The sequence below is a fragment of the Amblyomma americanum genome, chromosome 1, assembly GCF_052857255.1.
Source record: "Amblyomma americanum isolate KBUSLIRL-KWMA chromosome 1, ASM5285725v1, whole genome shotgun sequence".
In the NCBI taxonomy this organism is placed as follows: domain Eukaryota; kingdom Metazoa; phylum Arthropoda; class Arachnida; order Ixodida; family Ixodidae; genus Amblyomma; species Amblyomma americanum.
In genome coordinates this window covers 495329849-495401937 of record NC_135497.1, presented here as the reverse complement: position 1 = coordinate 495401937, position 72089 = coordinate 495329849, and the positions used below count along the sequence as shown (strand labels likewise).

Here is a 72089-nt window from a genome sequence, read left to right as displayed (position 1 = left end):
TCTATAGTGGAGGATGCTTTTATTAAACCGCACTGATGTATTTCAAGAAGGTGACGAGATTCAATAGAAAACGTTAGTCGGACGTTCACCACACTTTCAAATGATTTTGCTAGGCAGCTGGTGAGTGCCGTTGGCCTGTAACTACCAGGACTTGATGAAGGTTTGCCAGGCTTCAAGAAAGGTACTGTGATGGCTTTCTTCCATGCGTCAGGTATTTTCCCTTAAATCCAGATTTTCTTGAAGATTTTTAGAAGTGCCTCAACGGCGGCCTCAGAGAGATGTGCAAGCAGAGTGTAGTGTATATTTTCGTTGGTTTTGAGAGTTATTATTTCCTTTTCTACTTTCCATTTCGAGCATGATCGTGAGTAGGCTGGGTGATCCTCGCCACAGTTTGCACAGTGTGGAGGAGCAGTGCATTTGTCAGAGATGTGATCAGTTGAGGAGCATTTTGCACATTTTTTCTTGACCACGGCAGCTCTGCGAGCCATGGCCAAATCGTTGGTACCTGAAGCAGCGGCGGGATTTAAGAATGTATGTTCGGACTAATATCTTTGTGTAGCCTACGTCTATTGAGTCGAGCAGTGTGCAGGAGGCAAAGGTGAGAACTAGGTGCTTAGTAGGAATTTCTTTTTCTTTTCGGATTTTTATTCTGTGGACATCTGTTACATGCTGTTCCTTTAGCCCTTCTAATATTTCTTCTTCTGTCAGGTAGATGAGGTCATTGTCTGATATTACGCCACGCACAGTATTAAGCAACCTGTGGGATGTTAGAGTGACTGAGGTTTCTCCAAAGGCGGTAATGTTTGAGAGTTTGGGCAGTTAGACTTCATCGCGTATCTCTAGTAATAGGTCACCACTGGCTAACTTCGTCGCCTTGTAGCCAGGGCCCAAAGTTTCTGTGAGTGTCTTTTCAACGAGAAAAGGAGATATCATTCGAGCTGTTTTTTCTTTTGATTCACTGTGCACTATATGGAATTTGGCAAGAGGTTCTTTCTTTGCATTCAGAAACTGATATGTCACATCTTCGGTCCGCCTTTTTTTTGAGGATGGCGATCATTTTTTGATGGGGAAGGAGCCATAAAAAGTGGTTGTTGTTCGGCCGCGGGGCCAGCCACCCACCATGGAGTCCAACAAGGGGACGGGACAGGAACTTGGAAGCAATCCTGCCCAGGCCAGCTGTACACCGCCGCTATAACCCAATCTGAAGACACTCAGGGTAGTCACTCACACAGGTTAGAAAGAAGATAGGAAATTGAAAGATAGAGGGGAGGGCAGGAAAAGGCGACTGCCAATTTCCCCCGGTCGGGCCAGGCCGGAAGTGCCGTCTACAGGAAGCTGGGGCCAAAGTGGTGTGTTGCCTCCACCGAGGGGCCTTAAGGGTCCAAACGCTCGGCATTGACTCAACCACCAGGATCCTTTTTTCCCCGGACACGGCGATGCCACGCACGGCTAGGCGCGGGTGCTCGGGTCCGTGGTGATGCACGGTTCACCATCATCCTCCTGCGGGGAGGTCCCTGCGGATGCTCGGGAACCCTCGGTGTCGCCACTCGCCGACGCCTGCAGGCTGCAGACGCCCCCCTGCGGGGAGTTGCAAGCATGCTTGACTTTATAAATATTTTTTCAATCCCACACTTCTAATCTTATGTCATCTCTAAGTCCTTAGGTAGTGACTGTGCCTGATTGACAGCCGGGTGGATACCATCTAATTCAAGCATAAGATGTTCAGTTCTACAGATTTACCACAGCACGTTATATTTGGTTATGTTCCTTTTTGTAGCTTCTTGTTCTGGGACGCCCCCAATCTAGCTTCAAAGAGTAGGGCAGTGTCTCGTGAGTTCCCTCCTGACCTGCCTTTTCCAGTATCGATATAGTTCTAAACAATACGCTTCTTTTCCACTGAATTAATCCAGTTTTAACCTGCAATGCGCTGCTTCGCCGAAAAGAGCATCCACCGCAGGTTGATCGCATTACCTAATGCGCCGGAGACTAACGCTTTGGTCGAGCGTGCAAATGCGAAAATATTACCGCTGAGGAAGAACCTGTAGAAGAATATTTAAAAGAAACAACGTTCCTGGTAAATAACCATCCGCACTTCGATTTTTCACCCACTTTGCCATTTGAACTACTATATAAATGCGTGCATCGCCGAAACATCAGTACCTACCTATCAGCACTCGTAAGCTCAAGCGGAAGCTGAACGTAAAGTCTGCACTACGCTGGCCGAGTTCATGGATGATATCAAGCAAATGTATTACCCCGAATACGGTCCACCATCCTTCAACGCAGGAGGAGTTTGGTATCACAAAGGTTCAAGTCCAACAGTTAGTACCAATGTGCGAAGGATACTATACAATCAAAAATGTGGAGAAAGAAATGTACGGATCAGTCCCACTTCGAACACGGCTCTGCGTGGCCGCATACCTGCGGAGAGCCATTGCATCTAACCCGTCTATGAATCATTCCTGAGTGGTGCACGAGAAGAGGGGCCTTGACGTGGTGCTTCCCATCATATTCCCCTCTCCACGGGTTGGTCACCGGCTTGGTAGCAGTAGTGCTCGGCATATGTGCGCAGACACGCGGAGCGGTGTTTTCTCTAAGTGTGGTTGGGCCTGTACGCCATCATGAAGAGATAAGGCTCGCTACTGCCAGACAACTAAAACACCTACACAAACAACCAGACTTGAGTGAGAAGCACCGCTAGGCAGCAGTGGAAGTTACGAGCCATAGCAACCTCCCCAGCGCAAAGGAATACGTGCACTGAAATACTGCCAAGCGAAGAAAACTTGAAGCCGTTCCAACCAGCGGACAATCACCGATGTAAGGTTACACCGCCACGCTGGCTAGAAGGCTATTACGAGTAGGCAATAAATTCAAACCCGGCCGTGTGGATGAAAGTAATGATGGAGGGAAGGAGAGTCCCCTTTGAAATTGGGTGGTGGCAGTAGCCACCATACTCTGCTTTTTTCGATAATGTTGTTTAACTTTTGTAAGTTGAAATTTGCCATTTACTTTAAATGTTTTCATACACTTGTAACCATTTGAGCCACCAGTCTCCCCATCGTTTTCTGCTAATTTGCACCTTATTGGCATTGCATAACCCTCCTTGAAGCACCCCGCCACCTGTATTCTCCCACATATTTTTCATTATGTGACAGTTTTCCTGCCTTTTTCTTCTCTTCCACAGGCGCTGACGGCGCAATGACTGTGCACGTATTTACACGCGCGAAACACGAACTAATCGCGCTCCATCACGTCCTGTGCTTTATTATGCACGTGAATTGCGGTTTATCCGAGCAAAGACGCGATTGTGCACGTATTTCCTGTGCGCACGCAAAACCACCAACCTATCGTGGTCCTTCGCGTACTGTGCTAAAGAGCAAAGACGCGATTGCGCGCGTATTTTTTGAGCCCGCGCGTAACCACCAACTAATCGTGGACCTTCGCGCACTGTGCTTTTTGAGCAGACGCGATTGGGCTCCTATTTTTTGAGCCCGCGCTAAGACCATTTACTAATTGTGGGCCATCGCGTCTTGCACTGTTTATGCACGCGCATTGCGGGTTTTTTTATAGCAATGTTTATTGCCTCAGGGCATAAAAACTATGAACTGAGAGATGTGTAACAGAGTAAGATGGTTAAATAAATAAAAAAAGGTGGGCTGATTTGATGAAATCAAGAAGTGAACGATGATATGGACCCTGTGTCCAGGCAGTATAGGAATCCGGATCGTCCGGTGAGAGTCCCACTGCCGCCAGGTGCCAATGCTCGTCGGTTTCAGCGGTTTATTCGAGGAAAGACGCGATTGTGTGCGTATTTCAATTTCAATTTATTTCCCACGTATACATGGTGAGGGTCGAGGGAAAAAAGCCAGAATTTGTGGCTTGACATGCCCCTCGGCCCCTACATTGCAGGGCAGCAGGCAACATACATACACAAAAATCATCAGAAAAGACAATAAGGAAATGAAGCGTACACAAAAAAAATGATAACAAAAAAGCAACACAAAAATATACTCCACAGAAAAACATGTCATTGATTATTCAAATCAGGCCAACACTTTATGCAACGAAAGAGATAAGGAAGTAGTGAAAGCATGATGAAATCTAAAAAGTAGCACATACATCCTGTTATTTTTGCGGCCATCGACCTCACTATATGTGCCATGTGGTGTACAGGACTCGCACACGTTATTGCGCGATATAGCCGCGAACCCCGTGGCACATTAAGTGGGCTCGATGGCCAGAAATACGCGCGCAATCGCGTTTCTGCACGTAAGAACCGCGATGCCCGTGCATAATACAGCACAGGACGCGACGGAGCCCGATAGTTCGTGGTTGTGCGTGCGGACAAAAAATAGGCGCGCAATTGCGTTGTTGCTAAAATAAACCGCAATCCGCGTGCGTTTCGCGCGTGTTAATACGTGCGCAATCACTTTCCTGCACCAAACAAGCGCAAGGCCATTGACACCGCGCCGCCGCGCACGGAGACATCTGCGAAAGGGGAAGAAAAGGGCGGGAAAACTTTGAGGGTCCCGAGACCGCGCCGGGGAGCTCCGCTGGGAGGAATGGAGCGAAGAGTTGTGAAAGAAAACCGAGAAAATAGAAGAGGGGAACGGCAGAGGAGGAGCGGCGCAGCAAGGAGGGTTATGCAACGCCGACGAGGTAAAAACAGGTTATGCATGACCGTTGTTATCTCTAATCCCTAGGGCCTCAGGAAGAGTGACTGTGCCTGCATCGACATCAAGATGGATGCCATCACATTGGAGTATGAGGTGTTCAACTGTTTGGAACCAGCGGAACACAGACGCAGGACAAGAAAAGGAGGTACACACACCACACCGCTGGTTCCACCCTGACAACATTATGAACCAACTAGCCCAGCAATTTACGCTCCTGAACTATTGTTCAACTGTTTCTACAGATTTAGCTCAGGGACTATATAGCGCCTTCTACCGGCAAGCGAAGTGATTGATTTATGGGGGTTTGACGTCCCAAAGCGATTCAGGCTATGAGAGACGCCGTAGTGAAGGGCTCCGGGAATTTCGACCACCTGGGGTTCTTTAACGTGCACTGACATCCCACAGTACACGGGCCTCTAGAATTTCGCCTGTAATGAAATTCGACCGCCGCGGCCGGGATCGAACCCGAGTGTTTTCTTTGGGCCAGCAGCCGATAGCCATAACCATTTAGCCACCGCGGCGGCCGCTAGCGAAGTGAGCGCGAGGCAAAGGAAGGGGAGCGTTCGTGACGAAAGAACGCAACGACTGAACCCCCGTCATGTAGTTTAGTTTAGTCTTTATTAGATTTCGTTTCTTATGGAACATCGATCGTGTCATTTGCTGCAACGGCTGACATATGGCCCTTGGCGTCGGCCATTATAAGCAGCCACGGTACATCAGTCAAGTTATGGTGACCGAGGGAGCATGGTCAGGTCTCAGCTGTTATGAGGGAAACCGTAGTAGAGAGCTTCGGGATAATTTTCACCGTGACCTGGGGTCTCTTAGCGCGCACCGACATCGCACAGTACACGGGTCTCTAGCGTTTTGCCTCCATCAAAATGCGACCGCAGCAACCTGGATTGAACCCGCGTCATTTGGGTCAGAAGCCGAGCACTATAACCACAGAGCCACTGCGGCGGCGTTTCGATAATAGCAATAGTGACGTGGTACAGCGTGCTTCTAGTCTAGTCTAGTAAAAATGCAAAGGAAAACCAAAAAGCGCAATGAAGATAATTCTGTTTGTTTTGTTTTTACCGCGGGAACTCGGAGCATTCATAAAAACATCAATGTATGGTCCTGTGCAGCCGATTTCCCTATTAAACTGAAATAAACGTCCCAGCTCCCGCTTTTTTTCGTTGTTGTTGTAACTCCTCCGAAAAGAGGAGGAACGAGCCAACGCTTGCAGTTCCTTTCAGCGAGCTGTGTGGCGGCTTGCCTGTGCCATCGGAGGAGTGATATGTAGCGATCGGCGAAAGCAGTATCCACACGTATTTTTATTTTCGTTGGCCATATCTGCATCTGTGTAGTCTGCAACAAAACTTTATTCACGAAAAAAATGAAACCGAGAACGAAGCCGTCACTAGACTGGCTGAAAGAAACTTCGTTGGCCGACTTTTCTTGGGAGGCGAGTTCAAAAAAAAATATGAAAAGGTGTTTCTTCGATTTAATAGAGAAATCGGCCGCGCAGGACAGTAATTTAAAGTTTCTAGGAATTCTTGGAGAGTGTTTCCGCGTTCAAAAAACTATTTAAGATTTCTCTTTAGTGCAGCTTTAAGCCAGCGTTTTCTTAGAAAAAATCCAAGGTGCCGACCTCAATGTTTGGCATGCTGAGAGTATTGAAAGAGGATACCACTCTCCAGGACACCACACTTGTTCGGGTGCACTCCGCTGCCGTTAAACATGTTCGCACATGACTGTCTGGTGCCATCCAGGTGCACGTGACCCTCTTTGCGGCACAGCTCTTGCAGCATTGAATCGGTCTCCCCATTATCAGCATTGCACTTCTCCAGTTCGTCGGTTGTCAGTGCCCACTTTCCTTGCTTGCTAAGGCCCTTCTGTCTGGGCAGAATTGCCGATATCACGAGACGTATGCTATGGTTGGCTTTGGAAATCCTCGATATTAGACTTCGAAACCTAGCAATCACCATTGGTCCTTGGTCTACGTCAGCTCTTCATCGGACTATAAATCGGACCGCACCGGCATACCACTTCAGTGGGCAGGACGGCAGCAGCCTTTACAAGTGCCTAAGCGTTGCATGTTCTTCGTGCAGATCCTCGCGGCTGTTGCTGTTTCGCTTTTCTGCGACTTCGACTCAAGTGCGCCTGCGCAACCGTCCAGCCTGCGGCACGTGGATGGGACCGTCATCTTGGCTACGGACTGCCATGTCACCCTTGTTGGTGATATACCTGGCGTGCTCCCCTGGGCCCCTGACGGCTTCCCACGTGCCTGTCTACAACGTCCAATCACCATTGGCCCTTGGTCTACTTCAGCTCTTCATCGGACTATAAATCGGACCGCACCGGCATACCACTTCAGTGGGCAGGACGGCAGCAGCCTTTACAAGATGCCTAAACGTTGCATGTTCTTCGTGCAGGTATGTTACCTCAAGAACGCTCACTGCGTTCGATCTGATGATCGTTGTTTGCTGCTGTTTTCCTGCCCACAAAGTTTTGTTAGTGTCTGTTCAAATGCTGTTTTTTGCTTATCTCGCCTTCTACAGAGCGGGGATGTTGAACAAAATCCAGGTCCCTCCAAACGATCACTCTCAGCTAATTCATCTATACATCTTAGTGGGAAACGGGCAACGCGTGCCAATACTGACTTGTCTTCTACTCTGGAGGCGGCAGACGTGCTTTCTCAGCTCTCGCAACTGCTTGCTGGTCAAAAACGAATCGCTAGTGACATTACAGATATTAAGAAATCTTTTTCCGCTCGTCTCGATGCTCTTGAAGCTCGTGTCTCATCACTGGAATCATCTGTAACTCCTTTAGCCTCCGAGTCATTGAGCCCTAACCTCCATTCGGACATTATATCCTTAAAGAAAACCATATCTAACCTGGTTGTGAAGAATGAAGACTTGGAAAACCGGTCAAGGCGAAACAGTCTTGTTGTGCATGGTCTACTAGAGAGTCCTGATGAAGATGGCAACAATTTATTGTCCCAAATCTGCAAAATATTTACTGACAAGCTTCGCATAGAATGTCCACGCATCGAGCGTTGTCATCGCATCGGCAGACCCAGTAATGGACGGACACGTCCTGTCATATTAAGGATCCTTGATTTCAGTGAGAAGATTCTTGTCATGGAGAACCTATCGAAACTCAAAGGGGAAAAATTTTACATCACTGAGGATTTTCCTGCGAATGTTCGAGCCCTTCGTAAGAAAATATGGAATGCATCTTCCTCGCTTCGTGACGGTGGTTCAAAGGTGAAGCTTCGGTACGATCATGCTTTCATTGATGGTGTCAGGTACACATGGGATGAAGCCTCGAGTGGCTTGAAACGGTACCCCCATCACGATGTGTCCGAATCTTCTGAGCTTCCTTCGTTATCACGTCACGAAGCCACAGAATATACTGAGCTTCCTTTGTTACCACGTCACGAGGCTGGCGAATCTACTGCACTTGATTCGTCACCCCATTGACAGTTACCTAGCTCTCCATCCAGTCTCGTTGTCTTAAATCTTAACGCTAGAAGCATCTCAAACAAACTCCCCGATCTTCTCGCGCTTGTGTCCTCCCATGACCCTCACATTATTGGCATCACTGAAACCTGGCTACACCCTGACATATATGACTCGGAATTTACCCCACCTGGTTACCTTGCTATCCGTGCCGACAGACATAAGGGCAAAGGCGGTGGTGTAGCTTTACTTCTTCGTTCATATCTTAGGTTTTCTATGCTACCCGCTCCTTGCAACACTGAGTCAATTTGGTGCAAGATTTATTTAGAAAAAAAGACTTATTATTGGCGTTTTTTACCGACGCCCCGGAACTTCTGTTGATGTGTTGCACTCTGTTGGCCAGTTCATGCATAGGCTTTCAGTACCAAACATCATCTTCATGGGTGATTTTAACGTGCCTGGTATTCACTGGCCACCAATGTCTTATTCTGGCCGTGATGCTTCTTTAGCAAAAGAATTGATAGATATTTCGCTCTCTCTTGGACTCACTCAAATAGTTTCGTTTCCTACCAGACTAAATTCATTGCTAGACCTAATCTTCCTAAGCCACAACCTAATAGAGACCGGATTTCAGTGCACGGTTGTCGATGGTATTTCCGACCATGAAGCAGTTCTCCTTACTCTATCCCGCTTTAATAGTAACCCACAGTACACGTTCACGTCATTTCTGGATTTCCATCACGCTGACGACAACTCCATAATCGAAAAACTGGCCGAGTGCTTCGACTCCTTTTGCGCGCTCAGCCGTGACGGCGATGTTAATGACCTTGTTGAATATTTTGAAAACATTGTTAGTCTGTGCATTAAGTTGTTTGTTCCCGTCAAAACGAAGAAAAGAAATCCTACTCTCCCTTGGATTAATCGAGATGTTTCGCAGATGTCACGTCGTGTGTCTCGGCTGAGGCGCCTGACACGTAACAATAACCCTGATTCCATTGCTCGATTTCAAGCTGCGAAAAATGAACTTCGTAATAAAATGCACTCTGCTAAAGATTTCTATTTCCGCGTTCAGCTTCAAGGGCTGCTTAGCAATAACCCTCGTAAATTTTGGCGATCTGTCCTACCCTCAGGCACTTCATCTACCTCATTCGTTATTAATGAAGAAGTTGTCTCTGACCCCGCTGAAATATCTGATGCATTTAATGCTTACTTTCATTCTGTCTTTGCACGTGATAATAACATCATTCCATCTTTCAGTCTTCCTAATCATGACCGTTCTATCTCTGATATCCCGGTTAGCACTCAGGGCGTTTTAAATCTTATCTTGCACCTTGACTCAAAAAAATGCGCTGAACCGGACAGTATCCCAAATACCTTCCTTGCACGTTATTCTCTTTGGTCGTGTCGATATCTCTCAATTATTTTTCAACAATCTCTTTCTACTGGCATTGTCCCTTCCTCATGGAAACTCGCCAATGTACTCCCGCTCTATAAATCCGGGAACAAACAACTTTTTTCTAACTATAGGCCGATCTCTTTAACTGCACATTCATGTAAGATCCTAGAGCACATTATTTATAAACCCATCATGGAATTTCTTGAAGCAACTAAACTTCTGTCAAGGGCTCAACACGGGTTTCGCAAGGGATTTAGTACAGTGACTCAGTTAACAGAATTTGCGCACGACATTTTTCTCAGCATAGATGCCGGTAACCAAATCGATGCCATATTCATCGATTTCTCAAAAGCTTTTGACACGGTTCTTCACTCTAAACTGTGATGCAAACTAAAAGTCATTCTCAATAACTCTCAACTCGTTGACTGGATTGCCGATTTCCTCTCGCACCGCTCCCAGTCTGTTCGCTTCAATTCCGTCGACTCTTCGAAAGATGACATAACATCAGGTGTTCCCCAAGGCTCTGTCCTTGGCCCTTTGTTGTTTTTACTTTATATTAATGATTTGCCTGACAGTATAACCTCAAAGATCCGTCTAATCGCCGATGATTGTGTATTGTACCACACTATTAACTCTGTCAGTGATCACTTCCTTCTGAATGAGTCTTTTGGTATATTCTGTGATGTGTGCAATACGTGGCAGATGAAAATCAACTTCAGCAAAACAGTTGTCATGTATTTCACCAACCGCCTATGCCCTTCTAATTACAATTATCCATGCCCTTCTAATTACGATTATTCATCCCTGCAAAGGGTACATTAATATAAATATCTTGGCGTTGTTTTTTCACACAATATGTCATAGTCAAAACACATCGATCATATCACAGCTAAAGCTCTTAAAAAGGTAGGTTACTTGAGGCGCACAGTACGGGATGTTCTAAAGAGACGAAATTGGTCATGTATAAAACTCTAATTCGCCCTATTCTTGAATACGCTTCCAATGTTTGGAATCCATATAAGCAATGTGAAATTGATCAAATAGAATCTGTACAACGAAAAGCTGTAAGATTTATTTTTCGCCGCTATGACTTTCATTTTTCACCCTCATCTGCGATATCTTCCTTAAACTTAAGTCCGCTCGCATCCCGCCGGAAAACTGAGTCCTTAAAACTTCTTCACTCAATAGTGCATTCTGCTAATTGCCTCTCAGAGAGTAAGCATATCACGTTTTCAAAACCATCTCTAGCCAGGAGCCATCACGATCTTAATATCCAACCCTTTTTTGCCCGTACTAACGCTTTCAAATACAATTTTTTTTCCGCGTACCGTGGAGAGTTGGAACTCTTTAAATGGAAATATACGTGCCTTTTCTGTGTCTGATTTTGCGTCCGAAATTGAGACGTAGCATTATATGATGTTGTATGCAGCGTTTGTTACACATTTTGCCATGTACCCCTTTATGCGCGCAACTGTACCGCATGATATATGTAACCACTCCTGCTATTTCGACGGCCAGCGCATTTCCGACGTGGTGGATGGGCAGTCGTTTCGCTGCCGCAAGCGGGCGGCGGCGGCCGCCAGCTTGCCAGTGTTTACGGAGCAAGACTATATACAAGGTGAAACTCCCGTCAGCGCGAGCGAGCGCAGGCGACCAGATAAAGTCACAGTTGTATGCGCCGACGGGGTCGTATGCAGTGGCGGCGCCATGCGGCGCGTCGTAGAAGCAGCAGCAGCAGCAGCAGCAGCAAAAAAAAAAATGCAGCGCCCGGGCACGCGGCTCTGACGCGCGCTCAAAGCAAGCGACAAGCAGACGACACGGGTGTTTGCTTCAGCGGGCACGCCGTGACGTTGTATTTCAGTAGTTTCTTTCCAGGCCGCCAGATACCGCCAGCTGGATAGTGGCGCCGCAGCCTTGTGACCTTTTCTGGTCGCCGCAGACGGGGAGGGAGTTTCCACTCCTATATAGTCTTTCTCCGTGCCCGTGTTCTAGCGGTAGCCCTGCTTCTCTCCGACTAGAACGCGATGCGGCGGTCCCTGCAGGCATATCTGCCTGCTACGGGCAGGCACACTTTTCGCTCCGGCTGTCTCGCAGAGTGCTGTAATGCCCTATTGCGCGCACAATTTTCGCCTGCGGCTGAGTAGGGCCGTTTGTCTGGTAGCAGACAGCTTGTCATCTTGTTCTGTCCGGTTGGTATTCGCGTTCGCTTTGCGACTGACCATTGGGAAGCGCCGAGACTGCGTGTGAGCTGTTGCCGCGGCTGAAGCAAATCTGTTTATTCTACTCAGAACCTGCGAAATATTGCCTTCCATGCTCGTCGTAACATTATCAACACATTGCGTGGAGCGCTTTTGTCGCGTTTAATCCTGGATTGCCCACGCAAACATCAGGCAACCTTACCTGTCCCTCCGAACGAATTCGCTGCGACTGGACCGAAAATATTCGGTGTAGTCGGAGAGGCCGCAGTGCGATTTTCGGTCACTGCTTTCACATGCAACACCGACGCAGCGAATTAGGGCGGTGGGACAGGTAGGGTTGCTTCTTATTTGCGCGGGCAATCCATGATTACAGGTGACAAAAATGCTACACGCAATGTGTTGATGTTACGACGAGCATGGAAGATAATATTCCGCATGCTCTGATTACAATAAACAGTTTTGCTTCATCCGCGGCAGCAGCTCACGCGCAGTCTCGGCGCTTTCGATTGGTCAGTCGCAAAGCGAACGCGAATACCAACCGGACAGAACAAGCTGGCAAGCCGTCTGCGACTAGATCGACGGCCCTCCCCAGCCGCAAGCGAAAATTGGGCGTGCGATCAGCGAGGACTAAAATTATAGTCTGACTCTAAAAAATTGTGTGCCCGCCCGTAGCATGCTGAAATTTCTGCAGGGACCGCCGCACCGTCTTCAAGTCAGGGAGAAGCACGGCTACCGCTAGGACACGGGCAAGCTGGCGACCGCCGCTGCGTTCCGCTTGCGGCAAGGAGGCGACGGCCGACCCACCACGTCGGAAATACGCCGGCCGCCGAAATAGATTCCGGCGGGCTGAATGGCTCCCTTCACTGTTGAAATGAAACTCTTGTTTGATCCTTCAAAACGGCGAGCGCAAGAGCAAGACCTTCTCCACCCGCAGCTTGTGGCACGAGGGGGAGCGAGCAGGCGTTTTCATTTTTGAGAATCGTCTGTTGCGAGAATTTATCGAATTTTCTTCATGGGAAGAAGATGCGCTGTTTCGTTTTTGTCGCTGCTTAATGCACGCACACTCCAGCAAAAAAAAATGTCTCCAGATCACAGGCTAGTGTATTCAGGCATTCATGCCTTTTCATCAACGTCTGAACAGAATGAGTGCAGTACCTTTATTTTGTTCGGCTCAACAAATGACCTGATCCAAAACCTCGCAAGAATAATTCTCAACATATTGTTTTTTTTTTATTTATACTGCAATTCGGGCATTTAAATTCTTCTACAGGGACTATTGGTACTTACTGTGCTGCCTGCATCATTTATGCAGTAAGCACAGGCTCATCTGACAATATATTCTTCCATGCTTCACCTTTAACATGATACTATACATGCTGTACAGTATAATAAGCAGAAAATATGCTGTGCAAGCATAATATATCCTTACACAATTTTTAATATGTGGCGTAGGGCCGCTGTAGCGAGCGCGAGTCGATGCCAGCGCGCGCGCAGCAAAAAGGAAAAGATTGGAGACGATTACGTTACTTCCTAATGCGAAATTTCAGCGCAGGTCATCAGCTGTTTCAGCTTCTCGATAGATTGAGGCAAAGAATTCGAGCAAGACATGTGTGCACAATTACAGGCAACTTTTTTATTTTTCACACCTATTCCTTCTTCTAGAAACACCCCACTAACAATTCTTGATTGTCATGAAGGAAGCTTTATCGTAGGGAAAAATGGACGAATGTATGCTCGACTTGCTACGCCGATGTCTGGTTCTCAAAGACGAGGTCTATGCAAGTATTTCGCGAAGTTGTCACAGCCATAGGAGCGAGAGGAACGGGATTTTTTCCCGGATAAGTGGTAAGAAATTCCTGTTTGAAAATAGAACTATATTAAAGGCCCCCACTAATAAGATTGGTGTGGATCGGTGGACGGTTAATGCTAGTCGCAGTAAGTGCTCGACGCCTTTGGTGAGCGCGATAGAGAAGTAGACCGGAGAACACCGCGCGCGGTCGCCGCCACGGAGGAAGAGAGCGGGGGGGGGGGGGGGGGTGCTCGCAGTGGCGGACGGCGGCGGCTATGCGTTGCTGCTTGGGCGTGCAGGAGAAATGGCGCCAGGAGCGCGCGCAGCTAGAGCAGCCAAAGCACCAAAGCGCGGCAGCAAGCGCATCACAGCACAGGGTCCGGGACCTTCCTCCCGCCCCCCCCCCCCTCCCCGCGACTTAGGCGAGGCGGGGCCCGCGCGGACATGTGTTCTAGATGTTTAGCGCTCGAAAGACGATGGAAGGATTAGCGAGCAGTGAGCGCGCGAGTGCACGAGTTTTGCGCGCGTTGAGGCGGCGGTGCCCGGCTGGACGGAGCGTGTTGAGGTGATGGTCCCCGGCTGGACGACGCCGGTTCGGGTGTCGAGCACAATCATCGAGGTTAGATTCGGTCATTCGGCGGCTGTACGACATGGCGGACGAGGCGCTGATGGCGCCGATTCAATGGCGTACCGTCTAGTGCGCTGCAGTTTCCGCCGTACATGTGGCGCCATCTGGAAGGCGCAGCGGAAAAAAAGCGGCTGTTCCGATCACACGTCGCCGCTGCAGCCGACGCTGTGTTCCTCTGACCTCGTCGTGACGCTTCGCAAGAACAAGCTGAAAATGCCTCGTAAAGCTCCCACCTCGTTTACTGTTGCGTTTAATGGCCATCCCACCCCTGAATTCGGGTAGACTGCTTTTTATTTGGGCTGCGCATTTGTCATGTTTTTTTTCCCGGGACTGCGCAGTCACAGCACGACCGATAGAATGAATCGAGCACAGGGGAAGCAAAAAGAACCACTGAGCTGTAAATTCAGATGGAGCATTTAGAGTCAGACGGTTTTGAACACATGCCTGACTCGATGCCTCAGGGCAAGTTTTCAGACATAACCCGCGTTAATGAGCGACCTCGACCCTGTCCGGACCGCAGAAACACTTTCCTCTGACCTGCTGAATCTTTCTATCACCGCTTCTTGTTGTTCACAGCGTTTGCTTCTGGGCAGTTTATCCTGCCGTAGACGCACGCCACTAGTAGAAAAGCTCATAGCAACAGTGCTCTCTTGCTTTCTAGGCGTTCGATCTGGATTCCCACAAGAACTAAGAGAAAACGCCCTTTAAACAAGCAAGTCGGTTTACTGTTGCCTCGATGGGTGTCATAATAGCTGCAAAAATGCCGGCGTGAATCAGTTAAAGACAATGTTTTATCGTTTTTGCTGGAAATCATACGATGCAAAACGAAACAGCGCTGCCGGGAGCAGTACGGCGTGCCGGATAAATAGGCCACGTACAGAAGCGATAGAGAAAATTGTCAAGTGAGAGCTGTGTACACAAACAGTAAACACTGCGCGAGCGAATACCATTGGCCTAATTTACAAAACATAAAGAAGCACTGTATATACAGAGTAGCGTGTACGTAGCACCCTGTCGCTAATAATCCCGCATGCGGCACAGTGCAAGCAGCCTGGGTGATGCACTCGGCCGCATATCGCCGGAAGTAATTCACGCGCTGAGCGTTCACGTCACTGCGCGCAATTCGTGGCGATGAGCAAGAGGGATTTCAAGCTCGATGTTTGTGCCCAGTGCTCGAAACCAACAAACGATGAAGAAACGAGCCGCAAAAGAATTAAACTCGCCTCAAAACTGAGCCTGCACATATCTTGAAGGTGTTCGCGGGCATTGCTGCACAGAAAGGTTCACTGCACGCATCATACACAGGCTTAGGGCCCATTCACACTTGAGAGTCGCGCAGGTCGCGCGACCGTTTTGGTCGAAAAGCGACCGTCGCAAACGGTCGCGTTGCTTGAAAAGCGACAGTCGCGGGCCAGTCGCTCGCTGCTCGATTTTGCAGCCTCGAGACTGCGAATCGCAAACGTCTAAACGAATCAGCGGCGCTTCGGAAGTTGACTGAAGCGCTACCTACATCCGGCTGTTCATTCCTGGCGGCAAGATCGAAATTTGCGTCAGTGAACAACATGGAGTACTCCTCAGAGCTGCTCATCAACGCTGTGCGAGAGCATAGATTTCTATATGACAAATATGATCAAGATTTAAAAAAACTGAAGTAAAAATGACTATGCATGGGAGAGAATTGGTCAGCTATTCAGCTTAACCCGTAAGTATCCCACGTTTTTGAGATGTGCTGAGTATTTCTTGTAGCATGCATGATGAGGACAGCTTGTTTTTCCTCAAGAGCGCGTGCGAATGTTTACATACCACGAGCTTTTTTTTCTTCGATCGCTTGGCATTCGTCCCTGTTCAGCTTGAAATGCGGGAAGACGAGACGTGTTTTCACGCTCGCGAGAGACACGTGCGTTGGCTACCACGAGGACAGTTTCCGCTCGAGAGACACGTGCGTTGGCTACCACGAGGACAGTTTCCGCTCGAGACACGTGCGTTGGCTACCACGAGGACAGTTTCCGCTCGAGAAACACGCGCGTTGGCTACCACGAGGACAGTTTAAGCTCGAGAAGCACGCGCGTTGGCTACCACAAGGACAGTTTCCGCTCGAGAAACACGCGCGTTGGCTACCACGAGGACAGTTTACGCTCGAGAAACACGTGCGTTGGCTACCACGAGGACAGTTTACGCTCGAGAGACACGTGCGTTGGTTACCACGAGGACAGTTTCCGCTCGAGATACGCGTGCGTTGTCTACCACGAGGTCAGTTTCCGCTCGAGAAACAAGAGCGTTGGCTACCACGAGGACAGTTTCCGCTCGAGAGACACGTGCGTTGGCTACCACGAGGACCGTTTCCGCTCGGGATACACGTGCGCAGGCTACCACGAGGAGAGTTTCCGCTCGAGAGAAGCGTGCGTTGGCTACCACGAGGACAGTTTCCGCTCGAGAAACACGTGCGTTGGCTACCACGAGGACAGTTTCCGCTCGAGAAACACGTGCCTTGGCTACCACGAGGACAGTTTCCGCTCGAGAGACACGTGCGTTCGCTACCACGAGGACAGTTTCCGCTCGAGAGACACGTGCGTTGGCTACCACGAGGACAGTTTACGCTCGAGAGACACGTGCGTTGGCTACCACGAGGACAGTTTACGCTCGAGAGACACGTGCGTTGGCTACCACGAGGACAGTTTACGCTCAAGAGACAGGTGCGTTGGCTACCACGAGGACTGTTTACGCTCGAGAGACACGTGCGTTCGCTACCACGAGGACAGTCTCCGCTCGAGAGACACGTGCGTTGGCTACCACGAGGACAGTTTACGCTCGAGAGACACGTGCGTTGGCTACCACGAGGACAGTTTACGCTCGAGAGACACGTGCGTTGGCTACCACGAGGACAGTTTACGTTCGAGAGACACGTGCGTTGGCTACACGAGGGCAGTTTACGCTCTTGAGACACGTGCGTTGGCTACCACGAGGACAGTTTACGCTCGAGGGACACGTGCGTTGGCTACCACGAGGAGAGTTTACGTTCGAGAGACACGTGCGTTGGCTACCACGAGAACAGTTTACGCTCGTGAGACACGTGCGTTGGCTACCACGAGGACAGTTCCCACTCGAGATACACGTGCGTTGGCTACCACGAGGACAGTTTCCGCTCGAGAGACACGTGCGTTGGCTACCACGAGGACTGTTTCCTCTCGAGAAACACGTGCGTTGGCTACCACGAGGACAGTTTCCGCTCGAGAAACACGTGCATTGGCTACCACGAGGACAGTTTACGCTCGAGAGACACGCGCGTTGGCTACCACGAGGACAGTTTCCGCTCGAGAAACACGAGCGTTGGCTTCCACGAGGACAGTTTCCGCTCGAGAGACACGTGCGTTCGCTACCACGAGGACAGTTTCCGCTCGAGAGACACGTGCGTTGGCTACCACGACGAGAGTTTCCGCTCGAGAGACACGTGCGTTCGCTACCACGAGGACAGTCTCCGCTCGAGAGACACGTGCGTTGGCTACCACGAGGACAGTTTCCGCTCGAGAGACACGTGCGTTGGCTACCACGAGGACAGTTTACGCTCAAGAGACAGGTGCGTTGGCTACCACGAGGACAGTTTACGGTCGAGAGACACGTGCGTTCACTACCACGAGGACAGTCTCCGCTCGAGAGACACGTGCGTTGGCTACCACGAGGACAGTTTACGCTCGAGATACACGTGCGTTGGCTACCACGAGGACAGTTTACGCTCGAGAGACACGTGCGTTGGCTACCACGAGGACAGTTTACGCTCGAGAGACACGTGCGTTGGCTACCACGAGGACAGTTTACGCTCGAGAGACACGTGCGTTGGCTACCACGAGGACAGTTTACGCTCAAGAGACACGTGCGTTCGCTACCACGAGGACAGTTTACGTTCGAGAGACACGTGCGTTGGCTACCACGAGGACAGTTTACGCTCGTGAGACACGTGCGTTGGCTACCACGAGGACAGTTTACGCTCGAGGGACACGTGCGTTGGCTACCACGAGGACAGTTTACGTTCGTGAGACACGTGCGTTGGCTACCACGAGGACAGTTTACGCTCGTAAGACACGTGCGTTGGCTACCACGAGGACAATTTACGCTCGAGAGACACGTGCGTTGGCTACCACAATGACAGTTTACGCTCGAGAGACACGTGCGTTGGCTACCACGAGGACAGTTTACGTTCGAGAGACACGTGCGTTGGCTACCACGAGGACAGTTTACGCTCGTGAGACACGTGCGTTGGCTACCACGAGGACAGTTTACGCTCGTGTACACGTGCGTTGGCTACCACGAGGACAGTTTACACTGGCCCCCTCCCCCTTTTTTTCTCTCTCCCCGTGCACTGACCTTAACGCTTGCTCAAGTGCAAGGTCACTACTTTGAAGTAGGAACACTGAGCACAGTCAGACAAAACAAGCTGAATGCACAGCCTTTCATGAATGATGGCTATTTTATTTGCCAGATATTTTCATGACATTTTTATCTTCCAGGCATCCAGGCGGAGCACAAGTTTAAGAACTTAAAGGACATTTACATGCGGAATAAAACAAGAAATAAGAAGGAACAAAATAGTGGAGCTGGGGCGGCAGATATTTCTCTTAAAAAATGGCCGCACTTTGAGTCCATGATGGCACTCATGGACGCTTCACCGCAGCCTGCACTGTGAGTTGAATTTCTAGGATTTTTTTCAGTTATGGGAGTCAATGTCAAGTAACATGTTTGCATTGTCAAGTCACCCTATTCTACTCTCTGCCTCAGTGTTATGACCAGTGGCCAGTTGTCCTCAAATCTGTACACATAATCAAGCAGCTCTATTTGTTCTCATGGCAGTGGACCATAAAAAGCTGAACTACATAATTTGTTTTTCCGGTGTCCTTTGCAGTACAGAGGATGACGACACAAGGTGAAAAACAATAGGCAGCCAAAACAGTTTTCTGCAAATTTCACAATCAACTGCACTTGGTCATTCAGAAAGTCCATTCTGGTTATTCTGTGTCAAATATGTATGTTATTTTATTTTCAGCTTCACATATGCTCTTCACAAGGCTGGTGAAAGGTTACTGACCAAAACGAGTATTGTTAGGCATAACTTCAGACGCATGCCGCACGGTATGGGCCTGCCAAGACAGCACTGAAATAAACATGATGAAAGGAATGATGATTGAGCGGTTGAAGGAAATGCTGGCTAGCTTAGACCCAAAAGATCAGCAGGAGCTGAACTTTGAAAGCGGTCATTTGGAATTGGTCTTGTATAAGCTGCTGCCATTAGTGAAAGGAAGAACAGATGGTTTTAGGGAACAATGTTTGAAATAAGCAAATCCTATTGCAAGTACTCATGAAGCATAAACCTCCACAATCAGGAATGCAGCTAGGATTTAGGGAAAAAATCTATGGTGCCCTTGCGTAAACTGTTATGCTGCTACATATTAATCCTCGATCTCTGGCATTGCAGCTCCACGCAGGCAATCCAAGGGCTTGTGGAACCACTGCCTCAGGCGTCTGGCAGCAACATTGAGGGTTACACCTGGGAACAAGAGTAAGGAAAAATTGAAATACTCTGGTAGATTTTCACATCCTTGTAAGCCACCTACTTTGAAGTATGTAGGAAAAGTGCCCTAATGATACTCGTTTTTCAGATACATTCTCGACGTGCAGGGGCCAGATTTTGCTCAGCCGCCACCTGCAAAACGGTATGTGTGCATTTTCTTGCAGAACAGTTTGTTAAACAGGCGTACCAAGACAAGTTCTTTCACATAATGGAGAAAACTGTTTTGCATTGTAGGCCACGGATGTCGCAGAAAAAAGAAACAGAAAACCCTGGGTGAGTTTATAACCTGTTCATTACTAAGATTGTGCACGTTTCTGTTCCTCAAGTTTAATGCGTTTGCAGCAAGGCTCGTTGTGAGACTCTTTGTCTGTTGTTCTCCCTTGTCCAGTCTCTTTTGCTCAAGATTTCCTTCAGTGCTGTTCCGTAAACTGACTCACCAGTTTCCACTACTCTAAAATGTTTGGTCTACAGGAACGCAGGTGGCGAAAACGTCATGCAGGCCTGTGTTAGCCACCTGACAAAAATTAGGGAGCAGCGAGAAAAACAACAAAGGGATGACATTGGACTCTTCTGCATGCTTTTAGACTCCCGCCTGCGACGCCTGCCACGCCACGTTGCCGAAGACCATAAAACATTGAAATGATGACATATGACGTGCAGCTCCAGACTAGAACTCAATTCTAAATAGTGGTGGTGTGCTTTTATTTTTCATGGTACTGCCTCGATGGAAAGAAATGCGAACAACCTGGCACCGCTGTTGGAATTCCTTTTCATGGCGCTTTTACCTGGGCGGTACGAAAAAGACGGTACAGTCGTCCTAGAATGTCACATGGATGAGTGTAGGGTCTTTTTCCTATCACCAAAGTAAAAGCACGGTGAAAAGGAATTGAAACAGCGGAGCGTGTTGGCGCCGGGTTGTTCGCGTTTCTTTGCATCGAGGTAATACAAATGTTTTCTACAAATGAACGTGCAATATCTACTAAATCATTTTCTAGGTTCCTTTTTTAAGCGTTCCATTATACTCTAATTTATAATACTCAAGCCAACACATCCTAATTCAGGTTTTATTGTATTCAATCGCAGAAGTTCTCGTTTTTAGCGCTGTCTTACATGATATGACTGAAGTGTGATATTTTTTTAACCCCGTCCCTCAAAGCCCTAGTCACTTTGGGAAATGAAGCCTCATACACCCTCAAGGCAGTCATGCTTTGTGTAAGGTTGGCTCTAGAATTGTTGAGGTATCACAGTTGAGGTGTCAGGCGCGTGACGTCCCAAAGAAACTCGGGCTAGGAGACACGTCATAGTGGCCCACAGGGATCAAACATGCATCTTTTGGGTCAACAGTCTGGCGCCATAACCACTGAGCGACTGTGGCCACGTGACTGCCCTGTAAAGTACAAATGGTTGATCCGCTTAAATGGCCCACATAGCAATACTGAAGTGCCTAGTATTTATTTATTTATTACTCACAGCACCTTTGTCAAGGCATTACACTGAGGGGGGAACAGTAATACATTTCACTATTCCTGTTGAAGCTCCAGTTCATTTTTATGATAAGTGAGGTTAGGAGACATTTTGCAAAATATACAACTGATAAAAATTACAAATGGCTTTTAACTTACATTAATACATGTGAAATACCAATCACTTCTCATGTTACTTGTGCATCCCCTTTTCCCCGGACACGGCGATGCCACGCTCGGCTAGGCGCGGGTGCTCGGCTCCGTGGTGATGCACTGTTCACCATCATCCCTCTGCGGGGATCCGCAGATGTTCACCATCATCCCTTTGCCAATCACCAACGCCTTCAAGCTGCAGACGCCCCCCCTGCGGGGACAATCAAAACAGTTTTCAATGACAAAATGCGTCTTATCACTCCATTGCATGTAAAACGTTCTCGTGTTTATTCCCGCCATGTTCTCTTCTTTACGGGGCTAGATATCTCTCGGCGCTCTTCACAGGTGGCGCCACAACGGTTCTCCTCCGAAGGAGACACCAGGTCTATGTGATACATAAACCGAGTTTCTCGTCAGGATCTGAGAACCAATGTCCCTGTAGAGGGACAAGGGGTCTGAAGAGGTTAAGATGGCAAAAAAACGGCAGAAAGATGAAATGCATCCTGATTATGCCCCTGGTGCATTCCTACGAGTTTGAAGTTGATCCTGTCGCATAAAGATGGTTGGAAACGTTTTTTTTTGTCGTTTTCTCAAAACACCAATTTTGACACATTTGCTATAGTGCAGGGATGATATCTCTGGTTCTAAGTAGACTAGCTTCATACTTCTTTTTTGTTGGAAAGATGAACTCACAGAGAGTGAAATAAGACTAAATCAAGGCCAGTTGCCAATCAGCATAATTTTAAAACAATACATTTCGTCTGAGCCGCTATATTGAATTTTTTGTGGTAAAGTTTAATGTGCTGTAACTTCTTTTCAAATGGACCTAAAACATTCGTATTACCTTATTTAACACAGTGGACATTCTAGAGCTTGCCTGTATGCTAAACTTCACTGTGGGCTTTAGTGTTACATAAATAAGTTACCTGCAAGTTTCAAACAAAGATTACATAATATTTTAAGAACTTCTTTCACATAAAAACTAAAAGCATATTTGAAATCAGCATATTAAAATACATAAACTGGGTAAGCTTCATGAATATCTATCAAGAGAAAAAGAAAATAATTCTAAGAGGGGTGTCCCCACTTAAGGATCTGTCGCACTAGCCCGACACGACAACGACACCGATGATCGGCCGACCGGGTCAGCAGACCGTGTCTGTGGCAGACCAAGCTGTCACACTAGGCCGACAACGACACCAAACCATCCGACGATGTCTTCGTAGTGTGGCATGCTTTGACGCCCGCGAAGCCGACAAAACCAGTCTGCCGACTGTGTCGTCGCGAGATATGTCGCCGAACTAAAACGTTCACCAGACACGAACACGATTCCGCTGTAGTACTGTTTGCTTACGTTGATAACAAGCTCTGGGATAGATGAATGTCTAAAAAGGTATCATTACTAAGGATAATTGTCCAATGCCAAGGGGCTGGTTGAAGTGATAACTACGATACAAGCCAATTTCATCCTGTATCCGCCTGCTGCCTCTGCTGCTTCGTGCGGCTTGCCTGACGTCTGCTAGATCCGCTGCTGAAGGCGTCGCGAAAATCGAGCATAACTTTATTTTATTATGGGACAGGTTGGCATTAAAGGGGTGACTAGAAAAGTTTTTTTATTACGGCGCTGGCTAGTTCCAAAGTGCCCTGAGCTGCGGCATCGATGCGAAACCAGCTAGGCTTAGCGACGAGCACGGCAGTCGGGTAGCAGTGCAGTTCGTTGCCCTAGTGCCCCCGCAGGCGGCTTCGTTGCGGAAAGCGCAACTGTTGCGCAGGCATGCTGTCATTGCTCGAATATTGTAGACAGACTTTCTGATAGCATGGCTGTTTTGTTTTTTCTGGTGCGAACGTGAAGTACACTAAGCCTGCTCGCCGGCAGGCCAGCCTGGATCCCGCCCGCCGCCATAAGAAAAGTCAGCTTTAGATTGTTTTTGACGTGAGCAATAAACGCTGAGGCAGAGAAATGTGCCAAATGTATCATTTCTGAGGATCGTTGATCAACACCGATTTGCTGGTAAAAGCAAAAACTTTGATACGAGCAAAATTTCTCGCTAGAATCGCCATGCAATCTGCCGCGCGCCCGCCGTTGCGGTCCTGCTCGCTTGTCACCCGCAGCGGTACGATAGCTCTGCAGCCGAAGGTGTCGTGGAAATTGACCACAGTTTTGTTTTTTGGTGAGATTATACTGTTAACAGCATAGCGATATTAAGACATATAGCGCAGGCTACTTGCGAAGCGCCGTCCGCTGCACCAGGCAGCAGCGCAGTTCGAGGCCTGGCACGACCGCAGGCTGTGCCCTTGCCGAAAGCTCGCTACTAGCGTAAGCATGCTTTGTCGCTGCTCTTGTTAGCGGGCGGTCTGTATGATGATATGGCTAATTTCTCTTTTATGGTGCGAACTACAACACCAAGCCAAGCAGTAATCAGACCGCTGCGGGTTGCAAAGCATGCACTTTCAGCTCCAGTGCTTGAGTCGAGCAGCGCAGCGATGCTTGCTGCTCCGTGTGTCCCTGTTTGCAGTGGGGCTGTAATTCGCAAGCAGCGACCGGGGCAGCACGCCGGCCGAGGTTTCGCACATGGGACGCCTGCTTTACTTCTGTCGCGAGTGTCACACTGCGGAGTGCTTCTTATGAGCACCTCTGCAGGCTGCGAATAGATCTGTTCCCCATGGCGTCGTGGGTATAGCAGTAGCTTCCCATTCCAGAGGTTCCCACTTTGAATCCGCATGGTTGAGAATATTTTTATTATTTCTTTTTAGTTTTATATAATCTTTTCCATCTTGTTTCCCGTGAGCGACTGGATTTATTTTTTGAGCCATGCCTTTCTGACCCAGCAATAAGTGCCACTCAGGACTGGGCTGCACTCAATCTATGTTCATAATCACGTTTGTTAAGGAGTTTCTTTTACTATGGTGGCACTTATTTAAAATACTTACAAATGAAGCATTCCGGCCCATGAATTTCGCATAGCAGGAAACGACAAAAGAAGAGTGAGAACGAGAAAGGACCAAATCGGCGGGAGGTCTCGCATGTTGTCTCGGTAGTGTGATACGGTATTTGGCGGACCATCGGCCAGCTGCCGTCTTGTGGGAGACCTGATGCCGAGGCCGACACTCGGCCGACTGTTTTAGTCGGCGCAGCGTGACATAGAGCCTGACATCACGACGACATGGTTTTGGCAGACCAAATCGGCCGACTGTTGGCCTAGTGTGACAGGCCCATTAGGAGGACATGCTCGATGTGTTTGTGGTCGCTTGTCATCCACCCCAACATGGTCTTGGGCCCACCGACCAAAGCTCAGTGGCACTAATGTCAGTCCAAGCCACGTGCTCGTGCATTCAGGTTAAGTCAGCGGGCAGCGGTAGCTTTATAGCTTATTCTCCTTCGATCTTGTGAGATTATTGTCCCCCCTTTCCACTATACATCTACATAGCGTCATGGAATTCACGAGAAAGCGACATTCTTTGCTCGATAGTTTACTCCGATTTACACCATCTCTAGTGGCTAAGTACGATCAGTAAGCATCCTGAACCTGCTCAAGGTGTTTTTGTCGTGTCATGAACAGGCTCCAATTGACCTGTCCTGTCTTGATCGATCAATTGTTTGCATGTGCTATATTTGGACCCGTGACAGTTCCATAATTTGTTATTTTTGTTCTTATGCTCAGAGTCAAAACCTCTTTGATTTAAATGCAAAAAGCTTCACGCACCTCTCGTGGTTTGTTTAAGGGTGAAAACGGATTGCGTGCTCCGGCACGCCAGTGCAACCGCTATGGGCAGATAACGAAACAAACAGGCGCAGGCGTAGAGGGGCACATATGGGAAACTTTCTGTAGTCTGCACACTCTATTCAAGCGATGAGGCCAGTGCACCCTCGAGCGCTACAGCCGATGATGCGAAGCACCTCCTCGAGGTCCCTCTGCGCATGTTCCACTCTGATAAGGAGTACCTGTCACTAGCCAAAGTCAATAAAGAGGAAAAGCCGCTTCGAGAGCACTACGGCTCCCTTGTTCACTACGAAGCAAGCGGAGCACGGATCTGTTCTTTGGTAGCACCCAAGAACCTTTTTAATAATTTGGCATAGATAGGATGTAGAGTTCAGTCTTTCCTGTTTAGTGTGTGAAAGGATGTCTGTAAGATAAGAGACTCAAGAGTGTGCTGTGCTGTTGTGTCCCTTTCTGTTGTCAGTATCTTTGCTTGATCTCACTTAATCTCGTGGCTAGTTTCTTCTTGCACATGCTTGGCGATGGCGTTTGTTGCTTCATTTTTGGTTTCGGATATCGTCCGGGTGCTTTCTCAAACGTCTCGTGAAGTCCTTTGTTTCGCCAATATATATTGATGACAAACCGGAGTAGTCAATTTCTTACACAACGCCTGGAAATCGTTCACGAGGAAGCTTGTCCTTCACGTTCACCAGTTCTGTTCACACCTTGCCATCAGGGACGTGCGTGATGTTGACTGCATGCTTGCGGAAAATCTGTGCAAGCGCTTCGCTAATTCCCGCTACGTGTATGAAAGGAGCTCGTTTTTCTCTTGTTTTTTCGGTGTTCTCGCTTTCATCAGAGGCACGCTGTTTTACTGGCATTCTTTCGGTGTTCCTGATGAAGGAATGAGGGTAACCGTTTCTTCGCTGGTCGGAATATATTCTTTTCATTTTGCTCTTGAGATTGGCGTCTTGACTGCAGACCTGTCTGGCATGGTGGATCAGGAAGACAACGACAGGCAGTTTGTGAGTGACTGGGTGAACAGAACCGAAATGTATCTTCCAGAGTGACCACTGTATGCGTTATAAGCGGTCCATGCTGTATTGCGTTTCCACAGATAGCCTCTGGCAGCGACCATGTGGTGATGTTGACGGCAGACAGCAGTTTGCTGACCAGTGGCTGTGCAGAGCAGGGACAGCTGGGATGGGTGGCTCCCATGTTTGCATCTCGTGGCGGACGCAGGTCACCATCTACCTGCTTGAGCCTGGCACAGTGAGGGTGCAACGCCCCAGAGGTGAGTGGGTACTGTGGTGTCTAGGAATGGGAGGCACCTGTCGGTTTCTTCCTCTGCAGTGAACTTGATTGAGGGTTCAATGGTGTTCAGGTGGTCCAGTAAAAGGGCCAAATGCTTGCGCTCTAGGACACAGAAACAGTCGTCCACGTACGTTCCTTAGAAATATAGTAGCCGACTGGTAATTTGGACTCCAATAATTCGGACTTGTAGGATATTTCGGACCTTGATAAGGCACCGTTAGTCACCCCATAGAAGCACATACATTTTCACGACGGATATTTCGGACTCCAAAAGTCTGAAAGTTCTATTTTCGGACTAATTTCAGTCGCCTACGGGCCAAAATCTGCCATCTTATCGGCTTTTCGCCGGCGCAAATGGCGCCATCTTAGATTGAGATGGATTTACGCTGCATTTGGATTGGGTTGACATACTTTCGGTACCTCATTGTTGCCAGTAGAGGTTCCTGCGATCTCTGACACTTCGAGGTGGCAGTCGGATTGTCGTTGTCGTCAATTTGGTTTTGTCGCCGACGTTGTCGCGGGCAGTTACATTTTGTCCAGTACGTTGAAAATTGGTTGTTGGGGGAAGGAAATTGTGCAGGAGCTATCTCACATCTCGACGGGAAGGGATAAAGGAGGGAATGAGAGAAGAAAGGAAGACAGAGGTGCCGTAATGGAGGGCTCCGGAATAATTTCGTCCTCCAGGGGATCTTTAACATGCACTGATTTCCCATAGCACACGTTCGCCTTTGTGCTTGAACGCGGCCACCGTGGTCGGGTTCCAACCTGGTTACTCCGGATCAGTAGCCAGGCACCCTAACCACTGAGCCACCGTGGCGGGTCTCATACGTTTGCCATACGCCGTTTCATCACTTCGTTTCTCTGAACGCATCGACCGAGTGGCGCTCAGTCTTCACGAAGTTACATCCTTTCGCCATTTTGTGATTTTGTCTGACGGCTGCGCCGCTTTGCGCGAAAAGTGCCTTATCTTTGCCTGCGTTTGATTAGCGGTGTGCTGCACACTCGGGTTGTGGACAACATGGCCCCACCGGGTCTGTCAAAGAAGCCTGGGAAGTATTCCAACTAAATGTGGTGACCTTGCTGTCTAGCGTGTACAGTGAAAGCACAACATTGGCGCAAATACAGGCGGATATCATCGCCAGCATGATAAATTTGCCGCGAGGTAAAATCTTACATCGTTAAGCCAATTTCATCTCACTGAAGTGATTTTTGTACTTCACGGATTTTTTGTACTTTTCGATTATTCGGACCATTTTCCGGGTCCCTTCTAGTCCGAAAAATTGGTCGGCGACTATCTTTGGCCTGGGCTGGAAAGTGGTTACGGCTTTGTTTTCAATGACTTCCATCGTGTTGTTCGCCGCTGGGACCGAGATTGCTGCTCCCGTTGCTGTGCCGAAAGTCTGTTGGTAAATGTTGCCACTATATGTAAATTAGGTTTTAGCGAGACAGAAGCGCAATAACTCCCGATCAAAACGCACCACAGAATTTCTTGTCGCGCATCTGTCGCAAGACAAGCTGTCTTGTTGTGCCTTGTGTCGTGCGAAAAGCTTCGTGTCGTGGGTTCTTTCGCGCGACAAAGTTGTAGTAGGTTCTGCCGCACGACAGACATCTCTCCTGCATTTGGTCGTGCGAAGAAGGTCCCTGTCGCAGCATTTGTCGCGCGACAGGTTTCTGTCGCAGGTACTGTCGTGCGACAGAGGGAGTCGTGTCACGCGACAGAGATTGCGTGACTCAGCAAAGATGCCTGTCGTGGGTTCAGTCGCGCGACAGACTTCTAGCGCGCCTCTTTTCACGCGACAAAAGTACCTCTCATGCGGCCTGTCGCGCGACACAACAGCTTGTCGTGGGATATGCCGCGCGACACAACAGCTTGTCGTGGGATATGCCGCGCGACACAACAGCTTGTCGTGGGATATGCCGCGCGATTGATACCTGTCGTGGATTGTGCCGCGCGATAGATACCTATCGTGGGATGTGTCATACAACAGATTCCTGGTGAGGGTAATTGTTTTACTGCAGAATTCTAGAAATACTGTCGTGCTGTCGTGTGACAGCGATAGGATCAAATTGAACAAAGATGCTTCAAAGCGCGTTCACTGTGGCGAGTCGCGAAGAGGATGCGAGGTGCTCTGGTCTCTTGGTGACGGGCACCGAGCGAAATGAAGTGCTCATTCACATTGGCGAATAGAGTTTTCAACTCGCTTCCCGCGACCTGGCTCTCTCACCGAACGAGAATTGGCTTAGAGGAGAGGCACTGCTCGAGCACTCACCTAATTCCCTTCTGTTCCCACATGACAGTGTGACGAAAGTAGTGCATGCTCAAGTGTATAATGCGGCTTTGAAAGCCCAAAAAGCTGTAATGCACAAGCGACGAAGCCAGCGGTGCCTGCGTATCCGCACGCGCTTGCGGTGGCGGCATGTAGCTGCAGCCACGACAGCGCCTGCACACCAATGGGTGTGCGCAAGTCGAATGACGCTACTGAAAGTCAGTGTCCTCTTGGCTTCTGTGACATGTTCAAGCCATTTAACATAATGTACCGCTACTACTACATGCGCAGAAAAAACCAAGAACACTTCTATGCGTCGCGGAAAAGAATGTCGTTAATCGTCAATCAGGGAAAATTACTCGCCATAACCATCCGGCTACACAAAGGCAGCATGTGTCTACATGCACGCAGTTCTCTATATAAATGTTCAAAGCAACCCCGATATCATTTTTCCGCGTTGCAGTTTTAAGAGCGTGAGCTCTTACTACTTACGTTTGCCAAGGACACATCTGTCTGCAGGGAAGGTCAAACTGGCCAATACAGTTACCACACTATATTACGTAGCAACAGCGGGCGCGTAGAGCCTCAGTTGTCACAGATACCTTCGACCCGTTTTACATATGCCAGTATAGCGGCTATCGAAGTGGAACCCCGGGGACCCCCATTTGCATCAAATTTGGGGGCCGCCCGTTTGACGCATAACGATCGAAGTGGTGTCATTTGACTTGTGATGTTCGTAAGGATAAAATAAATATTTAGATGGAGCCTAAGGTATGTGTGGGATTCGCACCGACGACCTTTTCGCCCCCGAACCGTGCATTCCGGGGACTTCCAGACAGCCATATGGCCTAATAGTTTGTCGCAGAGGGTTCCGGATGCGGTCAAACAATTCGTCTTGTTGTAATGCACAAGTTTATAAAATTCGTTAACTGATATATAAGGAGGAAACATACCGGATATAGCGAAGGTGGCTGTAAATCGCAATAGTAGTGCAAAATCTTTGAAGTAGATGACGCTGCTTGTATCTTAGAACGAATGTTTCCGAAACGAAACGCCCTCAGATGTTTGTATTTTGTTTTCTCCACGTTTGCTGAACACCCCGATCTAGCACCCCGATCTAAAGACTTGAATCACTCGTAGCTAACGGTCTTAAGTCCAACACTGATGCAGTGTTGGCAGAGAATTGTTTTAGCGGCAGTGACGTGGTGCTTATCATAAAATAGCAAAAAAAATACTTTACGACGTCGTTCATTGCCTTCACTGAAAATCTCATGACGGTGACACGAAAATGTCGCTAAATATAGACAACAGCATATGCAGCCGAAGGTGAAATGCGGTGGCCGGCGAGTTTGAACCGATTTGATTCTCGTCAACCGCGCGCTTTAAAGAGTTTCGCCTGCTTTGACGCAGTCTAGCTCCTGTGCACCCGCGCTCGGTCCTCTAAACTGCTCTGGTCCCAGTGTGACTGTGTGCTATGACAATCTGAGCGAAAAGGAGGATGTCTGGGGGTTTTGATGTGTACCACGGCCATACAGTTGAGCGACATGATAACGTACGGGCGCGGCATGCCAGCCTGAATACCGGCCGCCAGCGTCAGAAAAATGCGACAGTAATGTTTGTTCAAGTCCATACTAAGTCGTCGGATGGAGTATCGTCGGCCAATTTCGAGTCGTTGGTAGAAGCGATAACAGGAATACAAACAAATGTCTCCCCACGGCGCCTTTAATTGCTGCTGCTCAATCGCGGCTCTCCTGGCCTCAGCTGGCTCCGCTCCTGAAGGTGTCGCGGAAACCGAGCATATCTGTGTTTTACTATGAGACGAGGTTCACAGTAAAACGATGACGAGAGCAGCACCTCAGCGCTAGCCAGTTTCGAAGTGCATTCAGCTGCTGCATCGATGTGAAACCGGCTAGGCTTAGCGACGACTAGGGCAGCCAGGGGGTAGCGCGTAGTTCATTGCCCGGCGCGCCCGCGGCGGCGTCGTTCCCCAAAGCTCTCCTCGCTCACTCCGGCTGGCTCACTGATTGGCTCAACAGCTTGCGACCTTCACTCGGAAGGCTGGAAAATCGAGCAGCGAGCGACTGGTGCTGCGACTGAGCGATACTTTATGCCCACGTTTGCAGTACTGGTGAACAACCTTTAACGCCCATATGCTTGGGTTATCGGCTGCGTTGCGGCGAGTCTTAGTTAAGGTCGTCCGCGACGCCATCGTCACCGTCCGTGACGCTCAGGCTGAGAACTTCAATTCTAGTACGTGCCAAAACAGCTCGTATTGATCGTAACGATACGAACTCGAAAGCACGGCTGCTTCGATGCGCTAGTGGGCTCTTGCTTGTTAAACTACACGCGGGCAGGATGCGGCGAGTGGTAGCCGCTGTTGCATATTAGCTAAAGTGACACGCAAGTATCGACGTAGTTTCGTAACGCAGTTGATATCAAAGCACTCCGCTTGTACTGGTCACCGATTAAGCTGTTAAGTTTCATGATCTCCGGTGAGCGTGCCAGTGTCGCGCAAATTAATGCATCGCATTGTGCTATTTGCGTTCAACTTATACACGATATTCGCCAGCTTGAGATACGGCGATTTTCTTCGCTGTTTTTGTCGCAACTTAGTGGTTTTATCTGGCATCAAACGCCATTGCATTCTGTCAACACCGTCGTCTGCTCCGTCGTCTGCTAGGGCATCCGGGTCACTTCAGGGGATCACAGGATCGCAGCTTCTACAAACGACATGCCAGAAAAAGTAACTGAAAGCGCTTTAGTATTCTTAAATAATCTAAAAATAATAAAAATAAATGCAGTGCCTTTGTTGTGAAGATAATATAAATATTCATGGTTTAAAAAAGAAATTTTTTTGTCGGTTGCAATTTTTCACCGACAAGAAAGCGCAGCCCTCGGCGCCATTGCAGCGCAACCGACGCGTCGTCTTTTGTATTATTTGCCTCTTTGAGGCACTGCTTGAGTACTTGTACGGCGGACACGTGTGAAGAACTCATTCAATAGGAAGGTGAGCAGGAGTGTGTTTTGGAAGCTAACGACCAGGATTTCGGCCTGTCAACATTGGAGAGTTTCAACGGGTAAGCCATGAAGAAAGACAGTGCTGCGACGTCTTCTCATCTGTAAAGGGAACGAAGACTCCTGCGCCGTTTGACTAAGCCTGGATGAATCGCATGACCGGTGAGTCCCGCTCTGCGTTTCTTTGCTAATGATCTGTATTCACACGCGCTATTTGTATGCGGCTATATAGGGTAGACTTGGTAGCGCAAAAAAACACAGGGACACAGAGAGACAACACCACAAAGCGCTAACTTCCAACATAAGATTTATTTCGTGAAAGACGGGTGGTTTTTATACTGACTTATCATGCACTACTATCAGACCACCGCTAGCACCGCATATCAGACAAATATAGGATCTCCTTAGGCAACAGAGCAACTGAAGGACTACTTCCACCAAGTCTACCCTTGAAAATGTACCAACAAGCCCAAATTTCTACTCTTCTGCACACTAAACAAATTCTCACCCCTAAGGGTGCAAATCAGCTGTCCCCAGACGAACACCCTTTTGGGTGCTAATAAGGGTGCAGAGATCAGCACCCTTTAGGAAGGGTACAGAGCATGAAAGTTTAGAGGGCGCGCGTCAGTCCAAGGCTTTTGCTTCATGGGTGGATCAATGTGGAGCACCCTTCCAACATGCGTTTGTAGAGGTGTTACGGAAAAATAATACGCTTTAATTAGGGTGCAACCATTACATCCTCTAAAGTATCATAAGGGCACCCTTCCTTAAGGGTGCTGATCCCTGCACCCTTTTTTAGCGCATAACAATTGGAAAAGGGTGCTCGTCTGGGGACAGCTGATTTACACCCTTAAGGGTGACAAATTGTTTAGTGTGTGGGCTATATAGGGATGTGAGTGGAGGCAGTCTGCCTGTGGTTGCCGTAGCTATAATGCGGCGCCAAAAAAGCAGGGCCTATATCCTGCATGACAACTGTTGTTCTCATTGTCTTTATGTGCGTTTAGTACTCGCGTGCCGTGGTAAATAAAAATGGCACCAGATATCACAACAAAGTTACGCTTTCGCTTGCTAGCGCTTCGACACTCGGTGCAAAAGCATGGGTTTGCACTGCGTAGAAGACGATGAGCAAGAAGTGCCGCGCGGCGGTGCGCTCGCGCTAGGCCAGCTGCGATCAGACACCGCACTATTTTGCTCAGGGTTAGTACTTATCGGATTAGTGGTTGTAAATTAATATGCGTCATACTAAATTATTCTGAGACAGTGATCGCATGCGAAAGGCTAGTTCATATTCATCGCCTTGTCATTTGTAAACTTGTCTGTGCTTCCCCAGTGGAACAGGATTTGAGGCAGTGTTATGTCAAAGTTAGATCAATCTTGCGTCTCCTGAGCTGTAAACGCTGATGTTTCCTCTCCTTCTGAGCACTGCGAGCTGTCGGAGATGCAACTGCACACTTATTTAGGATTTCTACCTTTTTGCTATATCCCTCGCTTTTGCGGCCCCCATTCAAGTCGTTCGCCATTGTCGATGGTTTCTTTGTTACTTATTTTCACTTTGTTATTTATTCTAGGTTGCGTGCCATCAGCTGTGGTGCCGGCGATTCTCCGAGCTCGGACCTCTTCCCAGGCACGGGATCCTACCCACAGACCGCCCTTCGCCGCACTCACGAGTGTTCTTTGGTATTTTTTGTTTCTCTTGCCCTTACTTGCATTGCCAGTCGACAAATTTGTGCAGCTTTTAATTGTATGCAGATTTGTTAAATGCGCTAGCAATTTTTCTATGATGCTAGGCTGTGCTGTGAGATATCAAGCTTCTTGCTAGTGAAGGCATGCTTTTTTTCCATTCTCTCTTCTGATTTAAAGAAGGCAGACTGGTTGCAACTTTCAATTTAATGCCTCGACATTGGTGCAAGGCACCATAATAGGAAAGAATGAAAACCTGCACATCCTATATTCAAATTGGTGCGCGGTATTTCAACCAGCTCATCTTTCAGTGTGGTTATAACAGACATTGTGACTCTTCTCAAAGAATGTATATGGGTGCATTACATAAAATCTGTTCATTTCTTTTGTAATGGGCTACACTGTAAAAAAATTCCGTACCTATAACGTAGACTATGTACGTTTTAAATACAGAACCACTTCTGCTTTCAATGAAACGTAGGGAATGACCGTATATTCAGTCCAGTATTGAAGGAAACGTCCGTGTTCCTCTGTAGTCGTTGCAGGGAAAAATACTAAACATTCAATTTAAGGGATCAAAACTTAACACAACAGGACGGTTGACCCCATCGACTATGTGTTGCACCAAATGCACTAATAACTTGCTTAAAGGCAGCAAAAACAGAAGATGCTTATGATGTGACGCCACTTTTACACGATGAACTGCTGGCCCGCGGACTATAGGCATCACATGACATCCGATTTTTTATTTGTCTGGTTTACTCTTAGCCAACAATGTCCGCAAACTAGCATGGCGAACGACCGTGAGCATGTCTAATGTGATTAACACAATGAAGAGCCGAGGAAGGGTGATAACGCATTATGTTGCTTCAAGGTTGAGTGATTGGTACAAATTGTGAGCAACGTTAAATAACAAAGGCCTTAATTTGCTATAATGTTAAAAGCTGACTTGATGAAAATATTTTTCGCTACATTGCTAGCCACATGATAGAGTAACATTTAATAAAAATGTTACTGCAACATTGGCTTCCTGTGAGAAATGCTGCGTAATGAGGTCAACTGTTAGAAAACATTTAGACACAGACAATGGTTGGACAACTTCTCCAAAGTGAAACTGAACACCAGCTGAAAGTACATTGCAAACATGATGAAAGTGCACAATTTGAAAGCCGATTTTCCATCTGCCATTTTGTTAGGAAATAAACAACTGAGTAAACCAAAAGCATGGGCAAACAAATCTGTGAATTTAGTGCAATGTAGCAGTTACATCTTTGCTACACAACCATTAATCAAAAACACCAACTCCTTCATGGATAACAAAAGCACCGACACAACAACATATTGCTTAATGCAATGTTTAATTTAGTAGGTACCTATTGCCGCCCATTCATGCCTGCTCTTCCTGCAGATAAATGAAACGCCACCAAAAAGCAGCGAGCAGCCATAATTGCTGCAGTGACAAGGAGGATGTGCACCATCGATGCTGTTCCCCCATCCTGAGTAGGAAATAATGGCAGTTTTTTTCTGGAAATACTCTGAAAGCACGAATTTTCTATCCATCGTTTACTTAGCTTGCACTGACATGACCTATTGTGTACTCGGTACCTTTGACAAACAAGGGGCCAGCCGATAGGCACACAAGACTGTAGAACCTTGCTAACTTGCAAAAAATCGATGCACAGAAAGAAAAAGCTGACAAAAAAATGAGGAATTCCTTATTTGAACTTTTTATACAATACTAAGAATGTGGCTAAGATATGGCATGAACATTGTTTTTTTCTGTTCACTTAGAAACTCTCCAGCCTGTGCTAGCATATTACTGTGATGTAAATAATGAAGCATGCCAGCACTGTACAATATGCTGTAACACTTATGAAATACTCCCCTTCAAGGCTACTGCATGCCTTACATGCGGTAAAGTTTAAATCTGCCAAACTAGCTAGTCTGCAAGATGAGACGCCAAGCCTCTGACATCTGGCGATGTGTACCTCCCATGTAATTAGAGTGATTGGAGATGCTCCTTTTTGATGGCATTTCAGTTGCTGGGTGTGGAAGGACCAGATATGAAGGGCAACAACTAGACACCAACTTTTTAAGCAACATCACAATAAGCAATGTGCCTTAGCTTTCCTTCTGTCCAAAAAGGAGTTTCATTTTCTATGTTCTGTGTACACACAACTGCTTGCATGTGGACATTTTGGCTTGCTGGGAGGTGCTTTCCTCTGTCAAACTACAGTTTTAACTCTGGCATCAGTCTTCTACGCCTTCTTAATTTTTTGCTAGCGTTCACCTTAAGTCGCGTACAAACTCACGCAGATCTCCACTTTTCTACGTTTCCAGCTGTCACATCTTCTCTGCCTTCGTCATGTCCACCACTGCATTCAATGCCTTCAAGTCTGCTGTGTATAATCATTTTAATTAATCTGCCTACACATGTATTTATGTTAGTTGCTCTCCTCTCTTCGATGCCAATTGGCCCTGAGAGTAAATAAGTGAAATGGTAGTCTAATCTAGGTCTGAGCAATCACGCATTATGTTGAGTTTATTTTACCACGTTGGCCAGTAGAGAGTGGAAGGAAAAAAAGCTGCTAAGTGGAGCTCGACATGCCTCTCGACCCCTACACTGGAAAGCAGCAGACACCAAGGCATACGTAATCACTAACGACAACAGAACATGACAAGTGTGAAGTAATTCAGTAACGTTCGTCGCATTTACACAGTGCATACTCGCTGCTCAGTAATTTATTACCTCATTAGATATTCTTCAAAGAGAGTGTACAATTATGTGTTTTGTTTGAACATGGCACCACAGTACAATGACAATCATTAACCTTGTGCCAACACAACATAAAATAAACTTCTGCCCAGTAAATGCATTGCTTACAGTGCCACCACCGCACCTGTTTAGAAAATAATCTCAAAATATTAGTGACATTAAATTTGAGCAGACGGTAATTCCCCTACCCCCTCCCTAAAAAAATGAAAAAGGGTGCTCTTCCGACGGTACGTTTGTACGCTGTAATATTTGTGAGTCCAAATACGTGTGAAATTCAGATATAGATAATTAACGCCAAAGCATTCGGTTGAATGCGAGGCGCCAGGGCGCGGGCAAACAGTAATCGTCTTCAGGTATCCACTGGTGCCACGCCCTGAGGGCCACTGCTCGACGAATACCATTCATGGCCACGTTCACATCCAACAAGCTTGTCACAAACATCACACAGGTGATGATGCAGCAGCAGTTCATCATTGCTGTTGGCCAGTGCTAATTTTTTGGCGTGGTAAACGGAATCATCCACCGAAACGCGCGTCGACTTTTACTCGCCAGATTCTTGCAGTCCCACGAGGGAGAGCAGCTTTTCCGTCGGCTTCAAGTCTCCTCTTTCGTGCAGGGCCACTGGCATTGTAACGCACATTCTGCATGATCGTTTTACTACGCACCGATGCCGCACGGGACAGCGAGCTGTTGTATGTACACTCCAATGCAGCGTTCCGGCCACACACATACACACACACACATACTAAAGACACGCAACGCGCAGGACGCACGCAGCGAACACGGAAGAACAAAAACCCATTCCATAGCGCCTGTTCATTCAACTCCACACTGCGCTAACTGCGCACATGTTTCCGACTGCGGGCTCGGCTAGCGCTTCGACTTCGCCATGGCTAGCCATGGCCAAGCTGCGCTGCCGCTGGTGGTAATAACGTTCATGCAACGAAATGAAAAAACAATATATCAAACGATTCAGGTTGTCAGCTAAAAAAGCTACCGTAAAATTAAATACATCTTATATGTTTTTGCCGTTGTGCGCCTTTGCGACATCAGCGACGTGAGCTTGAGCGCGAATACGCGAATGGCGCTATGAATTTCCCGTGTTGCTCCGTAAATTGCAAATGGCGCGGCTGCGCCGCTAACTTTTAGACATGCTTGCAGAGGTAGTCGGTGCGAACAGTTGGAAGTTCAGTCGACTGGAATTGCTCAAGGAAAGTCAGCGGCACTGCATTTTTATTGTTTCTGTGCATTGCGAGTGACTTTGGCGGCAGCCACTCGGCAACGTCTCCGGTTTGGCGAACTTGTGAGAAGGTGAGCCTTTTGTTCTCAAATTTTGAAAGCGGTTTTTTGTTTGTATTGTAACCCTGCGTCTCGTCGCATGTGATGTTCACGATAGCATCAGTACAACGTGCATGCGCTTTCTGTCTCTATTTAGAGTAATATTGGTCGATCAGCGTAAACTTTTGGATTCAATTAAGCACGAACTGTCCATGTTGGTACTGCGTGTCGAATGTGTTTTGAGATGATTCTGAGCGGGAGATGGTCTTCTGATAATTTGTGTACTACCAGATATAGTCTAGAGATTTGAAACCATTTATCACACTGAAACAAAGTTGGAAAACTGTTTAGTGTTCATGCATCTGCTGTCCTTAAACTTGACTTTTCGGCAATCATTCGCATGGCTCCTTTGGATCTGGAAAATTGACTACTGTTGCCAGGGGTGCCTGGTAGCAGAGCTCCTGGGGACGCCCAGTGGGTCATATGTTTGTCCAAGTGCCCAGTACCAAAGGTACCATTCCTGACATTTTTTCCCAGTCCGTTAACCTCATATTCCTTGCAAAGATTACAGTATGTAATCAGGTAGTAAAAAAATTGGTAACTTCTGCGTATTTCAGAACAGTTCAGAGAAATGCACATGCAGCATCAGTATTCTCTCGGTAGAATTTCTGAGACCTGGATTCATTTCTTCTAGGACTGTGGCAAGAAGTAGGTCAACTGTACATAAATTTATTTTCCTCTGGTGCAAAGTAAAGAGTGCAAACGTCATAAGTCAAGTCTCTAGTCTGTTTCATTCTCACTGCATTTGGCCAAAGCATAATATGAAATGCTGTATGTTTTATGCCCTAGTTTCCTTTACTTTGAGCAGTAGATATTGACAGTGAATAGCAAGGCAACTCCACTCGCTGACGGTTTTGCCTTCGGCAGCAAAACAGGGAATACCTTACCCCATGTGTTATCTCGACAGACTGAAAACTGCGATGGACAGCTGCGTCCACAGCTGCTATCACCTCCCAAGTGCATGCGCTCGTAAGACACATAATAACTCTGGATTGCCATTAACATAGCCTTGCTCATTGCAGTTGCCGATAAACACCTCATAAGTGGTACTATTATGCACTCTTTTCTTTGGCACTATGTATGAGCTTCTGTTTTCGCGCTTTCTAGAAATAATGCATGCAGTTTTGAACTGCGAAAAGAGAATTTACGTTTAACTAGATTGTCATGTCAGTATGTTACAGCCAAATTGTACATTGATGTCAGTGCTGGTGGTTTCTTTTCATTATTTTAGGACAATGTTATAATTTTACCTATAGCAAATAATAGCCCTCACTAATTAGCTGATTTTGTCATGTCCAGTATTCTGATATGCTAAGCCACCAAAGCATGATTCAGAATGTTGTCAGAACTAAAGGCACTGAGTCTTTCGTGTCAGTAAAAAATGTGCTTTATACCCCTGTCACATGGCATTCCTCGAAGGCCTTTCCAGCAAAGGCACCATTTTTCACCAAAGGAGCGAAAGCTTAAAGGAGCAGCGATGCAGCTACACGGTGCAGCCCAAAGGTGAAAGTCGTTCAGGCTTAGCACCCGCTGCTATACTCGAGGTGGCTGAAGTGAGTGTTCTAAAATTAAAGTGGTGTATTCTGTTCATTCGTTGAGCTTTGACAATTTTTTATTCTGATTGCTTCCTTAAAAGTACTGCAACAGCTACTCTCATCAGCAGGAGCAGGTTTTGTACGTGTATTGCCTTGGCCTCCATGGGCGCTCGGTGTTGCCGCAACACTTTCACTGTCTTGAAATTTGAACATAAAACATAAACACCCATACAAAAACCAAAGCCAGACACACCTTTCGTATTTGAAAAAAATGTTTTCAAACATTATTAGCTTATGCATTTTTTTTATTGCTTTTACTTTTTGACTTTGGATGGTACTGTGATCACAGCTTCTCGAATGCCGCGTCTTCGGGCTCCGAAGGTCTCGGTTGAGCGCCTTCGCCTCCAAGGCCCTTAGCGACAAAGGCGCAACATTTGTACCGGGTAGCTTCACTCCTTACGCCTTTGGATATGATTCTCAAAGGCCTTTGCGGTGCCCGTGTGACAGGGGTATTAGTGTGGTATGGCTGCTTGAACACCTGTCCCTGGTATCTCACAAACTGAATAAGGAAGGGAAAAGCCTCAGGGTGCTTGCCGACGTTTCGACAAGAGGACTTGTCTTTGTCTGGCAAAGTGTTCATCATTGGTGGGGTTTAAATAAGGTTTTCACTTCGAGGCGAATGGCCTGTTGTGTGGGACGAGGGTGCGATATGGGAAGGGCGTTACGATGGGGAGCATGAACCTTGACCAGGCATGATAGCTGCTAAAGAAGATTAACCGGTTGACCTGCAAAACTGTGAAAACAAAAAAGCCCAATTCAGTAGAAACGAATCTCGGGGTATGGAGTGTGGATAGTGGGCTTGAATGGCTTTATGTCCAGCCACAACAGGTGGCTTGGTATGGCTGGCTGCCTTTTCCTGAAAAACTAGGATAAAGGAATTAAGGAGCATGGCAGAATAAAATACCAGGGGGGGGGGCAAAATAATTTGAAGTAAAAAGAGAAACTGAGGGCAGGTTCGGAGAAAAGGCAAAAAGAAGGGGGAGGGGGAGGAGTATGGCAGCCAAGGTTCCGAGAAGTGATGTCAGGAGGTGCAGGGCGTAAGGTTAAAGTATAAGGATAAATTAAAGAAAGCAGGAAAGGAGGGGGAAAATGTGGGTTGGGAAACCTCTGACCATGTGCAAGGCCTTTTCAAATAATTATGCCAATTCCGGAATGTACAGAGCTGGCCACATTTAGTGCAAACATGTGAGCGCATGGCCGCACTCTTTAGAGGTCCACTGTGTGCGGCGCAGCCACTCATTTGCTGCAAAATGGCGCAAGAGGAGATGAACCTGGATGTGGTGCTTCGTGTCATGTTACACTTCGATGTGTGGCAATGTCAGACACAGTGGCCCAAAGAGCACAGCCATGTGCTCGCGTGTTCGCACTAAGAGTGGAGAACCCTGTACTTGATTCTAAGTTTCCTCTGTATATGTTGACCCCAGACGAAAACAAGTTGTCTTGTAGAAACGGCAAGCACCCTGAGATTTTTCCTTCCCTTGTTCACTTTTTGAGTGTCAAGAAATCATCTGCCTACTCTCTCTGTACCATGCACTCCACATCTTGTACGGTTATCTTTGTATGTATACACCAGTGATCAATCATGAAGGAAATCAAGGGATTTGTATTTGTATTGCTTAACACTTACTTTAAAGCTATATCATGAGGGTATAGTTGAAAATGTGCTACGGGGGCTTGGTTGTGTGTCGTGACTGGTTTCTCTTTATCAGGGCTACTTGACAGCCACCATGAAACGCAGGCTTTTGAAAAGTCGTTCCTCATATAAAAGAGCGTTTCCACTGTTACAATGGAAATGTTATTTGCTAAAAACTTCAATCATTGCAGTTCAGGGATTGATATTTTTCAAATAACTAACCTGAAGTTCAAAACCTGCAGAAGGAACTATGTAACTTTTTTCCTGCCTTAAAAACCCAGTACTTATTTGCCAGTTTCAGCAAGCAGAGGTCTGTTTCATGGCATATACTTTCCACTACCTTGCATGAAAATTGTGCAGTACAGGCCCACCATAAAACTAGGGGCATAGTATACTGCTTGTATGCAACTACCTTGGCGTTAGACCATGCATAGCATGGTCTTAAAGTTATTCTTTTCATTAGCAACTGGTTCATAAAAGGCCTATTCTGGCAAAAGGCATTTAGCAAAATTATCTTCCTCTGAATGCTTCTAAGGATAACTTTAGTTCATTCAGGAAAATATATATTGACAATATCTCTTAAAGGCATGATTGTCCATATTAGCTCTTGTTACCTCACAGTATTTAGTTTTGTGCCTCCAGCATCATATGTTAAATAGAGTAGTAAAAAGCTCGCTGTTAGTTTAAACCACAACTCATGATGGGGCTGTGCACTTTTTGTTGTGTTACATGAAATATACTTATGTATGAAACAATTTCTTTCAGCTGCACCTCACATGATTCAAATTCCATCAGAAGAAAGGCTGCAACACAACATTGCTCACTACATGTTGCTTTCCCAGCACATAACATGCCATAATAGCACATAGCAGGTAAGATGTGAACAAAAACAGTGCATGTATATGTTCCACACATGCATTTTGTGTACTACCAACACTATGATATGATTAACTATGTCATGTAAGAGAGAGCACACAAATCTTTTTTTGTATATATTGCAGCATGGTTATTTCAAGTTTTAAACTGGCCATTGAAACGACCCATTGTATCACCGCTGGTTACCCGATGGCACTGGGGATCGAACTCCACACCTACCGCTTGCGAGGCAGATGCTCAGACCACTAGGCCACTCCTGCGGTCCCCCCACTGATGTTGCTTACACCAGGTGCTGTTAAAGCCCCGGTATGTATGTTAAATGCATTTTAGAAAACCATACACTTCCAAAGTACCATTTCATCTTTATAGCAAAACCACAGTTCGCCTAGCTAGACAAACCTGCTGCATACAAGCCAGCAGAAGGGTTGCACACACATGCTTCGTTAGGAAAACATAAAAATCAAGCAGAGCCTGCCCTTCATGGTGCATTATACCCTGATTTTGAGCAATGATCAAGATAGGCAGATGGTCATTTCATTGAACACTTGCATGATACATTCGTAGAATCGAAAAGACAAGTACTATTGCAAAATCTTCAAACAGTGTTTATTCTCAGAGAAAACATATCATGAAAAAAGTGTTGGATTAGTTATGGTGCACCTTGTATGGGGAAAGGGGCTCCCACTTTGTGAAAGGCTTAATTTTGGAATAACGACAGCGTTTAAACTAGTTGGGTTACCATATTTAGATAGTGGATGTGCTCAAAAAGACACTGGAAGTAAGCGCACTGTGTGGAAATCTTTTTCTGTATCCTTGTCTTTTCGAGCACTTTCACGATCTAAACTTAATTTTGCAAGAGAGCAAGGAAAACATATATTTAAATTCTGATAATTAAGGATAAAAGATCTTGTTTCATTGTGTTGCTTAAAGTGTACATTGTATCACTATTGCTGTATTGCAGCACTTCTGTCGTGGCCTTGCATTGCAGCCTCTTGACTTTTGTTTATATAATAGGCAGTCCTTTTTTTCATTCGATTGCAACACTTTAGGAGTTACTACAGAGTTGCGTGGTAGCGAACTCTCATTTTAACGGTTTGCATTATTACGCCCGCATAACTTGCTAAGTGTTTCACTGCAGTCTTGTTACTAGAACAGCCTCTTGAAAGTATTCAGCCTGGTGGTCATTGAGGGTTACTGTTCACATATCAAAATGCCGGATCAGCTGTATACTCTTTACAGCTACCAGAACTATGGTACATTTCATGACAGGCTGGCTGAAGAGTGCTGGAGCACCAGACTGGGGATTTGGATGAAACAATTTTCAAATGTGTGCTCGGTATCACGCTGTTTTGTTCCAGTTGTGGAGAGGTTTTCTTTTCAAATTTGTTCTCTCAAACATTTAAATTTTGGGCAATATGTTGTTGCCTTTATCTTGTGTTCTCTTTGTTGTTGAGGTTTAGTATTTTTGGCACAAGCACTCCACTCTATTACTTTTCAGTATAATTTAAAATTTGTAGGGCACGTCATGAAGAATAATACTTCTACTTGAATAATCTGCATGTGTTTATGTTCTCATTGTTGATATAAAAACTTAGTTGAGACAGCTTGTATTTTAGCTCTGGCTAGAATTTTTAGGAGAGCCTCAGTAACATAATCACATGACCAACACAAACTTGGTATTATTGTTTGTGCAATGAAAAACAGTTTTAAAATAGTTATTAACAGCTGTCAGTGTAGGACTGGCCTAAAATGTTTTGTGCTCTATGTAGCTCTTCTCTGAGGCAGGATTAATTCATTTGCACCTGCAGCCTGATACCGCCAAGATACCAATTCCTGGGTGAACTTATGATTTTTTTTCACTGAGCAAACTTGCATCATCTTGAAGCATGGAACTTGAGCTGATTCTTAACAGCTCTAGTGTAGCGAATTTCATTATCGTCATTGCTTAGTTTACATTCACCTCAGGACAATGGCCTTTTCCAGTTTAATTATCTGTGTCTTGCACCAGCTACATGCCACACTACCAGAAATCACCTAATCTTATCTAGTGAGCTTATAATCAGCTATCTCCTGCTATATTTTCCTTAGGGTGAAATTCATTTTGTTGCGATACAATGCACAAGCTGTTTCCTGGCGTGGTGCTCAGCTTATCTGGAATGAAATGCTTGGGAAATGGGTCTCTGATTTCACCTTGAGTAGACGAAATTAACTTGTGCTAAGGCACTCTTTGGCCACAGATGCCCTTGTGCCATTAAAATCCATCACATTCATTATGTTGCCCTAAGATACCATTGGTGATTCATTCTCTGCATTGTATGCCCTGGCCAGATCCATTTTCTTCTTTTAATTTCTGCCAGAATATTAACAACTTCCTTGTTCATCCCTGTTATGGTTTCACTAGGTCAGTTGTTCTATTAATAATTATAATCACTTTATTGAAAACATATTTTGGGCTAAATGGCATCAAGTTTGCCACTCTGCATAATGATATATATGTCTGGTCTTGTATGTCTTTACTTGTGTGGTAATGTTTATTTTGTGCTCATGTCTAAACAACCTTATTTGCCTATGATATCCTAAGCCCTTCTATAACTGTTTTCCTTCCCCCTGGCTCTTTTTCTTTTCAGTCATTCCTCCTCTTTCCTTTACACCGGCCATTGGTCACAAGGCTGCTGTGGGAACGACAGTCAGCACTGGGCCCTTTTTTGTTCATGGAACCTGCACTGCTACTATTAGCACATAGTACGTTATCAGTATTTTTGTGATACTGCATTTATTGTTATTTATGAAGTAGTTGGCTAAGGCGATGGTAGCAGTGTTGGATATTGCAATATATTAAGCATATATGTCACTTGCATTATATCAGTGTGTTCACTATTACACTACCCTCTATTTCTTTCAGTTCAGTTATTTGGCTATAGATATATTGTGCTGCTTTCCTAGTTTAGTCCACTCAAACTAAAACTTTGCTCTTTGTGTCACAGGTAGAATCTACAATGATTGCTGCTCTGTGTCTTGTAAGCAGGAGGCAGTGTTCAAAGGAGCCATGAACTTTCCTTGGAATTGAAAAGCCTTTGCCGTATTATGCGCTGAACCATGAGTGTGAAGAGGAAAATGTCATGTCTTGATTTCTGCAGAGGTGAGCCATTGCGGTGAATCCACCAGCGCGAAAGACAGGGTTGAGAAAGGAGACAAGACAGGTGCTGACTCGCGACTATAGTTTATTGGTGTGAACAGGGAATATATAAAAAGCCAAGCAATACCATAAACCATGTAGTTACAGATAAGCATACAGGACAACATGAGTCAAAAATCGCCCTCAACATTTCCCTGATCGAGGTAGTCCAACTCATTGTGTGTTAACACGATAGACAAAACACACATTCTTCACGGAGTCATAAGATGTGTCTAGCCTCGATAATCTCCCATTTAATCTCTCTGAATTTACTGCCAAAATGCGTGTTGCCAAAAGGAAAGGGTAGCAGACTTCACATCCCGTGCAGTGTACAGCAGAGTTACCCCAACCACCTAGCCAAGCCCCTACCCTCTTGTGTTCCTGTAGTCTTACATTCATACACCTTCCAGTTGCACCTACGTAAACCAGACTACAAGATAATAATATTTGATACCACATTCATTTTACAAGGTACATATACATTTCACTCTACACGTGTACTTTTCTCGAGCCACATTCACAGAATTATTCTTAAAATTTTACATGCTTTAGACAACGTATTAGGGGCCGAGAAAGCCACTTTTACATCATACCTTCTGGCCACATTTTTCAAATTTTGCGACAATTTATGTACATACGGCAACACAACTGGTCTTTTGGCATCTCGCTGGCTGGCCCCAGCCAGATTGTGCCGGTCGCCGCAAAACTGTCTCAGCTTCTTTAACAATTTATCATATGCTCTTCCAGTAACAAGGTTTGGAAATCCTGCGTTTGTTAACCTTAAAATCTGCTCTTGGAAACTAGTCGTCATGCTGTGAAAGCATAATTTCATCAATTCTGAGCCCGCGCTAGAAAGCGCAATGCTATCTTTCACTAGCTTGGAATGGTCGACATGTAGCCAGGTAGCAGCTTAACACTCGCCAGCACACATGAGTAGTAGTAGTAAAGACTTTTATTCGACCATAATTTATAGGCCGAGCATGTCGACCGCCTGGGCGACCAGAAGCCGCTGTTCTTCTTCCCCTTCAGCGCCAAGCCAGTCGAGCCAGGTGGTGATGGATAGAAAGGGTGGGGGGAAGGAACCCGACTGCTGAGCAGCCGGGCAATAGAAGAGGCAATGGGCCAGGTCCGCATAGATGCAGGGGCAGTTGGGACAGGAAAGGTCCGATCGATAGCGATAGAGGAAGAGGCGGGACGGGGTGATAACTGCATTCATCTGAATGTGCCGAAGAAGGCGAGACTCCGGCACCGTGAGTGATGGATGCGGAGGAGGGTAAAGGCGTTTGTCGAGGCGGAGCTCAAGGTAGACCTCTTTTATGGTGCGGCGAAGAGTGAGCCTACCACCGTTCTCCGAGGTCTTGGGCCAGGGGATCAACGGTGCCCGGAAAAGTGTGTCGCGGGCGAGCTGATGGGCCAGCTCATTGCCGTCAATCCCTGAATGCCCAGGGACCCAGCGGAGGAAAACGATGGAAGGCTGCAGTGCGGAGACCGCTCGTTCGATCTCCTGTTGGAGAGAAGGGGTCAGGGTGCGTTTCTGTATGTGGTGTATAGCAGCTTGTGAGTCTGAATAGACTGTGTACTCTTGGAGAGAGGGAAGGAGGGCAAATGACTGGAGGGCATGCGCAATGGCGAAGACCTCGAGGGACAATGCGTCTGGAGGGTGTAGATACGGCCCGCTGGTGTGGGTTTCAGGAGCAGGGAGGTGTGGATGGTACAGGGCGTAGCCGCAGGAACCTCGAGGAGCCACGAAGGAGGCATCCGTGTAAGCTACACCCTGGGTATCAAAGAGAGGGGAATGGTGCTGTGCGGCCGCATGACGACGCCCGGCGTGCAGGACGGGGGACATGTTGGTCGGGAGGGGAAGGATACGAAGATTGGGAGCGGGGGTGGGAATAGGAGAGGTAAACGGGTAGATTGGAATGGGCGAGATACCCGCTTGAGTCAATAACCACTGACCCTGACGGGTAAGGGAAAGCCGGGCAAGTTGCGAGTCACGATGGAGACTGAGAAGAGAACGAAGAGGATGGAAGAGGCCTGTGGCAAAGAGCTTAGTGGTAGAGGTAGTGATAGGGAGGTTGAGAGCTGCCTTGTAGAGGCCCACAAGGGCAGTCTCGAGAGTGTTAAGTTGAGTCTGATTGAAGGAAGCGTAGGGTGCAAAGTACAAGACTTTGTTGAGGGCCAGCGCGTGGGCAACGCGGCACGCGTGAGCCTCGTGGAGACCTGAGCGTCGAGTGACCACGCGCCGCAGGAGGTGAGTTACAGAGTGGCAGGTGGTGACAGCGCGGTGGAGGGCTTGCACATTCTTAGCCGCATGCAAAGGGAAGCCAAGAACTTTGCACTGTGTGACGACAGGAATGGGAGAGCTAGAAAGGTGGAGAGAGACGAAGTGGTTGTGTGAGCGCTGGTAGGAGGAATGGTTGAGAAGGAGAAGCTCGGATTTCTCAGGAGCAGGAGAGAGGCCAGCGGTGGTGAGAAAGGAGTCGATGAGATCTAGGCCACGTTGCAGGGTGTCCTGTACGTGACCGGGAGAGCCAGATGAACACCAGAGAGTGATGTCATCGGCGTAAAATATATGATGCAGGTCGGGAATTTCAGCTAGCTGGGAGGCGAGAGGGGCCATAGCGAGATTGAAAAGGGTAGGAGAGAGAACAGCACCTTGAGGAGTGCCACGGGTGAGGTGGTGTGGGTTAGACAAGTGGGTATCTACACGAAAGCGAGCCACACGTTTAGAGAGGAATGAGCGGATATAGGAGTACATGCGGGAGCCACAATCCAAAGAGGCGAGTTGAGAAAGGATGTGATCGTGGCAAACACCGTCAAAGGCCTTGCGAACATCGAGTGTCACAAGTGCGTAAATTTGAGTGGGTGTAGGGGACAGGAACGTTTGCTGGAGAATCAGAAACATGTCCTGTGCACAGACGCGGCGTCGGAAGCCAATGAGAGAATGAGGGAAGAATTCCCGTGCCTCAAGAAAATCAGAGAGGCGAGTCAGAGCCATTCGCTCAAGGGTCTTACCAACACACGACGTCAGGGAGATTGGGCGGAGGTTAGAGAGAGAGGGAGGTTTGCCCGGCTTTGGAATCATAGAAATAAGGGAGGATGTCCAGGAGCTCGGCAAGCAGCCGCTCTCCCAGGCCTCATGAAGTGTGCTGAACATCAAGGTAAGGTCCAGAAACCACAGCTCTTTTTCTTGGGACATTTGCTCCAAGGTAAACCTGAGATAAAGGCCTTGCTCCTTAAACAACTTAAGATGTACAGGTCCCGAACTATCACAACCTTTATAAAAGACCAGAAAATCATCGACATAGCAAAAGATTTTTCCCCCAGCCCATGCACATTCTAGACAATTATTCTATCCACCCTACTCAAGAAAATATTTCTTAGCACAAGGTCAACCTTTGAACCACTACATATTCGAGACTTTAGAACACATACCGCACTGCACTACTCTACAAACATGCTCTTCAAACAAATGCTATTCAATAACATGCTCTTCAGATAAATTTCAGAAAAGGATTCATGCAAAATTATCTCTGGTTATTTGCAAAAGCATCTGTCTACTTCGCATCTTGAAGATCCATTTCTTGTACTCAATTCGCAGTGGGGTTGAGTATCTTAAGAATGACAATCCAGCGGATTGTCTTGTGATTAGTGTCGATGTAGAACTATTTTATTCTATCCCGTATGAAGATCTTGTGAAAAGCTTATGAATGTGTATATCGGAGCACAACGATGAGCTCGTGTTTAGGAATGGGTGTGTAACATAAGTCTTTTTTGACACTTGCCTCCTTTTATTTGAAGTGAAGAGCATGTTTGTGGAGTATGGCAGTGCGGCATATGTTCAAAAGTCTGCTAAATGTATCGATTCGAAGGTTGCCCCTGTGCTAAGCAATATTCTCTTCAGCAGGGTGGAAGGAATGATTGCCAAGAAATTGCATGGGCTGGGGGAAATCTTTCGCTACGTCTATGATTTTCTGGTCTTTTACAAAGGTTGTGATAATGTGGGACCTGTACATATTGTGAACTTGTTTAGGAGCAAGGCCTTTGTCTTAAGTTTACCTTGGAGAAAATGTCCCAACAAAAAGAGCTGCGGTTTCTGAACCTTACCTTGATGTTCTGCATACGCCATGTGTGCTAGCGATATTCACCCAGGAGTGTTAAGCAGCTACTTGACTGTTGGTCGAACGATTCTAAGCTAGTGAAAGATAGCATGGCGTCGTCAAGTCTAGGCTCGGTATTGGTGAAGCCATGCTTTTACAGCGTGACAACTGGTTTCCAAGAGAAGATTTTAAGGCTAATGAAAGCATGATTTCCCAACCATGCTATTGCAGAAGCGTGCGATAAATTGTTAAAGCTGAGCATATAAGATTGGGCAAGTTGGTCTGACATGCTAAAGATAAGAATGGCGCAGCATCAAGTAACGAGGACAACAGGAGAGCACACCCACGCACAAGTGCCATCCTTGGAGCGGATGCAGAATCTAAGAGCGTGTACTTGACATTCAGCGCTGGCAGCCAAGGATCGGGCTCGTTCAATCTTTAGCGTTCAAATCCGTGTTTCCTCGTTTCCTTGACTGTCAACGCTGAATGTCAAGCACGCGCTCTTGGATTTTGTATCTGCTCCAGGGTTGGCACTTGTGTGTGGGTGTGCTGTCCTGCTTTCCTCGTTACTTGATGCTGTGCCATTCTTCCCTTTAGCATGTTAAAAGCTGAAACCCCTTCGCAGGGACTGGCATGATCAGGCTGGGGCCAGCCAGTGAGATGCCAAAAGACTGACTGTGTTGTTGCAGATTGTTGCAAAATTTGAAAACTGTGGCCAGAATGTATGACGTAAAAATGGTGTGTTCGGCCCCTAATAAGTTGTCTACAATCTGTAAAATTGTTAATAATTTTGTGAATTTCGTTAAGGAAAAGCACATGTGTCGAGTGAAACGTGGCAACATATATGTGCCTTGCAACCATTGCATGCATTGCATACCATTATCATGTGGTTGGGTTTATGTTGGTGAAACTGGAATGTGTATCAATGTAAGACTACAGGAGCATGAGAGGTATTTGGATATTGGTAGGGGTTGTAACTTATCTGCATATTACAAGGGATGTGAAGGCTGCTAGCCATTCCTTTCGGCAACACGCATTTTGGCACTACGTTCACAGCAGATTAACCAGAAAATTATCGAGGCTAGACACATCTTATGACTCGGTGACGAATGTGTGAGTGTGCTGCCCATAGCGTTAACATGCAGCGGGTTGGACTGTCTAGATGAGAGGAATGTTAAGGGCAATCTTTTACTTATGTTGTGATGTGGCTTATGTGTAATTGTGTAGTTTGTGGCGTGTGGCTTTTCTGTATATACTCTGTTCACTTCAATAAACTTCAGTTGCGAGTCAGTGCCTGTTTTGTTTCTTTTCTCGTCCCTGTCTCGTGCTGATAGATTCAAGTACTTGTAGAGTAGATTCACTGAATTGTGTACTTGCAGAGGCTTGTGAAAAAATGAGAGGAATTTTCTTTCCTTTATACGGAATGGAAGGTTGAAATTTTTTTACTTAAATGTTTACAGCATTAAATTCTATTCGGAAAGGTAAAACCCACTTTATTGTACATTTTGTGTGCAATGGTGCCGGTGCCTGCATGCAACTGAAAACATTCGTCCAGGTTATCTAGCTAGCGTCCTTCTTCCTTGTGCCACATTTTCTGAAATAATATTTTGTCAGATTTATTTCAATCAGAATTTCTAAGAACATATTGGTGATCACATAATTTGGTGATCACATATGACATAATTCAAAGCGTGATCATTGGTATTTTTTAGTCTGGGGCAGTACAATGAGAAGTACATAGTATATAGTAAAATTAAATATGACCAGTCTAACATAAACAAAACTACCTTTTTTTTAAGGAAAATTTTGCTACCGAAGTGCTGGAGTGACATGGCATTATGAAGACGTGGACAGTGTGCTGTATTCATGATGGCACGAGAACTTGCGTACAGTGCTTCAGGTAACTGGTGAGGACCTTGGTGCTGTGCTTCTGCTAATGTAGCCAAATTATGTTTTTAATCTAAGAGCGTATCTGAAAGCTTAAGCAAAAATTGAGTAGTATTTAGATATTCTTGCACCAGATACCACTGTGAGAATTAGTTATTAATGATGTGTCTCACATGCACCCTTGTCTGCTGAATATAGTAAGCATGGCTTTCGAGCTGAGTGCCTCCGACGTATGAAAAAAAAATGGCCACTGGGCTGCTCCACAACGCGTGGAGCAGCCCAGTGGAGCACATTTAGGCTTCATGGAGTGGAGAATGAAGGCAGTAAATAATTTAAGAGTAGAAAACACAGCACAAACCACAGGACCAGGAAACTGACAGGACACACCGACCCTGATGACACTCTTTGCATGAAGCGCAAGATGAGCATGAAGAGCAAGATGGAGGTCGCACAGGACGGGTGTTAAATATGAGTTGATGCAGACACCTGTCATTACGTAGTACTCACTGTAGAACTCGAGCAAGAAGCAAAGGTAACAGCTGAGCATGGCCACTCTTGTGCTTTCCTCCGCAAGCAATCTAGAATTGCACTTAGAAATCTTTTATGCTTTCTCTTGACATATACATCTTTGCTGCATGTGGCGAGGAAAAGTACATACCCTTGATGTAAAGTGACAGTGAACTCACAGGGCTGGTAACAGCTCACTGAGGTGTTGTGGTATATCTACAGGGCACCTCATGAGAACAAAGAGCCCTTGAAGGAATTCTCTCAAAGTTTGTTGCCACATGGACCTCTTCGTAATCAATGACTCTAAAAGGCAAGCCTTCCTTTAGTGTCACAAAAAAAGGCCTAGGATATGGGTCTTTTTGCTTCTCCATTAGTGCCAAAATGTTTGCTAGCGAGATCTTTCGCAGATATATAATTATTTCACAAAATGTCAAGAAGGAGACTGAAGCTGCACCAAGCAGTACCAGTAAAAAACTTATCACAGCTGTTCAAAAAGCAGAAAGACTCATGCCTTCATCCTTATTTTGCATCAGACACATGAGGACACTTCGTCTTTCTGGGTCATCATTTTAAAAAGGTTCACATGGCAACGGCCTTTGGTTAAATTTCTGCCAAGAGCCCTTTTTTGAAACTTGAGCATCCGTTCCTTGTGAGGCACACTGCAGAGATATTGGAATGCCATAAGAAAAAGCATCATAATCTGCCGCAACGGGCATTCCCGGGGACTTTCACTTCGTCTTGTCTTGCCTATAACAAATTGGATGGACGATAAATTCGGCAAGCGTCTCCCACCTTTTTGAGATGTTACCAATGTTCCTTGCTCGCTAAGTTGTGCATTTAGTACTATGTACAGAAAGGCACCTGCATTGAATTGCATCTGGCCCCCATCCTGAGCTACTTTCTATTTGCACAAAATGATAAGCAACTGTAAAGACTTTCGTGCGCACAGTGCCGCCCGGGAAAGCGCATTTTGTCTGCTTCTTTCTGGACCTGTGGTTTTTACTGTTTACTGTTATGAGAAATGAATTTTGGGCAATAAATTATAATGGGTTGGTTCTCGGCGAATGGGTTTTGAAAGCTTCTACGAAAGCCGATTGTTCAATAGCGGATGGTTGAAATGTATTTGTGAAATTTATATTTGGTGTTGTGTGACCACTAAATGAGGATTTTTTTATGCTTTTCAGATGGATCCGACAGCAATGTGCAGATGTACAATATGTGTAGTTTGCCATGAAAATAAAACGTATGTACTTGTACTCACCCAAACACTTACCACTCTTTCATTCTAAGCTGCATTCTTTGTACGTATGCACTACATAATATGCGTAAAGGAAAGCCTTGTACATAATACTTATTTCTTCGGCACCTGGACGGCTATATCTGCAGTGAACATTGCGGGCAGAAGCTATACGAAGACGCATGTTCATGTACTACAGAAAGTACATAATTACAATACAGATAATTTTCACTCTAGATGAAATGACTTCCGAGTAAACGGAGGACGTATGCATACACATTGCGGAAACTTCAATAAGAACAAAACATAAGCATTCGTTGTGAAAAAACGATTTCCGTCTCGTGCATAGCATGGCGTAACTTTCCGTTACCAAGAATGTGACAGTCGTCATACGGAGTCTCTGTTTCTGACATTTAGTCCGTACCTCATGTTGCGGAAAACCCTCCGGCAACGCATTACCAGCGGGTTTCTCTGTACTGCGGAGCATTTTTTTTACAGTGTAGTTCATTGGTTTTTATTTACTTATATTACGTCTAAGTATAGTTTTTAAAGCAGTAGACGATTTCCTCTCTTGTCATTTATGACATGGCTACAGCCACTGACAGCTGTTGCTCTGAATGTATTTATTTGCAGTTGCCAGCGGCCAGCATCTATTGGGTCATGCGTGCTTCCTGCCTTCGGCTGCCATCCCTCCTGATACGTTCATGGTAGTTATTCTTTTTCAGTGATGCATATCTTAGCTGCCTATTTAGAAAAATATTTTCAACACAGGCTTGCAGCTTGGTTTAGAAATGCACGAAACTCTACATGCACTTCACAGGAGTACCTCTGCTTATAATTACCGGAACTGTAGACTTGTACAAAATATAGTCGCTGATGTAGCTCTTGATGCAGCTGCTGTTAACATAAACATGCTTTGACATTGCACACCTGTTGCCTGGTATACATATGTGTCCTCGAAAAGGACCTATAGGTTCATTTATCCCTTTAAAAACATTGTGCTCTACAATGATGGTTTACCAGTATTTCTGATACAGAGACCAAATTGTCAGTCAGTAATGTAACATTGCACGATGACACCAATCCTTATATGGCATAGAATCCTTGTAATGCACTGGGCAAGCTGCAGTCAGCACAGATTTATTGCTTGTTTATTGCTATAGCATATGGTTATACTGCACAGTTTGTACCTCTACCTTCTTAAAGCTGCATACTTGAAAATTTTAAAATTATTTCAAGAAATACTTGAAAATTCTAAAATTAGTTGAAGCAAACATTCAAGGAAATGTAACAGTAACTGTCTCACATTTTGGTGGACACTTGAACCGTGATATAAGGGAGGAATATAGAAGGGAAGTAATGAAGAGCTGCCCTAGCGGAGGGCTGATGCCCATGTTAGATGCCCCTCTTTAGTTAAACATACCTCGCAATTAACACTTTTGGTGCAAATCAAACATTGGACTTGCAGCTCACAAGCACCCTCATGTCAGTAAAACAAAGCGCCAATGTTGCCGTACTTTAGAGCTTTGCTCTTAAAAGCGCAGCTGACTGCTGCTCAAAGCTGAGAGCACAAATATGTCTACTTTTCCTCATGTGCAGTCCGTGGTTCTGGCGCCATTTGCAATGGTGATTGACATTGAGTCGCATGATGCGCAGTCCGTTCCTGGAGTTAGTGATTTTGTGTGTTGTGTGAATGTGCTGTTAAAATTAGTGCAGAACAATGGTTCTCCAGTTCATTTTAGGTAAATGTATCCTGTACCACATGCAACCACCCTTTTTCCTCAAATATCCTAATCTCATTTAGCCATCTGATTGCCACCCATTCATGCATTCCCCTACTCTTGGAATCCTCCCAGTGTTTTAGTGTGGTATTGCTTATATCTTCTCTGCATTACACATGCATTGCACTTCCTCGTTTTTTTTATTTATTCAAGATATCTCTGTTCCTGTTTCTTGCATAAGCATAAGAGGCGACTCAAGTGCACCATCTGGGCTTGTGACGCAATGTGTAGGCCCCTTCGTTTTTGGGTAAATCCTGGTTTCTCCCTCCTGTTGCACCAATAAAGATTCTTAAAGATCAGGTTCTACGCAATTTCTGTGCAAATGTGCCTGCAAGAAAGTGTGGTTTGAAGGTGCACAAAGCCAAAGAACGGCTGGAGTGTAGTGGATGTCACATAATTCTTCTGACAGATTTTTTAAACAATTCTGGTTATTTTATTTCCCTTTTAATGTTTAATGTTTGTGGGTTGCTTATAATTTTTGGATAAATTGAAAACTACATGTACTGACTGGTATTTCATTCCAATAATTATACCCATTATTATGAAGCTGTGTTGGAAGGTAGGTGTGCATTTAGTATGCGTGCTTTGAATTTCAGTGATTGTTTCTGCAATGCAAAATGGAGGACAGGTCTCTGCTGTGCGAGTCTTTTTAAATGGAGTGAAAGTAGCTGGAGCAGTATTTGCCACTGTGTCACCCAGCCAAAAGTTCTCCCACAGACCACCGAGCTTCTGAATACCTATGGCTTAAAGCTCGAAGCTCTGGTTGCCCTTTCCGAGGTTTTCTGCATTAACGAGTGCAATCCCAAGGGCTCAGAGCTAACAAGCATTTGAAACTATAGAGCTATACACAGTAGTGCTGGGACCTTGCAGCAAGTCAGTATTTATTAGGTCGCGATAAACGTGGTTTACTGTAGAAAGCTAGTGTGAAAAAATAGTTCCACTCACAGAAACCGCTGTTTTTTCTTAGTCGGTCATTGAAACAAAGCAATGCATGTAAAATTTGATATCTCACTGATCCCTCGATTTTTTTTCCAGCTAAAGACCAAGAGTTGCATGGAAGTTGTGCAAGCCATCATGTTGCGTGTGATTTTTGCCAGGGACCTGGAGCAGGCTGGGAAATTAGTGGATGGCCAGTGGTATTCACTCAGTAAGGCAAGCTTTTTCTCTAAGTACAGTTTTTGGCATGGCATTGCTTAGAGATGCATGCACTAATCTGACTACTCTACACCAGCCCATGCTTCAAGAACAATGAAGTACATGAAAAAATTGATTGCCGAAAAACAATTGCCGTTTCTGTTATGTTTTTCAGGAAAGTATTTGCATTTAAAGGGCTGTGAAAACCTTAAAAATTATTATGTGGTTGTGGCTTTTTTTTCTAATTTCTCCTTCCACGTCAATGTTGGCCTGACCTTGTAACTTGTCTGCATGAGATTGGCTGCTACCTACAGTTCGCTTTTTTGTTGCTCCTTTATTCCCTGTCACATTCTTTACTTTGCGTGGCAGTGTCATGCAGTTTGGGAAGTAATCTGATCTTATTTCTGCATTGGCCCGAAGTGCAAGCTTTTGCATGTGGGGCAGGTTTAGGGTATCCTTTTGTTTGCTGTAACTGCAGTTTGGCCATGAGGGTTAGTCCTTTTTTTATTTTGATGCAGTGTCATATACTTAATGCATAAATTAATGAAGTAAGCACTTTTTTTGTAATAAATGAACATTCATTAGAGCTGTGGCCATTAAAAGTGCACTTGACTCTAAAATTGCTGTCTACCGGCATTCACTATTACATCTTAAAACCAGCCGGAAGACACAACACAGGAGAAGAGATGAGCACAAAATGAGGCTGGTCTAACAACTGAAATTTTATTGAAGGAAAGTGGCAAAAGAAGACCTGCAAATAGATTCAAGCACGCAAAACCCTAAAGCAGTAAGAGGGCAAAAAACAATCGAAAGGCACTGATGTACTAGTAAACCATCTAAAAAACTAATTCCTTACAGTTGAGGTTCACCGACGGTTTAGCCAGGCACTTGTTTTTAGCCTTACTGATGTAGTAAGCCTCAACTATATCAGGACAGATTTATCACTTCCCTAAACCACTGATGTGCCGCGGAAATCAGGAGTGCAAAGAGAAAGGTCGTCCTCCGATTGCATTCACGAGATTGAACATGCAGTGTCAGGTGAAAATTCGCCTTCCTCTATATACAATGAAAGTGCTCTCAGCCAGACGCACATTCAGATATCTGCCTGTCTGCCCAAGTAGTTTCAGCTACGAGGCAGCGGAATGCAAAAAACCCGTTTACTTTTGCAAGTGGTGAACATTTTTTATCTGCCACTGTGCATAGCGGACGATTACCCGTTGTATCAAGCCTAGTTTGAACAGAGAAGCAAAGGGCTCCTACCTTACTTTTAGCGGTCAAGACAACAGCAACATCATACTTTGGTGCAACTTTCTTGGGACGGTGCGAAATGGCGTGAAGGTAAGGTATAGAGCCCGTCTGTGCTGCTCAACTACGTCAGCATCATGCGAATGGTGTTCCGTTCCCTCGAGAGAGTAAAAACACACTCTGACAGGTGCGCGAGATGGGCAAGTGGGAACCCAGGTGCCATTGACTTGGAAACCTGCTCCGAGAATGCATTCTAAACACTGTGATGGCATGACTCCCATAAAGCGATCGTGATGCATGCGATTGCCAACCTGTCCTTCACCAGCCTCGAGTGGTTCGACTCATAGCTAAGAGGCTTCCCGATCTTGGCCTGTGGCGCCAACATATGTGATCATCCGCAAAGCGCAGGTCTAAGTCAAGAAGCTACAAACGGTTAGGCTTAGTGAAATTCAGACGTAAAAGATAGGCTTTGACCACATGCCTAAAGATTTCTAAAACGTCTTGTGCCAACTTATCTGAGCCTTCCTTGTGCAAAAAAATTAGGTAGCTATCAACATAACAAAATGATACTATGCCGAGGTCTTCCAAACAGGGCTTTGATGCGGTATCGACTCTGGACAGAAGAATGTCGCGGAGGAACAGTGCAACCTGGGACCCTCTGCATATGCCTGATTTCTGATGTAAATACCGCCTTGCCAACTCACAAAAGTGGAGTTCTGTGGAGTTCTAGTTTCTTGTGGACAGCAACCTGGGCAGGTGCTCTGCAGTGAGAATCAACATGGAGGGCCTGCACTATTCATTGTCACATGATAGACCTCTGAGGCATGTGCAAACTGCATCAGGGTGAACAATGAACATGCTTTTACAGATGATTGCGTGATTTCGGTTGCTGGCTTCATGGGGCTGTTGTCCTTTTACTGCAAATCCGCATTTGTCAGTTGGCAGGGCGGTATTTACACGCAGGTCGTACCTTTGCTCAGCAACATTTTTTGTCCAAAGTCGATAAGGCATTAGAGCCCTGTTTGGAAGACCTTGGCATAGTAGCATTTCGTTATGTTCATGACCACCTAATTTTTCTGGACATAGAAGGCTCAGATAAGTTGGCACAAGATGTTTTAGCAGTCTTTAAGGCATGCGGTCCAGGCCTGTCTTTTACATCAGAATTGTCTAAGCAGAATTGTTAGCAGTTTCTTGATGCAGACCTGCGCTTTGTGGACGAAGATGTTTGTCGGAGCTACAGCTAAAGATCGGGGAAGGCTCTTTTTAGCTACGAGTCGGACCACTCGTTGCTGGGGAAGGATGGTGAAGAGGTGTATTTGTCGCTGGTTAAGGTCAGTAAGGATGGAAACACTTGATGGGTGTGCAATCGTGTGCATGACATCAGCTTTACATAAGTCATGCCATCACTGCTGAGGACGCATTCTTGTAGCAGGTTTCCAAGCAGCTGGGTTCCCACTTGCCCATCTCAACAACCTGTCATAGTATGTTTTCACTCGCTCGAGGGTAAGTAACACATACTCTGATGATGCTGATACACCTTACCTCCACAGCATTTCACACTCTCAAGAAAGTCGCGGGAAAGCATAATGCTGCTGTTGTCTTAACAGCGAAGTGCAAGACAGGAGGCCTTTGCGCCGCCATTAAAAAAAGGCTTGATAAAACTGGGTACTTGTCCACAATGGACAGTGTCACAAAAAAAGGTTCAGCACTTGCAAAAGTAATGGAGTTTATTGCGTTCCACTATATGGGCAGACAGGCAGACATTTGAATTCGCACCTAACTGAGCACTTTCACTCTATAGGAGGAAGGCAAATTCTAATCTGGCACTGCACGCTCAATCTTGTGAATGCACATCTGAGGATGACCTGTCTCTTTGCACGCCTAATTTCCACGACACATCAGTGTTTTACGGAAGGGATAAATCTGTCGGTAGATAGTTGAGGCTTACTACATCGGTAAGGCTAGGGACACTTGTGGCTAAGCCGTCGGTAAACCTTCACCGTAAGGAATTTGCTTTTTTTAGATGATTCATTAGTATGCCAGTGACCTTTGATCGCACTTCGCCCTTTCACTGCTTTGTGTTATTGTGCGCCCGTATCTCTTCGCAGGTCTTTTGCGGCTTTCCTTCAATGATGCCGCCGTGGTGGCTCAGTGGTTATGGCGCTCGGCTGCTGTCCCAGAAGACGCAGGTTCGATCTTGGCCACGCCAGTCAAATTTCAATGGAGGCGAAATTTTAGAGGCACGTGTACGGTGCGTTGTCAGTGCACGCTAAAGAACTCCAGGTGGCCGAAATTTCTGGAGCCCTCCACTGCGGCATTCCTCATAGCCTGAGTCGCTTTGGCACATTAAACCCACACAAATCAAATCAAATAATCAAAATCTTCAATTAAATTTTTGTTAGTCCAGCCTCTTGAGCTCATTGTCTTCTTGTGTGTTCTGTCTTCTGGCTGGTTTTAAGGTGAGTCAGTACCAACTCGGCCAGTCATAAGCCTTGTTCAGTATTGCAACATTATGAATTATGTGAAGAGTTTACTAGGCTATGTTGCCGGGGATCGCGTCCGCAGCAGTTGTGTGCAATTCAGAAGAGATAGCGTCATACAATTGGTTGCGTAATTGGAAGAGGATGATGTGAGGATGCTGCGCGAAAAGAAAATTTCATAATCGGATAATTATTTACAGCCAAAAATGTCCAAAAAGTGGCTGGGCCAGAGAAAAAGTGCCGCGAAATTTGAAAACGCTGAAAGTAGGTGGAGCTACAGCGTAGTGCCAAGTTTGCAAAACTGAAAGTATGGACAAAGCCAAACCTTGGCGCCAAGTTTGAAAACTCGAAATGAGCAATCTCGTGACCAGTGATAAGTGTCCTATACTTAACCAGGAGATAGGAAAAAGAATGATAAATTAGAGGCAATTAGGTACTTATTGAGAAGCAAAAGGCAATGAACGGGTGATTAGACTGGGCGGGTATTCAGTGAGTGGGCAGGAACGATCCATGGAGGAAAATTATAAACTCTAAATCATTGCTGGGATAAAATGAGGGCAAAATAAGAGTTAATTGATAAACAATCAGGTCAAGGAGAAAACAACCATGGTGCCAAATTTGAAAGGTGACCAACGTCGAGGAGGCGTCAACGCTTTCACATTTTTTTTTGTGCAGGTAGGAGCGGTGATCTCTATTTTTTGTTTTTTTCAGCCAAGACAAAGACCATTTTTCTTGGCTCATGGGCGATGTATCTAGGAACCTGCGGCCAGGACAACGCTGGACAGCATGCATCAGCAAGCTCGAAAAAAAGCACGAAACAGTAAATAAAAATTGATCATTTTCATTTCAATTCTAGTGGTTTTCTGCACGAATTACTCTGGAATGCACAAAGCTTGTGTTAATTGACAGGCGACCATTAACAAGCTGTGCATTTTTGTGCATTGCCTACTCCAGAACACAAATCCTGTGGTAATTGACAGGTGACACAGTAACGACTGTTACACAGTGTACAAGCACTACACAAGACACACTACAGAAGACAAGGCAAACTACAGAAGACAAGACAGACTACAGAAGTCAAGACAGACTACAAAAGAGAGGACAAACTACAGAAGACAGACTATAAAAGACAAGACAGACTACAGAAGACAGTACAGACTACAAAAGACAAGACAGACTACACAAGACATGCCCAAAATACGACAAGACTACAGACTGCAGAAATTTTCTGTCTTAGAATCCTGTAGTGTGTTTTGACTGGGCTGGCATAGCTCTGCTGCGTCGAAAGGGGTCCGATCTTGCCATGAGTCCTCATCTTTGAGATGTTGCCTGGAAGCTTCAATAGCCAGATTGACCAGTACGCTCGTAAACAGTGAGCAGACATCGAAAGAAACAAGCATGTCGTTGTCTTCGGGGACAATGGCTTTTACCTTGTTGATAAAATCGTACGAGTTCTTGAAGTTTGTTTCTGTATTTCTAACCAGTAGAGCCAAAACACCTTGAAGGTACTGCGACAGCGAAGGCACCGGAGACCTGAAGTCTCCTATGTGGCGTAGAGAATGACTTTTTATGAGCCTTTGGAAGCCCGTATATGGCGGGTGCCGAGCCGTTCGTACATAGTAGCTGATAGTAGAGGCGTTTCATGGATGGTAGAAGGCCCTTGAAGATTTTTGTGAGCATTTTCTGTAGACACGTCTGCATGTTTGACGTGGCGTCTTTTGGTAGTCTGCGATAGGTATTGTCCTGCAGCAAGGCTTTCGTTTTTTCCCGGTACGAAGAGCGATCAAGGATTACCGTAACATTGCCTTTATCCGCAGGTACGATAACAATTTGATCGTTGGCCTATAGGCTACGAATTGCCTTGCGTTCCTCTTGAGGCAGGGAGTAGTCTGGTGACGCTTTCTTCATAGAGACGCCTTCGTCCTAACTTCGTGTTGAACGTCTAGGTCGAGAAATCGCACCGCTCCTTCGATGACACAAGTAGCCTTTCATGGGTTCGGAACTTTCCCTCGGTTGATGTTCAAACCTCGGCTGAGTAACTTGCCCTCAGCAGGCTTCAGACTGTTGGATAACAAGTTCTTTGTTTCGAAGATCGTTCACGTGTTGCCTGTTGCTTTTTCAGCAAGTAATGCTTGCATCTTCTGTTCTTGTGATTTCGAGTGCTTTTCTTCTCTTCTGCCCATTTTCTAGGTGAAAACTAATTGAACGCTGGCAAGAATATCTGGAGCGATGAACTCCAGCTGACGTTTTAAGCAGAGGAAGTCCGTTTCCAGCGTTCCTTTCTTAGCTTGCATTCTTCTATCCGCGCTTGAAGTAGTTGGCGTTCGGCCTTTGCGATGATGTGCAGACAGAAGCGGGTTTTGATAGGATGCTTCAGACACAATGATTTTTGGATAACTTGAGAAAACTTGCAATTTAGGTTGAAGAGCAAATGCGTGAAGAATGCAACGAGGCTCACGGAGATCCTTACAAAATGACGAATTCCAGTGTTGGCTGGTTGTCCAAACTGATGGCACAGAATGATGTAGTTGATGGTTTGACTGCATACCGTATGGTCAGGAATCATGCTGATGAGGAGTACTGGTCACTGGCCGAAGTCAGTAAAGATGCAAAGACGTTTCGGGAGCACTGTAGCTTCCTTGTTAATTATGAAGCTATTGGCGCACGGATCCGTTCTTTTGTAGCACTCAGCAGTGTTTTTTATTGATTTAGCATAGATAGCATGTACAGTTCCGTCGTTCCTGTTTAGTGAGTTAGACGAAATCTGTATGATAAGACTCAAGATTCTGCAGCGCTGATGTGTTCCCTTCTGTGGTCAATATCTCTACTTTATCCCAGTTATTCTTGTGGCCGGTTTCTTGCACATATCCTGATATGACGTTTGTTGCTAAATTATTGGTTTAGGACGTTGTTCTCATGCACTCAGGCATCTTCTGAAGTCGTTTGTTGCACTAATATATATTGATGAGCAATCGGCGCAGTCCATTCCGTACACAACACCTGGAAATCTTTCACGAGGGAGCCTGTCCTTCACGTTCACTAGTTATGTTCGCACTTGCCAGCGGCTACATGCCCGATGTTGACGACATGGTTGCGGAAAATAGGTGCCAGCGCTTCACTAATTCCCACTACGTATGGGACAGGAGCTCGATTTTCTTTTGCTTTTTCGGTGCTGTAGCTTTCTCCGGAGGCAGGCTTTTTTGCGAGCATTCTTATTTCGGTGCTCCTGATGAAGGAAACAGGTTCGCCGTTTCTTCGCAGCGACCAGTACTCGTCATCATAAGGATTCCTGAGCAGATGGTATGCAGTGAAACCTTGACTACATGTGCCACTTTGCTTCAATGTACGGCTTTGCTTGCAGTCTGCGGAGCGCAGCCACGCGCTCGCGTGTTCGCGTTAAGAATAGACGGGCCTGTACATGCACATTTAGGTACAAAACGACAGGAGTGGTTCAGTTCATTTCGCATTGCTCTACTGTCTGTGCGGCGCATCGCAGATCATAAAAGCACTTCATGTGGTGCATTTTAACCTTTCAGTTCCCCATGGGAGATGTCTACATAGAGTGCACCTGAGCCGAAGAAGCCCGGGCCGTACTTCCCGTCCTGCGGATACCCACGTCCCTTCCCTCCACTTGAAGATTTTGTGACATTCCACAAATGTCATCAGGTATACTACAAACGTGTGAGGTGCACAGTAAGGAATCACTACGCGGGACATGTGCATTTGATAAGATGTCGCCATACCTTTGCATATTTTTCGCCTACTCGCATTTTTGCTCTTATTCTCAATAAGCAAATCTTCTGTACTTTGTCACAACCGTGGAATATGAGAGCAGAAAAGTACAAAGAAACTCTAGCCACTCTAGCTCTGCGCAGTCCCTGCCACTACGCTTAAAAGCGTAGTGGTCAACCATTCATTTATGCATTGTCGTCAGTGACGTGCCTTCTGGGGTATGGGGATTATAATTTCAAGTGGAAATAGTTTTATTTCTCACTCTCGACGTCCGAAACGTAAGGTGTTCCCTGCTACTATAATAAACCACTACACTCATTCTGTTGGAAATGCATCACTTGTAGTTATGCAATATTTTAATTAGAAAATATATCTATTATTACAGCAGATAAATGGTGCATACCTCCAGAACTTACCTATGAAGCAGATATGCGATGGCTGATGAAAATGGTTCGATTTCAGTTGAGAAATCTTAAAGCTAAACAAAAAAAATGATAGCTTAAAGTTAAGATACGCGAAGAGAGCAGAGTGAATTAAGGAACAAACGCGAGTTGACATCCTAGCCAAAACAAAGAAATGGGCAGGACCAGGCCATGTACTGTGAAGGGAAGATAACCGATAGTCTTTAAAGGTAACGGAGTAGATTTGAAGAGAAGGTAAGAATAGCAGGGGGCGGTAGAATGTTAGGTGGGCAGATATAGGGTGGCCGCAGCTCGCACAGGGCAAGGTTTATTGAAAAGAATGTAGAGGCGTTTCTCCTGCATTGGACGTGAGGCTGACGATAATGTTAAAACAACAGTCCACGTGATACGCTGCCTGCAGGCATGTTTCAAATAACTAAAGACATATTTAGAAGGGCTGAAGAAACGCACCGCTTCTAGCAGCGTTGAACTGGTGAGCACATAGCAGAGCCGGCACGTATTGATGGCCAAGACGCCCCATAAAGACAAAACCACTGGGACAACACAAGCACTTTTGTAGGATAGCTTCCATAGGCATTACATGAGCGGTGAAGTACACAAAAACTTACTTTAAACAACAAATACACATAACGTAACTAGCGAACACCTTTTATAAAAGAGCACTTGTATTGGGTAATTACAGAATATTTTTGGTCTCGGCTGCGCCCGTCAAATTTCGATGTAGGCGAAATTCTAGAGGCCCGTGCACTCTGCGGTGTCAGTGCATGTTAAAGACCCTCAGGTGGTCGGAATTTCCTAAGGTCTAGTTCACTACAGCATCTCTCATTGCCTGAGTCGCTTTAGGGCATTAAAGCCCCTAAACTATAAACCAAACCAGAATATTTTCAGTCTTCCTTGAATGTTATTGTTCGAATTACGCACTTGTGGCAGGTGAAGTGACCAAAACGATGCCTGCGCTAGTATCCGTACATTTGTATCTTTGCTTCTGCCTGAGCAAGAATTGTAAGAACAGGTTGCTAGAGGACCTTCATGATACATATATCCACCCAAGGCGGTACAGCCAGTAAAAGTGTGGGGTAAACCATTTCTGGTAAAATATTGGATGAAATATGTAAAACCTATCGACATGTGAACGTTCCACGGGGGAAATGGTGGCATAATATCTCTTCAATTCAAGACACTCACGGCTCGGGCGTAGCTGTCAATGTTGACGAATATGTGTGTAGTGTGTTGTGTAAGGGAGTTTAAACGAGAGCTTTACCACTAGTTACTCCTGTCAGTTGGGTGAAGGCTTCTCGCAGCTTTTGCGTAACTATAGCGTGGAGTCTTTCGGAGCAACTTAAATCTTTGTGGTGAAGACAGCAGAAAAACTGTGCAACAAAAATTACTGTGATTGAGGAGACCATATGGTCATAGCTACAGTTTTACAGTACTACACATAATTTCGTCAGTATCAACAAGATCAACGCGGCGCGAAGCGCAGGATGCAGGATGAAGAGCTGTAAAAAGGGCACTGAGTTATCTCCCTTATCATGGCTACGTAATACTTGTACAATGTAAACGAGCACGGGATCGCAAATTCGGCAGTCGCGGAAAGATATTTACACCGAAAAACTCATTTATCAGACACATTTGATACCTGCGGTGGCATTAAGCAAGCGTGCTCAAAGTCAAATCTTTTCCCTTTTTTCAAGCTTTCAATAAGTTGAAGGTCACTGCGAGCACGTTTCACAGGTGTGTTAAAAAAAGAACCTAGCTTTTTCACTATGAGGCAGTAAAGAACATGTTAGGATAATAACATTCTATCAGTGCAACGAAAAAGCATAAACGAACATTTCAGTGTAGAGCGGGCTCTAAGTTTTTGATACACTTATAAAATTTCATACTCTTGTCCATATTGGTCATTTCCAAGCCTGTAGTCAAAATTCTAAATGAAGCGAGACAATCTTGTCATCCAAGAAATTTTAATTTCCTAAGCGCTTGAAAAGAAAAGCAGCGACACAGTATTCATGCTCTCGGGAGGTCACATGGCCAGCTGTTGTGTGTTTCCATAGTGTTCGTCACTGAAATACCAATCAATGTGCATGGTCAGAGATGAACTAACAAGAAGGGATCTTTTCAGGTACGTCGTTCGCAGGTGTCAACCTTGACATCGCCTTCATGGGCGATATTCCGGTGGCAGACGTGCTCGAATAAGAGCCGCACAGTTGCGAGGCTGGTCGACAAGTAAGTGAGCAATGTGTAATTTGTTGAAATCTCTCGCCTCTCGATCGACACTCCTGTAGAGCTCCATAAACTTGAATGTGCAGTGCATTAGTGTCACATGCGTGCCCAAAATCCCTTGGTCAAATAAAGTTATTTTTCTCTCTCTGCCTATCTCTCTAATATCTTTCCTTTAGACCAATGTAGTCATAACAAAATCAATAACGATTTGTTGTTTCTTCAGGGCCAAACAAATGATAGTAGAGGCATAATATATAAGCTGCAGGATTTTACGCATATAATCTATAGAACAAAGTAGCACTGAAAAAAAATAATTGAGCCTGAAAGAGACACCAGCCATAACTTTAGAACGATTCATTCGGCACTTTTTTCCTTACCTCGCCTTTAGTCACCCACACCATTGATACGTTGTCTGGCTTTGCCTGCTATTTATCAACGTTTGCCAGCACAAGCATAGACAACTAATAATGAATCTGAAGAAAATCTATTTGACTCGCGGAGGACAGCTTTTAATGGGTCCATCGTAACTATGGTAGATAAAACAAATCTGCCGCTATCATCATGACCACTATCGCTGCCATCGAGCTGGCGTTCTAACCGTGTAAAAAGCAGCGTACGCGCTCCTGCTTTCAGGCTGCGCCTCGGCTGCCCTCCGCTGCCATGAGTTGCCTGGCCGGCTTGATTCCAGGAGCCACACGTAGCCTGGAGGGCGATAGAGACTGCCAGGCTCAGCAGGAGGATGTGCGACGGCACAAGTTGAGGGAGGGCCGCCTCCAAACCCGTCGTCATCCTGAGGCAGGCGTCTCCGAAACAGGTTCGTGAAAATACCCCTGGAACTTGTTTATTCTGTACCTAGGATAAGAAGCACTTTTTTCCGCTCTTTGCAGCACACAAGCTATGTTTATTCACTGCGGCGACTTCAGTAACATATTCACGTTCCAGTCAAACTGCTCTCATGTAGTTCTTGCAGTTTCCTGAAAAAAAAACTCACTGCGGGCCGTCAGCAGGACATAATTGGAAGCTCAGAGAACCGTGCCCCGGTCCCAGTATCAGTAGAAAATCCAATGGCGCGCTTCGTTCAGTTGCAGTACCAACACACCGAGAGAGGGCGCCACACGTTTCTTTCCTATGCTGAGGATGCACGAGCAATAGAAAAACATTGCAGGAAAACTTTTGCTTCATTCAAATGTAAAATGCTCTATATTTCTTTAAAGAAGGACATTACGCTACCTAAAGAGCTTCTCGATATATATTAAATTAGTACTGTGGTGAGCGATAAAGTGAAGTCAAGTGGGGTATTTTTCAGGACCACGCCATAGGCTCCATGCTGGTGTAGCTTATTGCGCATGGTAAACGCAGCATGTAAGCTACATTGATGAAACGCTACTAAAAGAATCTTTAAGAAGAATTTAACCTCTTGGCGAGAGACCTAGTACCTAACTTTTATGCGCGACGACGTATTAATTTTAATTTTTCGTCGCCGTCTAGTTGCGTGCCACCGCGCCGCCGGCTGTCGGAAGATGGCGCGACCGGTTTTTCGAGGCGCATGGGCCAGAATCCTGGGGATGATTATAAGCTCGGTCGTAAGGCCTATCCAGCAGCAGGTAAACAGCTCAGCAGGAAAGAGGAATTCATGTGTGAGGAAATTCCAAACCGGGAAATTTCCAAACCCTCAACTGTAAACAAAATGGCATCCAGAAGTCCTTAATCCTAGATGTACGCTTTGTAATAGCATTGCAGATCTAGTCCACATTGTCTAGATCTGCCCTTCTTAAAAGATGCGAATAGAAATTTACAACACTGGAAGACTTTATGAAGCATGAAGCAGAAGAACAACGCAGTCATCGGTGTCGCCCTGACCGCCGCCGTGTCCCAAGGAATCCCGGCCGACGGTTAGGGGAACGAATGAGGGTTTAGGCTAAAGCCTTCTACCCCGTCATTTTTTAGGGGTGCGAATTAAAGTTATTTTTCTACCTCCATCAGTTGTTTTCTGCACGAATTCCGCTGATATATACACACACTATGGCGAAGTGCGGACGCACGAGCTACTCGCAACGCGTGCCTGGCATTATGTAGTTGCCGCATTATCAGATGAACAGTGAAATTATCAAAAGTGCGCTGAAATTTCTTTAGGCGACTACAGAGAAGGCGCTCGGGACCCGATGCAATGTTTTCATAAGACTTGTTTTTGCCTCAGAACTGCACTTATAGCACGTGACATAGCGCTCCGAGACGAAGGATACTGAGCAATCTCCGCTCTCGTCCTCAACTCCAAACGGTCCTCTCCGAGCATTGAGCACGTCCTGCAAGAAACTCCGGATCCCGAACACTGCCCTGCGCTCTGTTAGCATGTTCAGAAACCCGCTTGGGAGTCCATCGGGTGATTGCTTTAGAAAACATCATGCTGGTGTCTCTGCCATTGTCGTCGACCAGAGGCCCGAGACGTCATCAAGTTTGCACTGTCGCCGACTCCTTTTACAGCCCTTTGGTGGAATGGTTCTAGACGGGATCGCGAAGTTTCTACCTGCATATTCAGCGACCTCTCTGACCTTCCGATCATCGCACTGCCAGAAGGAAGCCTCCTTCGCGGCTGGAAGTAAAGTGGAGCCTGGGGTAGCCGTATGCTGAGTGCTTGAACCCAGTGTGGAGCAGCCCAGGAGAGCATGGTTATATAACACAGCTACCAGAAGAATTTATCTCACAACCCCCGTCTAGAGCGCCAAAGCTGATACTCCCTGCCATATTACCAGATCCCAGGAAACACCTGTCATCCAAAGGATCTCTGCCCAGGTTTTTGCGCGGAGAGACGCCGCTACACCGCCCTTGGTGCATGTCAGTGGGAGGATGGAGCCGAGGCTGTTTCTTCCTGGCCCGACTTGACGGAATTGCATGCAGACGCTCCACGCGGATCCTGCGCACGTACGCTTCACTGTACGCCCCACCTCTAAAAGTCGTCCCCTTGGCGGTGCCATCGACACCGAGTCGAGACGGCAAGCTGCCAAACAAGAGTAGTTGCATCCTTCTCATGACAGCATCGTAACGCCTACCATTACAAAACATGTGGGGGAAACCAAGAAAGAATTAAAACTGAAATTGGTAAAGCTTACCTTATTGGCTTAGCGTATTTTCTAGCTCTCACTGTTTAATGCGCACTGGCGGGAATTAATGTTCACTGTAGTCTAGAGCAAGCACAGAGCAACGCCGCAGTGGGGAATAGGGACTTAACTTTCCAAATGATTTTCTCGATTAAAAAAAAATTCCTTAAACTACCTAAGAGTGCCACAGAATTGTGCTGGGAAACTTGCTACCTTTCATACGCTCACTAGGACTGCCTCATTAGGCACTTGGCGGCAAAATACGCCACAAAAGCAACTGTTCTAAACTTAGTATTTTTTTAAGTGTAAGGGTTGTATGGCTATGTTTGCGGTTTTGTAACATCACGAGCTTGTCACCACGATAACGTTCGAACGAATTGAGTTATAAGAAAAAGAATGGTTGCATGAGATAGAGCATCAGAAATCTCGCAAGACAAATCATGAGGTGCATCTGCGATAAGCAGTTAATTGATTAGACCTAAAACGCTCAAAAACTGGGCGGGCCGGTGCAAAAGTGGCGCCAAATTTGAAAACACCTGAAGTGTGGACGGAGCGGAGTGTGGCACCAAGTTTGAAAACTCAAAATGGGCAACGATGGAACTTGATTAATTTAGGCAAAGAGGGGCAAAGAAGGGCGAGGAGGCGTCATTGCTTACGCATTCCTTTAATGCGGGTGCCGCAGTGATCTATTTTTTTCTGGCATGGCTTACGTTTTCCGAGCTATGAAACATTTTTATCGGCTTCTTTTCCTCCTGGACAACTTAGGAAAGTAGTTGGCATGACTACTGTGAGAACACAAAATTGGGGGAAAATTTTAAAGTTCCGTAGTTTTGTACCTTTTTTATTTAATATGATAACAAAAAAAAACATAATTTCAAAGTATTGCCTACGAAAGCTGAGTGTGCTGTCTTCAGATAATAAAGTTCATAGTTATTCATGAAATATTGCAATTTTTACAAATTGTTTTAATTGATTTTATTTTGCTAAGATTTGGAAACCTTTAACATGGCACGAATTTTTTTTCGCAATAAGGTGGTAGAATACTTAGCATAGTAATGCTATAAACCATTATTCTTTTGCGTAAATGTAAGGTGGAGGAGCGAGAAGACAGGGTCAGTTGGTGTGGAATGACCCTGCTGCCCGAAAACTGAAGATTTTGAAGAGTAATTATGATATAGTTTTAAAACAATTACAATGTCTTTCTAAATATAGTTCTGATATAAGCGACTACTTTACACAAGCTCCTGAAGATCTGAAGTTGTATTTCGTTCAAAAAGCAAAGCAACCTCAGATTTAAACTTTTCTTTTCGTCTGTGTTGTAATTTTATAAATGAAAATTGGTAGCGCTCATTTCTGTCTCTCAAAAGCGTGTAAAAGTGTGCTTTTTTGCATACCTCTTCCATTTATCTCTCAAAACACCCTTCAAGTTAGCTGTAGCTTGTCGTCTGTGGTAGAAAAAGGTGCTCCAAATGCTCGCACTGAAGCGACTTTATCTTAACCCTCGGTTACCAGTGTGCATACACACAAGCCTGCATAAAACAAATAATATCTGATGACAGAGTTACACGATACAATTAAAGATCATACTTAGTTGATGGATTCGATGAATTCCTGAGTCTTGTTGCTGCCAGATGTACTCGCAGCTGCCAACACACATAATCCGCAGGTGAAACGCCTAATAATATAGTAAATATCCGCAACCTCAGAGAAGTCTCCGGCTTTTTTTGCGTGCTTGCATGCATTGGTTGTCCAACGTTTTAAGTTTTTTTTGCGAGTAGCAGCAGGAGTGTTTGCTACGGCGCCTGGAATAAGGCCTTGTCTATAAGCTGCATGCCACCGGCATTGGAAAAGCATATGCTCAGTGTCTTCTTTGAACCTGCCGCAGGAACATGTCGCACTGTCAGCTCCGCCTATTCTGAACAAAGTGCTGCGCAGGCGTATTCTCGCCGTAAGGGGTTCAGCAAAGCGGGTACAATTGATACAAACAAAAACAGAACACTTCGGTATGTAAAACATTTTAGAGTTTAGTATTTTCATGCCAGGTCGCTTCAGCGATCACGGCAGATGTCTTGCGCATTTTGTTACCCGCACCACCCTGTGTCGTAGCAATGAGGCTGTCCCATTCTCTTATATACCGAGCGCGATGTACTCACCTGATGTGCTGCCAGAGTTGTTGCGCTGACTCAGAACCACAGAAATGATTTTCTAAGCTCATCCGCGTACGGCCAAAGTACTGGGCCCTCGTATTCCAATGGATTCCTTCTTTTTTACTGACTGAAATATGACCTTTCTTCTGAAACTTCTAGAAACAAAAAGTTCTCTTATCCAGACAGCAATAACAGAAGCTATCGCACACTCAATTTTCCTTGAATTGTTTATTTTGCAGGTGCACACAACACGAAAAGTAGTGCTCACATCTGGGTTCTGTATTTTATTCCACGTCGCTAGAAACCATTGCGTATACTTTGTCTGCTGCAAGTAATAATTAATCAAACTTTCACTGCTCACGGAAGTCGGCATGCAGGGCAATGAAAAATTTTATTTGTCGGATTCTTTTTAGCCAGATGTGTATGTGGGACATCTGCGTTTATTGTCGATGCATAGTTCTGTCCGTGCGACGCACCTGTCCGCAATCACGTGACCACCACGCCAGTGTGCTCGGCTCTCTCTCCGCGGGGGTATGGGAGAACGTGTTAAGGTGAGGGTGGAAGCTGAGAGCTATCAAGTCTTGCCTTCCAACAGCATGTCGATACAGGCACGACATCGTCTCGTAACCGTCAAGGTGCTCCGAAAACGGAGGAGTGGAGCAGTTCGCCCTACTTTCCCTTTAGAGACTTTCGGTGCTTTGTGATGCGCACTCCCCTTCGTCGCGACCGTCAGTTGCAGAGCAGCCGAACGGCACGCTAGAAATTTATCAAACGTGAAGAGCACGCGTGCGAGAGAGAGGGTGAAAATTGTTGTCTCTCGGGGGCACTCTCACAGCGAGCGTGCGGCGCGAGATGGGAGCGCCGCGGTGCGGTCCCGCAGCTGCTCTAGCATCCGGAGCCGTGATCTCTCCACTTTTGCTCACGAGTGTACATGTCGGGATCTTCATGCATCTATTTAGTTATCTTCAGGAAAACAAAAGTTTGAGCCGCTGCCTTCTTTCCAGTTTGGCCATCACAATTATGTGTTTTTGTAATATATTGTGAAAGCGGATGATTGCATTATATTAGGACACATTTAACCTCTTTCCTGAGATAACATGCTGTCTTGTATGTTTCATCATGTGCAGCTGCCACTTGTCAATGAGGCACCAGACAGCTCGGAAGTGCTCCTGTCATGACAGGACAGCCTGCCTGAAGGGAGCAGCAGAGATGTCCTCTCACAAATTGCGGCCACCTCCCCCATTTGCAGTACCAGTGCTGCAGTACCTGTACTGCAAAGCACAGGCAACCGCAGCAGCAACGCAAACAGCCAGTGCTGGCGCAAGCAGCAGTGCCGCTGCAGGGGCGAGCAGCAGTGCCGGTGCTGGCGCAAGCGCCAAAAGAAAGGATCCATAGAAGAGTCGCCACAAGCGACAAAGATCTGCAA

The 72089-nt window shown here is 46.0% G+C and overlaps 2 long non-coding RNA genes across 2 annotated transcripts; both read left to right on the top strand.

The window, feature by feature from the left end:
* The first annotated feature begins 36602 nt into the window (after positions 1–36602).
* Positions 36603–41474, top strand: LOC144105369 (uncharacterized). Its single transcript, XR_013308780.1, has 3 exons — positions 36603–37367; positions 37775–37845; positions 41388–41474. It is a non-coding gene; the product is annotated as an uncharacterized LOC144105369 (long non-coding RNA).
* A 148-nt stretch (positions 41475–41622) lies between these two features.
* LOC144105362 (uncharacterized) lies at positions 41623–50673 on the top strand. The gene is made up of 4 exons (XR_013308778.1): positions 41623–41804; positions 44126–44240; positions 44483–44637; positions 50573–50673. It is a non-coding gene; the product is annotated as an uncharacterized LOC144105362 (long non-coding RNA).
* Positions 50674–72089: the final 21416 nt, after the last annotated feature.